We start from the raw sequence: 70173 nt of genomic DNA, 5'->3' as shown, positions 1-70173 counted from the left end.
AGAGGTGATGGTTGCCCAACATCGTGAACAAACTAAATGCCTCTGAATAGCACACTTGCAAATAGTTAAAATGGCACCAATTTTATGTTGTATTTTACCACAAGTTTTAAAAAATCAGGCAAGGGCTTGCGCTCTCATCAGGCCCATGGCCATTGTCCCAGAAGAGTAGAGAACAGGGAGCAGGAACCCTCTTTGGTTGGATAGCTGCTTCCAGGAGCCATGTTGGCTGCATTTCAGCTGTCAGGTCCCATTGAATCCTGGGAAGCAAGGATCACAGATGTGCCCCTTTAACGGAAGTGGAAACTGAAGCACAGTAGGTCAACGAGCTTGTCCGGTGACTCAGCATGGCCAGCTAGAATTCTAATGTGGGTCTGTGGACCCCCCAGGCCCAGGGATTTCTTCCAGGGAAATGCCATCTATAGTCCAAGGGTGCTCGAGTCACAGCTGGGGGTGGGCCCAGGGGAGAGCCACCATGGAAACTATCCCCACTTTGAGGGGTATTAAGGAAGGAGGGTGCTTAGGGCAGGCAGCCTCATGGGCTGTGACCCCCCCCCCCACTCCAGGCAGGAGCCCGGCCCCCAGCACAGACTCCACGTGCAAGGGCCAAGTGATGGCCAGCAAAGAGCTTGAATTTCAATAATCAGAAGACACTGGTGAACAGCCCAGTTCCTGGTGCCAGGCAGCTGCCCCTGTTGGGCTGGGGGAGGTACTTGACCTCTTCATGCCTCAGTTTCCCCTCTGTACCTGCCCCTCCCCCCCCGATGGGTTGACGGAGAGTTAGCAGAAGGTGCTGCTGTACGTGGGCTGGTGTGCAGTTGAGCCTAGCCTCTTGGGAGTCCCAGGTCCTCCAGGATATCTCAGCAGAAGAGGAAATCCCTTCCCAGAGGGGCCTGGATGCCTACTTATTTGTTTAATGGAAAAACTCGAATCACAGAGAGAACATGGGTCCATTCTGAAGTGTTTGGGATGGAAGTCAGCCTACCCTGCTAGAATGTGGGGACGAGGGGACAAGAGGTGACTGTGCACAGAGCTCAGCCTGCACATAGGCTCTGGACCAGCTATTTAGGAATAATCACTCCATCAATCAATCAGTAACTTTTTTTTTGAATAAAGAAAATAGGGCAGCATCCCCACGCAGGCAGAGCTGTGCAGAAATGCGTGTACCCCGCAGAAGAGATACTGAGAGTTAGGAGAGGGAGACAGGGAGACAGAGAGAGGCAGAGAGACCTAGAGAAAGAGAGGCTGACAGGCAGAAACACAGAGGCAGAGAGGCAGAGAGCAAGGCCCTTGAGGTTGGTTGATAATTGAATTTGGCCCTCATGCTACTTTGGCATTAAAACCCCTGATGAAATTCAAGCCTTCATTTGATAGATGAGGAAACTGAGGCCTGGAGCTCAGCTAGGTGCATCCATTCACAATCACCCAGACCCATGGGTGCTGCCCCATGTGAAACCCCTGGCTGGCCTGCCACAGCCCTCGGCCTCACAGATGAACCCCCTGTCCCCTCTCACTGCATCCCCCAATCCATAACAAGTCCGCTTTGGCCAGTTAAAAATAGCTGGTGGAGGATGCCGGTGACTTCTGAAAGAGGCCTCAGAGCCCAGGCGGCCACGATCTGCAGGCCACAGCCAGGGACTGGGCTAATTGTGGCAACACTCAGGGTACAAAGGCGCCGTTCAAGAGACTGGCACGTCTGGATCCGATTTCTGGAGAGCAAACGTTCCTTTCATTTCCCCAAGCCCGGTGGGGATCTGCCCTAACTGTAGAAGAAAACATCCCCTTGAAGGGAACAGGATCTCTTTTGGAGTGAGGGGGTGTGGGGCTCCATTGCTCTACTGATCAGTACACCCATAGCAGCCCCCCATTTAGAATGAGTTGCCAAGCCTCCCTTCCTCTCCAGTTTTATGAAAGCGGCTGTGTAAAACTGGCATCATTCTTACCTAATGTGTGAGGAAATTGACCAGGGACACCATCCAGACCTGGAGGTTTCTTGGTGGGAAATTTTCAACCATACCGTCAGTTTCTTCCATGATATAGGGCTATCCTGGTGATCTATTTTTTTCTTGAGTGAGCTTTGGGAATTGGTGTCTTTCAGGGAATTTTTCCATGTCATCAGAGCCATTGATTGACATCAAAATGTTTATAATGTGCCTCTGTGATCCTTTCAATATATGTAGGATCTGACATGGAGTCATCTCTCTCCTTCCTGACATTGGTCATTTGTGTCTTCTTTTATTTTCCTGATCCGTGTGGCTCAGTCCAGGATAAGATGCCCCAAACCCTGGTGCTGGGTTTGTCCCCAGATATGGGCAGTGCCCAGGCTTTGTTCTCACTGTTCTGAAGGCAATGATGGTCCTACGGGAAGGCAATCCCCACCCAGCTCAGAGCACAAAAAACCTGCCTACATAAAGGGTGGTTATCGTCCACCTCCCCACTGCACCCTTCTAACTCCCAAATTTTAACTTCTGAAGATAGAGCAGAAAGGACATCTGCCCTGAAGTCAGGAAGACCCTGACTCAAATCTCTGCTACTTTTCATCAGGGCCGGGATATGGTGAGACAAGTGAGGCATCCAGGTGCAAATTGTAAGGTGCTGCTCCATTGCCTCTTGTAAGGCAGGGTTGGAAAAAACTCCTTAGACAATTTGGCCATGTGTTCGTGGGTAACAGTGACAACACATGATGCCAGTCCTCGTTTGCTGTACCTGTGAAGGGACGGGATGATACTAGAACTGATGCACACCTTAAATGAGATAATACATGGGTGTGCTTTGCCCAGGGAAGTAAAGACCCTGGAGATAATGGTAAGAATTTATAGTAATTGTTTAGCCCTGTATAACACCCACTATAGGATTCCTCTGAGTGTTTAGTACTTACAACAATATAGGAGCTATTGTTAGTCCTATTTTTACAGATGGGGAAATTGAGACCCAGCGTTAAGTGGCAGAGCCAGGATTTGAACCCTGGTTGCCAGCCCCTGAGGCTGCGTGCCTACATAGCCGAAATCACAGCTGAGTTCTCTCTTCCTGATAGAGCCTGGAGGTTGAATTCTTTGCTAGAGAAGAAAGCTTTAAAACAGGAACACCCACAATGTCCCCGACTCTGCGTAAGTTTTGGAAGTGAGGCAGCCTCGGGACTCTGAACTTGGCTATTTTCCCCAGTCCAGGGGCCCAGGGACAGGGGATTGGCCCCACTTAGGCCCCAAACCACCTGCTCTGCCCGGCGTCCAGCCGGCCTGAGCGAGAGTGAGGGAGAGAGGGGACCCTCCGCTCTCTTTATATACCGGAGTTATTTTTAACCCAGCCTTCCAGAACATTACGGAGCTTCCTCTCTCCGACGCGCAGGAAGCCCTACTTGGCCGTGTTTCCTGCTAACACGAGGGCCGAGATTGCTGAGAACAACAGGCCCAAGACTGCTCGGCTCCGGGGGGAGGAAAAAACTGGCCCTTTTTCAAAGCCCTGACAGAAAACCTTTGAGAGGCCTGCACTCCTGCCAGCCCGAGGACGGCCCCCATAGCGCTGACAAATTGGCAGAGACCGTGCCCAGGGCTCCCAGTCCAGGGCCCCTGACTCCATGGCCCCTTCCCAAGGTGGAAAAAAAAGTGTGTGCCCACCCCCTCCAACTGCTTGCAGTGGAGGGGTGTGTTTTTTTATGCTTCTGTTTTTTTATTATTTTTATCCATGTATTTTTATTGAGGTGAAATTCACATAACATTAAATTAGCTGTTTTAAAGGGGAAAATTCAGTGGCATTGGGTACATTCACAATGTTGTGCAACCACCACCTCTATCAAGTTCCAAAACATTTCCATCACCCAAAATAAAACCTGTCCCCATTAGCAGTCCCTTTCCATCCCCCACCCCCCAGCTCCTGGCAACTGCTGATCTGCGTTCTGTTTCTGTGGATTTGCTTATTCTGGATATTTCCTATAAATGGAATCATTTACTCTGTAGCTTTTAGTGTCTGGCTCCTTTCACTCAGTATAATGTTTTCGAGGTTCATCCATGTTCTAGTGTGTGTCAGTGCCTCCGTCCTTTTTGTGACTGAATAATATTCCATCGTATACATGGACCACATCTTGTTTTTCCATTCACCTGTACATGGATGGATTTTGGGTTTCAACGTGATTTTCAGGCTTGGGTTTGAAAGAAATTGTCAACATATGTCATTTTCTTCTTGGAAATGTTCCTATTTGCAGAGGAGCAATTCACAAGAGCTGCCTGCCCCTTGGCAGAAGGCCCAGAGAGGTGCTGGGAGACAAAGCCATCTCAACACTTCATTCTGCTGTGATGTGTTGCTCTTCCTGCTTCCTCTACGCACAGTCATTGTTTCTCACAGGGAAGAGTGGGGTGCAGTGGGAAACCAGAACCTGGTTCAAATCCAGCCTCCCTCGCATACTAGCCATGGGATGCTGCACAAAACCCTTTGGCTCGCTTCCAGCCTATAACCAACCCTTTGTGCCCTGACATTGGCCCCCACTATCCAGAGGAACTTTGTGCACAGGAAGGCCCTCACTTTTGCAGATGGGGAAACTGAGGCTTGGAGAGGGTATGTGACTGGTCTTGGTCTTGCTGGTATAAGATGAGTAAGGATGCAGCCCCAATCCCCCCCTGAGTGGGCTCTTCTCCTGGGGGTGGGGTGGGGATCGACGTGAGCCGCCCCGTCTGGGCTTCACATGCCCTTATTCCCAGAGCCAACCTGTATGGGGCGGCCCAGGGGCCAGCAAGCTGGGGCTCAGGGGCCAAAGCTGGCTGGTTTTGCATAGCCCGTGAGCTGAGGATGCTTGTTTTCTTTTTCTTTCTTAATTGTGATAAAATACACATAACATAAAAGTCACTATCATAACCACTTTTAAGTGTACACAGCGGCGTCAAGCACACTCGCGGTGTTGTGCGGCCGGCACCACCACCCATCTCCAGATCTTGTTCATTCTCCCAAACCGAACTCTGTCCCGGTCGCACATTAACTCCCCATTCACCCCCGTCCCCAGATCCCACCACCTACTTCCTGTCTGTGGATCTCACTCCTCCAGGGACGTCGTATAAGTGGAGTCACACATTTTTGGCCCCTTGTGTCTGGCTTATTCACTCAGCGTAACGTCTGCCAGGTTCGTCCACACCATAGCATGTGTCAGAATTTCCTTCCTTTTTGTGGCCGACCATATCCCACTGTATGGATGAACCATATTTTGCTTATCCATTCATTGACCAATGAATATTTGGGTTGTTTCCACCTTTGGCTATTGTATGTTTTCTTTTTATAACAGCTTTATTAAGATGTAACCCACATACCATACAATTTGATGACTTTTAGTACTTTCACAGAGCTGTGCATCTGTAACTGTAATCAATTTTAGAAAATTTTATAACCCCCAAAAGAAACCCTGCACCCTTTAGCTATCACTCCTGGCCCCGGTAAGAATGGTATTTTCACTTTTTAACAATTAGAAAAATATTAAAAAAAGACCAATATTTCATGACATGTGAAAGTTCTATGAAATTCAAATTTTGGTGTCCATCAATAAAGTTTTATTGGCACACAGCCTTGGCCATTTGTATACACCTTGTCTGTGGCTGCATTTGAGCTACAAGGCCAAGTTGAGTCATTGAGACGAACCGTGTGGCTGCAGAGCTACCTCCATCTCCAGCAATGCCAATGCCAGCCTCTTGCTTTCTCCCCTGCTGATCATTGTGTCCTAGTGTGTGAGTGTCAACTGTACCTTCTGCCTGGGCCTACAGATACCACTTAGGGTGGCATGTTTGGATCTCAGCTCAAATGTCCCCTTCGATTGGATTCCTTGGTTCAGGAATTCTCACCCTTGGCACCACTGCCCTCTGGGGCTGCATCATTCTCTGTGGTGGGGTGTCCTGCCATTGAGCAGCATCCCTGGTCCCCACCCACTAGATGCCAGTCCTCCCCTTCCCCTCCCAGGTGTGGCAATAAAAAAAGTTCGCACATTGTCAAAGGTCCCCTGCTGTAGAACCCCTTCATTTTTTTATCTAAGCAGTTTAATAGCCAATTTTATACAGCTAATGTGTGTTTAGCTGTTTCCCTACTGATAGATGCCTCAGCTGCCTTCAATTTTTCACCAGTATTTGGAATAATGTAATATCCACCCTTGCATATGACGCTGAACTATACTTAAATCACAGTCACCTGTGTGAAAGTCATCTGGACACATGACAGATACAATATGTTTCTACAGTAGGTTCTCACCCTTGGTACTGCTGACATTGGTCATCCTCTGGGGTGGGGCGTCCCTGTGCACTGAATGGTGTTGAGCAGTGTCCCTGGTCTCTACCCACCTCATGCCAATAGCACCGGCTCTCCAATTGTGACAATCCAGAATGCTTTCAGACATTGCCTAGTGTCCCCTGGAAGTTAAAATCACCATCCCTTCCCACCTGCTCTGGTTAGTGGCATGTATGAGGGGAGTGGGACACCCCCACCCCCACCTCCTCACACAGACAGACAAAACCCCAAGGGCTGACTCTGGCGTGGACTTTTCACATCCAGCATCTCTCCCACTCTTCACTGCCCTCCTAAAAGGTGTGAATGGCTTGCCCCCTTAGCAGATGAGTAAACTAAGGCTCTGTGAGGGAAGACAGTAATCATCTTCCTGCTCCCCGTCCCCCAGGTGTTCTCAGAGCAGGAACAATTACAACCCTCAGAACCCAAAATAGCTCCCCTCTCTCTCTCCCTCCAAGGCAGCCTCAGAACACAGTGGCCTGTGGTTCAAACTCCAAAGCAGCAGGGGTAAAATAAGAGATTCAAATCCCATCCCCTGGAGATCATAAACTTCAAAGAAAGCAAGGTGGTCTGGCTCCTGATGATGGGGCCCTGAGCATGTTTGCACGCTGCGCTGGGAAACTGCCACAAGTGCCTGATAGGGGGAGTCTAAATGAACCCTGGCTGGGTGAGCTAAGAAGGAGGCTCCTACTGAATTTTTGGTGAGAACCTAGGACCCTGGGATGGTACTGGGTGCAGACCATTTGCAGGCATGGCTTATAGGTCACCGCCTCCAGAAAGCCTCCAGGAGTGTATCGGTCTGTCTTCACTTGGGCCCCTTTACAACTCTTGTCACGGTCAGGTAAAGGTCTAAGCTGTCCCTGGGCTCTGCTGGTTCTTTACTGCCTGACCAGACAAGACCTCAGGGTGAGGGAGCCCCGAGATGGACTTGGAGGCTGTGGTTAGCAGAGCTTCGAGAGTTGTTTCCAGCTGTGCCTGAACATTGAATACCCAGGGGAAATTTTAAGACATGATTTTAAGATATGATTCCACCACCTGAACCAAGATAGCACAGTTTTAATATCACCAGCCACAGAGTAAGACGAGAGGTGCCTCCCAAGACAGTGCACAGGGGAAGACAAGCATGTCTTCTCTGGATCCTGCCTCAAGACGCACAACCTAAACCTGGTCAGAGGAACCAGCAGTCTAGGCTGCTGGGGGTCCTTCTGCAAAACAACTGCCTGGACTCCCTCAAAATGTCAGCACTGTGAAAGACGCGGGAAGGCAGAAAACCCTTCTGATTAAGGGGAGGCTAAAGAGACATAAAAACAAAAGACAGCAGGTTAGTCTGGATTGGATCCTAATTGAGGAAAGAAAAAGTTGCCATAAGGGACATCCTCTTAATCCATTCAGGCTGCTGTGACAGAATGCTGTAAATTGGGTGGCTTATGAACACATTTATTCCTTGAATTTCTGGAGGGTGGAAGTTCAAGATCAAGGCACCAGCAGATTCAGTGTCTGATGAGGGCCCACTTCCTGGTTCAGAGATGCCACCTTCTTGCTGTCTTCACATGGCAGAAGGGACAAGGGAGTTCTCGGGGGTCCCTTTTATAAGGGCACTAGTCCTATTCACAAGGGCTTCACCCTCAAGACCTCATCACCTTCCAAAGGCCCCACCTCTTAACACTATTATATTGGGAGTTAGGTTTCAACATGTGAATTTTAGGGGGACACAAACATCCAGACCATAGCAGATCTAATTAGGGCAGTTGAGTTAATTTGACTACAGAATGATTAGATAATGGGATTTCTCAGTGTGATATTTGAGGAGTGTGACACTTTTCCTGGGAGTGTGTGGGAGACCCTCCGAGTTCTTAGGAGATGCAGGCAGAAGGATGCAGGGGCCATGGAGCATGATGTCTGCAGTGTACTCTCAAATGGTTCAGAATGGTATCATATTATATTGCTATGGACTGAATATTTGTGTCCTGCCCGCTCCAATTCATATGTTGAAATCCTAACCCCCAATACTTCAGAATGTAACTGTATTTGGAGGTAGGGCCTTTAAAGAAGCGATTTAAGTCAAAATGAGGCCGCAGAGTGAGCCCTGATCCATTTTGACTAGTGTCTTTATAAGAAGAGGGATTTGAAACAAAGGAACACCAGGGGTGGGCATGCACTCAGAGAAAAGGCCATTCAATGAGGCAGCAAGAAGGAGACCATCTGCAAACCAAGGAGAGAGGCCTCAGGAGAAACAAACCCTGCTGAAAACTTCATCTGGGACTTCCAGCCTCAACTGTGAGGCAATAATTTCTGTTGTTTAAGATAACCAGTCTGTGGTATTTTGTTACGGTGGCCTGAGCAAATTAATATAACATGCAAATATATAAACTGTGTACTGTGTATATATCCTTTATATCAATTGTATATACATATACATATAGAGAGGATGTGGTTAAATCGTTGGCAGTGTGTGAATCTGGGTGCAGGGTATGTGGATGTTGATGGCATTATTTTAGCTACTTTTCTATAGGTTGCACATTTTTCAAAATAAAATGTTGCAAAACACAAAACAGAGCCCTGGTTGCCTGACTCCACCAAACCCAATTAAGTCAAACTCTTGGGCATGAGGTGGACACCAGGATTTTTAAAAGCTGCACACCGGCTTCAGAACTGGGGTTCAGAACAGAGGCAATGTAGAAGCATCTATGGTTGCAGCAGCAGGAGCAGGGCAGGGGTCCTTGTCCCAGGGCCAGTGAGGGGGTGACGAGGGGCATAGGGTGCAGGTCTGGGCTGCCCCTTCTCCGTCCCTCGCTCATCTTGGTGAGCTCACATCCATTTCACTGTCTGGTCTCCTGAGTGGCCCTGCCCTGTGTGAGAGCAGTGTTGGCTCCATTTTGCAGAAATGGAAGGTGACAGGTCTGTTGCACTTGCCTGAGGACAGGGACACCATCCCCACTAGGAGCCACTCCCCATTCCCTCTCCCCCAGCCCCTGGTAAGCACCAAACTGCCCTCTGTGTCGATGGACTTGTCTGTTCTGGGTGTTTCGTATAAATGGAATCATACAATGCGAGGCCTTTTGCGCCTGGCTCCTTTCACTCAGCGTAACACTTTCAAGGCTCATCTTCGTTATAGCATGAATCAGGCTTCGTTCCGTTGTATGGCTGACCAAGTACGTTATTTTTTTAAATCAGGGCTTTGCTCATAGAAAAGCAAAATGCTATATTTGGCAAACATCAAATGATGTTTGGTTTTATTTATTTTTTTATCCCCTCCACAAATAGCTCAAAATTGACTCAAGCTGCCAAACACCACACACTCCCAGTGCTCAGCCCCGAGCCCGTGGGTCTCCTGTGTAAGGGATCCTAGGCTCAGGCAGCCTTGGACAGCCCCCACAGGAATAACATTTTAATTAAAAAGTCTTACAATTACAGACTCAAAACGTAAACTCCAGTCAGAGGAGGCCCCGGCCTGGCAGGGCGCGGGCCATGCCTGACATTCCAGGCCGGCCTCCTTGGAGCCCCAGCAGCCGCAGAAGTCCCCAAGCCCAGCCAGGAATAGTTCTGCCTTTTATTTGGAAAGAGAATTACAGGGCACACAGCCCAGCCTGAGCTTGCTGCTTTGCAGCCGTATTTTTGAACACGACCTTAACCGCACACTTGCTTTAGATCATCTGTGCCAGGCTAAACGCTGCCAGCTGCTTAGACACTCAGCCCGCGGCTCTAAACACAGGTTCTTTTTTATTCCTGTTTTAAGGTCTATCTGATTATTTCTGTGCAAAAACAGATTTAAAATCTTGCTGGCTCAGGAGGCCCTGGCAGCCTCCAAAGCCTTCCTCTTCTCTGCTCCCCACAAGTGGATCTCAAATCTTTTCAGTAGGTATTTTCTTAACTGGAAGAGCTGTCTCTGGTTCCCCAAATCCCTCTGTCCCCAGACCGAGGAGTGTGGGGCTCTGGGGTCAACAGGCCCACTGGCCAGGATGAGATGGGTGATTCCTGGAAGGAGAACTGGGTGTTACCAGAAAATCAGGAATGGATGATGGAAAAGAAAAGGATCATGTGGTCACAGTGGTTGAACCAAGATTTGAAAACTTGGGTCCTGGTTAGGTGAAAGTCACAAGGATTTAAAAACGCTGAGCCCTTGCTGGGGGAAACGTAAAATGGTGCAGTTGCTGAAGTTTGGTGATTCCTCAAAATTTTAAACATAGGGTTACCTTATGACCCAGCAATTCCACTCCTAGGAATATAGCCCAGAAAATCAAACCCAGGTGTTCAAACAAAAACTGTATACAAATGTTCATAGCAGCACTATTCACAATTGCCAAATGGTGAAAGCAAGCCAAGCGTCCATCAATGGGTGAAGGAGTAAACAATATATGCTCCATCAACACAATGGAATATTATTCAGCCATGAAGAAGGAATGGAGCTCGGACACACGCTACACGTGGATCAACCTCGAAATCATCACACTGAGTGACAGCAGCCAGACACAAAAGGCCACGTAATCTATGAATCCCATCTATGTGAATGTCCAGAACAGGCAAATCCACAGAGACAGAAAGCAGATTCGTGCTTGCCAGGACTTAAGGGAGAGGGATGGGGAGTGAGTGCTGATGAGGGACATGGTCTCCTTTAGGGTGATGGAAATGTTCTGGAACTAGATAGAGGTGCTGGTTGCACAACATTGTGAGTGCACTGAGTTGTTTATTTTTAAATATCTTTATTGATTTCAGAGAGAGGAAAGGAGAGGGTGAGAGAGAGAGAGAAACATCAATGATGAGAGAGTCATTGATCGGCTGCCTCCTGCACGTCCCCCACTGGGGATCGAGCCCACAACCTGAGCATATGCCCTGACCGGGAATCGAACCCGGATTGCCTGGATCCTAGGTCGACACTCAGCCACTGAGCCACGCCCGGCTAGGCGAGTTGTTTATTTTTAAATGGTAAATTTTGGCCCTGGCCAGGTAGTTCAGTTGGTTAGAGTGTCGTCCTGATATGCCAACGTTTGGGGTTCAGTAAGTGGATCACCACATCAATGTTTCTCTCTCTCTCTGCCCTTTCCTCTCTCTCTCTCAGATCAATTTTTAAAAAAAATAAATAAAATGGTAAATTTTTATGTTATATGAATTTCACTACAATTAAAAAAAAAAGTTTTGCCTTGCCCTTGGGTTCAAGGAAAGGAAGTGTCCAGGAGCAAGTGGGGGGAAATAATAGCCTGTCAGCAGCACCTGTGAGAAAAATTTCAGGTTCCGTTGGGTTGATATGACTCAGCAGTGGGCGGGGGGTGGGGCCTGGGATGCGGTGAGTCTCTGCCACATCAACAGAGGTATAGGGTCTGGAGAGAGGGGGTGAGTTCCCTGACTAGACCACAGCCAAGGAGTTGGGCTCAAATCTAGGGAGGAAGGTCAAGGACAAAGTGGGGCGTTGGGGAGGGGCTCGGATGAGGGGCTCCTCATCCCTTTGAGGAGAACTAGTACAGTGGACCTCTAGAGTTGGGCTGGCTGTGTTCAAATCCCAGCTCTGCTACTTACCAGCTGTGTGACCTGTGCAAACCACTTCAACCCTCTGAGCCTCAGTTTCCTCATCTGTAAAATGGCATAACAATAGTAACTGTTCCACAGCATGGTAGCGTTGGTCAGACTGCTTGGATATCCGGGCCTTGGGCCTGTGGTCACCCTGAGGCCAAGTGGAATGGAGTGAGCAGCAGCCTTGTAGAAAGGTGTCTGGGCTCTCAGAGACATGAGGGACAGGCACCCAACCCCTTCTTCTCCCTCACCCCTACGTCCAGGCTATGGAACCCCAAAATCAATTTGCAGACACATGCAGAGTGGCAAAAAATTTGAGTCACTGACATACACCTTCCCAGCTGAGGTGGATGCCGTGCCCTCTTGCTCCAGCTTACAGACTGAACGCAAATGTCTATCTAGTGCCACGTTTCTCCCATTTTTATGCTTTTTGTTGGTGATTTTGCTGTTTAAAAAGGCCCCCAATCATAGTGCTGAAGTGCTGTCTGGTGTCTCTAAGCAAGGGAAGGCTGCCACGTGCCTTATGGAAAAAATATGTATTAGATGAGCTTCCTTCTGGGGTGAGTTATAGCACCGATGGCTGTGAGCTCCATGTAAACGAATCAGCAATATATACTAAACAAGTGTCTTTAAACAGAAACACACAAAAAACACAAAAAACGGGTATTGACCCGTTGATGAAAATATGACCAGAGGCTCGCATGAACCTAATTCTGTATCTCTCGTAGAAGCAATGAACCAGTATTTGCTAATTCAGTGATGCGGTCAATTTTTATATATATACACACATTTACATATTATATGTAAATATGTTTTATGTGCAAACATATATGCAAAACTATTATATATGTAAATATATAAATATATACTTACATTTATTATTTATATTATGTATAGATTAAAAATATGTATTATATGCTATATATCTTTTTTTTCAGTTAGTTTCTTTAAATTTTTTTTTTAAATATGATTTTATTTTATTTTATTTTATTTTTGCTAATCCTAACCCGAGGATATTTTTCCGTTGGTATTTGGGGGTGGGGGGAGAAAGAGAAAGAGAGAGAGAGAAGCATCGATGTGAGAGAGACACATCAATTGGTTGCCTCCTGCATGCCCCCCGACCAGATTGAACTTGCAACCCAGGTACATGCCCTTGTCTGGGAATCAAACCCGAGACCCTTCGGTGTGCAGGCCACTGAACACACCAGCCAGGGCAAAAATACGTTTTTATTGATTTTTGAGAGAGAAGAATGGGGAAAGAAACACTGATCAGTTGCTTCCCGTGTGCACCCCAACCGGGGACCCAGGGATGGAACCCGAAATCTGCAACCTGGGCAGGTTCCCTGACCAGGAATCGAACCGGCGACCCTTTCTGGCACAAGACAACGCCCAACCAACTAAGCCACACTGGCCAGGGCTGTAGTTAGTTTCTTTAAATCCTGTTCCAAGCCATTTAAATCATATGGCTTACCATCTTTCATATATGGTACTTGTCTTTTTCTGACTGGCTTATTTCACTTAGCACAATGTTCTCCAGGTCCATCCATGCTATCCTTCCTTTTCATGGCCGAGTAGTATTCCCTGGTGTAAACGTCCCAGAGCTGTTTCATCCACTCATGCACTGATGGGCGCCTGGGCACTTGGGCTGCTTCCAGATCTTGGCTACTGTGAATAACACTGCAGTGCATGGTAGAGCCTTCATCATGGAAGTTTTTGCACTCATTTTGATTTTTACAAATATTGCATTACATATTATTTTTCTTAAAAATGGAGTTTTTTTGGACCACCCTGGGCCTCCCACCTCCCCTCTCTGGGTCCCCTGACTTGGTTCCTCATCAGCCCAGGAGGATAATAACAATCTCTCTTCCCCCTGCAGGGCTGGGGTGAGGCCCAAAGGAACCCACAGGCAGGAGAGGGTTCTTTATCCCCTCCCCCAAGATGAGGTGCCCTGGACAGGAAGTGGTTCAAGGGGGGAAATTGAGAAAGAAGAGGGTCAGTGGGGTCAGTGGGGCAGTGCGGATGGGGATGGGGGTGGGGACAGAGGACTGGGACACATTTCTGCTGTCCCTGGCTCCATTGCTGTGCCTGCGGCATGAGGTTGCAGCCCCGTTTTCTGTCTTCCTCTCCATCTAAAGACCTCAGGCTTCTGAAATCCAATGCCCCTTGGTTCTCTGAGATTACTGAGCACCTACTATGTGTCAGGCTTGCTCCCCAACCCAGGGGATATAGCAGCGAACAGGACAGACCTCATGAAGCTGATGTTCCAGGGGGATGGACTCCAATAATTTGATTATAAGTCATGATAGAGACAGGAAATTATATAAACAGGGCAGTGAGAGAGGGGGGCTCTACTTTAGTCACAGGGAGGGGGCGGTGCTGAAGGGCCCTTTCTGAAGAAGTGACATTTGAGCTGAGGCCTGAAGGGGGTGAGGAAATGCACTATGAGGATCTGAGGGAAGGGTGCTTCAGGCAGAGGGAATAGCACACGCAAAGGCCCTGGGGTAGGCAACAAGCTGGACTTCAAAGGAGCCACAAGACTGCAGTGTGTGTGGCCCAGGCAGAGAAGACTAGGTGGGCGGTGGGAGGAGGTGGGCAGAGGTTTGCCAGAAACTTTGGGAAACCAGGAGATCCGTTCAGGGGAAAGCATGCTGACCTGGCTTCCAGACATAATTTCTCATAGCATCTGCCTTGCTGGGGCCCATTGGCTGTCTTGTGACTCTGAACCAGTCCCCCTCAAAAGGGCTGGACTCCCTCCAAAGAGAGAGCACCTAACATACAATAATAGTAATAGTGGTAACAATGATATGAATGCACAATCAGAGCAGAGGCAGAATTTGAACCCAGGCCTTGTCTGTTGACAATAAGCATTTATTTGAGATCAAAAGAAAAGCTATTCAAGACTAACTGATTCAGGCAGAATCCCAAATAGTATCTGATTAGGAGACAAAGGCAAAGGGTATTTATGAGAAAGGGAAGGGGAACAATTACATCAATAAAAAGAAGGCATTTCTGTTGGTGCAGATAACCATAACATAGTGACGTTAACTCTAAACAATGTTTTAAAATTTCAGTCCTGTAGCCATAGTCCTGTAGCCATCATATCTGCTTTCTTGTTATCTTTGCAAGTCACTCTTTGGAGCACGAGCTTGCTTAGGCCCAGTCTAAAGGTTCAAGAGGGATTATTTTGCCCTATTCCAAGGTCTGAGGTATAAGACGCACAAGGCAGATCCTCTGGCATGGCAGTTTTGACTACATTTTAAAGTGGTTCCATTGATTAGTTTTTTAGACACCTCGCTCTTATTTTTTTCCTGAAAGATTTTTCATTGATTTTTAGAGAAAGAGGAAAGGAGAATGAGAGAGAGAGAGAAACACCGATGTGAGAGAGAAACATCGATGGGCTGCCTCCTGCACGCCCCTCCTGAGCATCAAGCTGCAACTCCTGCAACCCAGGCATGTGCCCTGACCAAGAATCGAATGGGCAACCTTTCGGTTCATGGGAATGACACCAAACCCACTAAGCCACACCGGTCAGAGCAGGACACCTCACTCTTAACTGTCCCTGGAACCTGTCCTCAGCCAGGCTCCTGCGTTCCAGCCTCACCCTAGACTGCAGACATGCCTGCATGCCTCCCCGTCTTGGAGCTGTGTATTGAGGGGCACAATTGTCCCCACTGGCCTGGGAACCAGCTGTAAATGCTAAGGGGTGGGGCAAGGTAGGCGGTGATTTTTATGATGCCAGTTCCCCCAGGTTTCAGGTGTGTGTGGGTGTAGGAAGAGCCGGAGGACCCCAAGCCTGGCCCAGGATAGATATAGGTATCCTAGAGGCCTTCTCAGAGGGGGCATCCAAACTGAAGGCTATTCCCAAGGAGCCATGCCAGAAGGGGTCTTGCTAACCGCTACATCCTAGGCCCAGGCCTGGAGCCCTGGTTGGCCTTGAGAAAGCCCAGTGTCTTTACATCCCCTCTCCCCCTACCCCACCCTCCTCTTTGCAGATTTCCCTGCTCAGGCCCTGGGCTCAGGGGGATGGTCCCTGACACACCAGAATAGCTCCTGGACTGGAGGGAAGGGTCCTTCTCCATTTTTCTTTTGGTTTTGGGACAATCTGAAGGCAAGAGGCAGTGGGCGATGGGGCTGGGGACCTTGGATGGGTCCCCAGGGTCCAACTGCTTAAACTTGGGCTCTTGGAGGTGGGGAGTAGAGCTGGACCCATCCTGACCCCTCCCCAAGCACAAAATTGTCTTTGGGGTTTCAGGATTTATTGTGAAAACTCACCTGAATTTTTCCCTCAACTGCTTGGCATTTTCTTTTTAACTTTACTATAAAACCACATGCAATTTCCACCTGGAATTTGTGAGCACAGTTCCCCCAGACTTTCTCCCCTAATCATTTTATAAGTAGATGCTGAGCCCCTCCTGGGGTCAGGGACAGTCAAAGCCACTTTTCTATGGGGTTCTCAGGCCAGTGGGAGATGAGTTCCAGTAAACACACACAAAATGCAATTCCAATCACTGCGGTACTTGGGAGAAAAATGAAGTAAGGTGAGGGGGAGAGAGTGTATTTGTGCGCGTGGGTGCCGGAGTCAGAGAGGGCTTCTCCCAAGGAGTGAGAGAGACCAGCAGGAAGGATACCAGCAGAGGGAACAGCCAGTGCAAAGGCCCTGAGCCTCACAGCCATCCTGCTATTTTAGCCCCATTGCACAGGTGAAGCTTCTGTTATTGGAGGACCCCAGCGGGACAGAGCAAAGCTGCTCTGACTCTACATGGCCAAGCTGTGCTAGCAGCAGGGGGAAGCGAGCCAGCCAGCCAGGCAGGTGGGCGACGGCCCTCAGGGGAAGTCGCTTAGCAGGTAGACAGTAAATCCATGGAAACCCCGGGCCGGGCCGGGCCTGCGTCGTTGTGGCAGGCGGGGGGCCCAGTGCTTGATGCCGCACCTGAGGGGCAGCCCCTGGCACCTGGCACTTTAGAGGAGGGGGAGAAACAGCTGGGGAGGTTGGGGTTCCCAGCCTGGTCCTGGCTTGGGTGAAGGGGAGCTCACTACCTCCCTCCTTTAGCACCACACAGAACATCTCCTACTGAGACGTTCCAGCTCCAAGGAAGAAAAGGCCTCTTTTGTTCTTAAGTTTTATTGAGATATAAATGCACATACCATACAATGCTACCCATTTAAAGGGCCCAATTCAGTGGTTTTTAGAATATTCAGAGTTGTGCACCCGTCACCAGGTCCACTTTAGAACATTTTCATCACTTCAGGAGGCAGCCCTGCACCCTTTCGCTGTCACCTTCCCTCCCCCCACCCAGCCCTAAGCAGCAGCATCTACTTTCCCTCCCTATGGATTTCCTATTCTCCAGGCTGCTGCCAGTTCTGCCCCCTCCTGCTGGTCCCTGCTTGGGGCTTCTGCCTCTGGCCCATCTCCAATAATCTTACTTGCTCCTCACACCACCCCCTGGGGTGATTGCTCCCACCCTCCCCACTTGGCAGATGAGGAAACTAAGGCTCAGAGAATGCAGGTTGCCTGTTGCATGACAGGGCCCAGGCAGAGAGCTGGGGTTGGAAACTCACCCTTGCTCTTAACTTCCCCCCTCCAGGCTTAAATTCTGCAAAGTTCCCAGTGCCCTGGAGATGTGCCCCAGTTCATTACCCTGAACCGGCCAGGTGGGTCTCACCTCCAAGCCTTTGCCCACACAGGTCCTTCTGCCTGGAGTGCCCTCCCACATTCAGCAACTAACCCTCACTCATGCCCCAAGATCCTCTTCTGGTGTTCCTTTCTCCAGGAAGTCTCCAGAATCCCCCAGTTCAGCCCTGCCTCCCCTCTCCCTAGCCCTGACCCCTTGACTGTGAGACCAAGAGGCATCCGGCCAAAAATCTTAAAAAGAAGTCCTGTAAACAAGTTATTACGTGCATGGAAGGCTCCAATTGGCCAGAATCGTGATGAGGGGGCCTGATAACCCTCCTGTTTTCTGCCAGCTACCCTGTAATGACATGGACCAGCTCTTCTGAGAAGCGCAAAGAGAGGCCCCAAAACCACCCTCAGCCGCCACTGATAGCAGATAACAGCCCCCACGCTGTGGTTTTCACAGCGATCAGACTTGTGGCACCAGGTCGACTGAGCAGGGAGAGATCAAAAGAGTACCTGGGCCCTGCCGTGGTCAGAGCAGAGGACAGTGCGTGGGGCGCTCAGGGACACCAGGGTGAGGCAGGCCTCCAGCACTCGATGGTAGTGTTGGGTTGGGAGCTTTCCCTTCCATTTTACAGATGGGGAAACTGAGGTCCTGTTAGCCCTCATGCCCCCCTTCCTGGGTCTAGCTTGGTGAAGATGGGTCTGGAACACCCTTTGCTTCACAGACAGGATATGGTATAATGGAATAAACTCCCAGCAGGCCTGAAGCTGTCCAGGGAAGTTGTGTGGGTTGTTGGGGGACTGGCAGGAAGTGCCAGCAGCTCAGGTTCCTCTGTCCGGGACAGTGGCCTCTTTTCTGTTCATTCTTCCTGGGTTCAGGCTTGAGGCTGCCAGGAGCTGGCCAAGGACCCTGGCCCTGGAAAGGCCAACTAAGCTCAGTCCTGCTGGAGACAGAGGCTTGGCTCCAGAATGCGTTCATGCTGTTACATGCAGTTTCACACTGTTCCAGTTGCCTCAGGAAGGCACATGCAGGACTGAATTCCCTGCACCCTGGGGCCTCCAAGGGTGAATACGAAGGCCCTGAAGCTCCAAAGGCAGAGCTGGGTCTGTGATATGCCTGACACTTTCAGCAAATATTTTCAGAGCAGCTGTAGTGTGCTGGGCCCTGTCCTGGGTATGTCCACAGGCATGTTTGGATAAAATCTGAACTCCTCACTGGAGCCCATAAGGCCCAATGGTCTGGCCCGGGCCACCCTCTGACCTCATCTTTTCCCATTCCTAACACACCAAACGCCTCACTGTTCCGTAATCACATCAGCCATAGTCCTGCCTCAGGTCCTTTGCTGTTCCTTCTGCCAAGAACACTGTTCCCTTGGCTCACTCCCTCGCCTCCTACAGGTCTCAGCTTAAATGAGGCCTTCTTCACCTTCCCAGCTACAACAACCCTTTTACTCCCACACACTTGCTGATCCTGATACATTTTTTTATATCACAAAGATTTTACGCCATGTTATTCTGAACATTTATACATTCTCTCCTTATTGACAAGAATTTTTATCCATCTTGCTTACTTGCTGTACCCCCAGCTGAGCACACAGCAGTTGTGTAATAAGTACTAGTGAATAGATGTCTAGAGTCTGATAGGCATGTGTGTGGTGGGGAGGAGGCTGATTTGGGTTGGGGCGGTCAGCGGGGGCCTCTGAGCTGACATTGAAGACAAGGTATGAAGAGCTTGCTCCCTGGAGAGGTTGGGCAGGCGTGGCTCAGGCCTGGGACAGAGCCCTTGGGAATGGCGAGGTGAGGGGGTCACGGGAGTCCCCAGGCCTGGCTCGGGTCCTATGTTCTAAAATTATCTTTTTCCTCTTTGCCGCCATGGGATTTGGGGAATTGATGTGTGCTTATGCCCAGGTGATTGTTTAACTAAACATTTTATTTTGGAATGATTTTAAGCTTCTTGACAAGTCACACAGACATTCAGGAAGCCCCATACTCCCTCCCACAGCTTTGAAAAAGACAAGTTTTCACAGTACCTTTGCCACATCTAAGGAACCAAAGCTGGGGTTTTTACATTACTATGAACTGAATGCCAGACTTTATGAACGTCACCAGCTTTTCCATGGATGTCCTTTATGTGCCTCAGGATCCCACATTCATTTGGCTCCTTTTAAAATAATGGATTTTATGTATCAGAAACCTGGTTGTGAAGCCAGAGAAGGCTTGAGTAGGGGCTGGGTTGTATCTGTGGACCTCTGTGAGGCTACCCTTGGGCAAACAGTCCTCAAGGTCAAGGGCAGATTGATGGGGGTCTGGGGGAAAACAGGTCCCACCTGATAAAGAATTTCCTAACCCTGAGAGCTGTCTGGGGTGAGGGTCCCAACAGGCTGCCTTGTAGGTAGTGAGCACACTGTCATGGGAGGATGTAAGGAGGTTCTATTTGGATTCCTAGAGGAGATTTTTTGGGGTCCTCAGCCTGCACAGAGAAGTTGGACAGGATGCCCTCTGACCCCAAACTTCCAATCCAGGTCTCTGATTCCCATTTGGGGAAATTCCTTGGAGCTCATCTGCCCCATTTTCCCAGTGATCCAACCCACATCCCTCTCTGCCTTTGAGTCTGAGGAACTGAGTTTTCATACTTAACAAGTGGGTCCCCCTTGCTGAGCCCCAGTTTTCCTGTCTGTAAAACAAGGGCTTCCACTTCACACCCAATAGGATGCTGTCATCAAAGGCAAAGATGAACACATGTTGGTGAGGATGTGGAGCTGGAACTCACCCACATTGCCAATAAGAATGTAAAATGGTTCAGTGGCTGTAGAAAAGTTTGGCAGTTCCTCAAAAGATTAATCATAGAGTCACCATATGACCCAGCAACTTTAGTCCTAGGCACAGACACAAAAGTAATGAGAAGAGGCATCTACACAAAAACTTGTATACAATGTTTATAACAGTACTAGTCGCAATCACCAAAAAGTGGAGAAAACCAAATATCCATCCATGAATGAACACAAAGTGGTACGTCCATTCAATGGAATATTACTCAGCCATAAAAAGGAGTGAAGCCCTGACACTCTACAAAGTGGATGATCCCTGAAAACATCATGCTGAGGGAGAGAAGCCAGACACAAAACACCATGTGATGTATGACATGTCCAGAAGAGGCAAATCCATAGACAGAAAGCAGATTAGTGGCTGTCAGGGGCTGGGGGAGGGGGGAGGGAGAGTGACTGCTAATGGGGATGGGGTCTCTTTTTGGGGTGAGAAAAATGTTCTGAATCTAGATGGAGGTGGTGGTTGCACAACATTGTGAATGTACTAAAAAACACTGAATTGTACATTTTAAAATTGTTAAAATGGTAAATTTTATGTTATGTGGTTCCCAGTTATATGAATTTTATCTCAATTTAAAAAAATCAGAGCTAGCCTCTGTGATCAGCCCTAAAGCAGGGGACTGGAGCTCCACAAATGGTCCTCTCCCCTTCCCTCTGGCCCAGGAACCGGGGTAGATCTGGAGCCCCGGATGCTCACAGCAGTTCAGAACAGGGTGGGTGCTGGCAACCAGTCTAGTCAGGGCAACTGGGTGTCCATCTGCCTTCCTACCCACCACCCTTAAGTGTCCGCCACCCAGGCTAGAGGGGTAAAGGGGGAAGTGGGGCCTTTCATGGTCCCTAGGCCCCTGGATTTGCATCGACCACTTTTACATAAAAATCTTTCCAGGTTGGGCCCAGTGGGCCCTGAAGCCAGCCCCGGGGTAGGGCTGTGCGTGGAGGCAGGGGTAGCCTGCGGGAGGGTTCTGCAACACCCGGTCCAACCCCCTGGTTCCCTTTTTAGAGGAATGTTATCATCGCTGGCTTCTTAGAAAGAACTGAGGTCGGGGAGCCTACCAGCCCCTGTCAAGCCCTGAGGGCTGCCTCTGTCCTACCTTCTCCTTGTGAGGGTGCAGACCAGAGCCCCATCTCAGGGCTGCAAGGCGAGGGTGGGGAGGGGGGCGGGGGGAAGATGACAGTGACCATCTGTCAAGCACTTCCTTTGTCCCTGGCTTTCCATGTGCCATGGGGTATCTCCTGGGACATGGGTTCATGGGATGGCCAGACTGAAGCCAGGCTGGGGTTGAGCAGGCTGATGAAGCCCCGCTTGAGATGAGAGGGGTGGGCGACCTGCCATTGTTTATTAGGGCAACGAATATTTACTGAGCCCCTCCTGGTGCCAGGGTCTGGGAGCTGGAAAGTCACTAGGGTGACAGGGTGGGGTGGCAGCAAGGTCCCAGATCCACAGTGAGGGGCCAAGCCAGGGAGGCTGGGAAGAGAGGCTGGGTGGTGACCGGCCCCTGCTGGCACGAGCTGGGCGTCCCCTGAAAGGCGCCTCTTCTGTCACTCTTTCTTGCTTCAGTTTCACCCCTGTGGGCTTGAATTTGCATTATTGGGACATCGTTTTCTTTTTAAAACTCCCACCTTCTGCCCTCTCTGCAGTCTCTTCTGGTACAAGACGGGGGGGGGGCACCCCTTCCCCATGGCCCTGCACACGCAAAGGATTTCCTCCTTGGCCTCGGGCTTCTCAGAAGAGCCGCCTCTGTGGTCCCCGGTTATGAAATGCCCCCTAGGCTAGCCAGGTGCCCTTGAGCTTGAGGACCCCGCTGGACTCCCAGCTTGTTGAGCACCCCTGCATTGGGTGTGGAAAGGACCCCTCTCAGCCTTCCCAGGCCCCCATTTTACAGATGAGAACACTGAGGCCAGCAAGTTCAGACAGGGACTCAAACCCAAGATGCCTGACTGCTTCTTGGGCATAAGGATCCTTCCCACCCTTCAGGCACACAGGGTGTCAGATTGGAAGGAAAGAGGCCTGGAGAGTCAGGCCAGGCTCACATGGCATCTCCACAACTACATGTGGCCAAGCAGCTGGGTCTTGCTGGGCCTCAGTCTTCCCCTCTGGCAAATGGGCTGAGCACTCACTCCATCATAAACACTCCTGTTTGTGGCTTCAGTGGCCTTTCCATGTGTCTACCCCACGTTACCAGCCTTCACTTGGTGACATTGCTTTTGAGGCTCTATGTGGCCTCCCACCTCAACCATGCAGGCCTCTGCCAGATCCTCTCACACATCAGGCTCCTTCAGGGCCTCAGGCCTTTGCACTTGCTGGGCCTGCTGTCTGGAATGCTCTTCCTGCGTCCATCCTTGCCTCCAAACTTCCTCTGGTTCCTCTGGTTACTTACTTGTCAGTCTCGGCCTGATGTCAAATTGTCTCCTTTCTTTTTCTTCTTTTTAAGCATTTTATTCAAATACACTGTATAGACATAAAAGTGCCTAAATCCTAAGTCTACAGCTTGATAAATTTTTGCAAAGTGAATGTACCCATTGTAACCAGCACTCAGATCAAGAAACAGAACATTCTCAGCCTGACCCCCTCCTGCCAAGGCTTCCATGTGGACTCAATATTTTGAATTGATGATTAATAATTATTTGAGGGGCCCTCTGCCTGTGAGGAAGCTGCCCAACAAGCTTCTGAGCCCATGGGTTGCCTTAATAAAGGTATAGACTCCAGAATGAGGGTGTTGATTTTCCTCCCCATTTGGGGCTGGTCAGAGCAGACAGGCAGCTATCCCTGCTACAGACTTATGTCCCTGGAGCAGACTGATGGGAGCAGGCTTGGGGATGACCCCTGTGGTCTTCAATAACACACTACCAGAGGAGTCCTGTGGGTGGGTGTGTACACTTTCAAGTGGTACCGTGGGAGAAGGCACTGGTGGCTTTAAGACATTTAACCTAGAGAAGGACAGGCAAAGGTCCCTGTCACCTGTTCCAGATGGCTAGATGGCAGAGCAGGGTAGGATGGGCCCTAAGAGAAGCACCAACTTTCACCAGGTAGTTTCTAAGCCACAGACTAGGCTGCTTTGAATGGTAGTGAGCGTCCTGGCAGGAGAGATATGCCAACCTGACGTCCCCTTGGCAGCAAGCTGAGCAGGAGCTCAGGACTACAGGCTGTCCGAGACAGGGTAGTCTTGCTCCTTACCCCTGGCCAGGCCTGAGAAGGACTGCAGGGGACACGTGGCTATGATGAGACCTTTCTCAGGGGAAAGATGAAAGCCCAGAACTGGACAGTGACCTGCCCAAGGTCATTTGGCCAAAACCAGCTTTCCAGGCACAGGCCTGGCTTGGAGCTCTGGCCCTGGGTGGAGTCAGGCCGAGTTATATCTGGCGCGGCCGTTCCCTCTCGCCGGCTGCAGCTGCCCCGGGTGGGGACTGCAGGGCATGCTCCAGCACCCGCACTGGCAAGTGGCCCGCAGGTGCTGGGCCACCATTTACATAGCCATGCTTGGCCTCCTCCGCTTGGCCTGCCGTCCTGCCCCCTCGCCTCTCACCAGGAAAAGGCCAAGGGGCTGAAAGCCGGAGCTGACTCCGAGCCCCAGTGAGCTCTTGAGTATTTTTATTTCACTTCTGCGTTTCACTTTTACTGGTCCCGAGTGAAATGTGCTTGCTAGTCCGGGCCCAAGTGATAGTTATTAAGCTCTGGTAGCTCTACTCTGTGATGCCCAGGGCTGGGGTGGGGGAGCAGGTGGACCTGGTTTGAATCCCAGCCCTGCTACTAGCTGACCATGTGATCTCAGGAGTTACACAGCCTCTCAGGAGGAGACCCCGGCCTGTGTTCTAATGTGACCCTGCCTCTGGGCCTCAATTTCCTTCTCTGTAAACTTGGAGCAACCACAGCCACGTTTTTGTAACATAGTCTCTCAGATCTGGCACTTGGGTGGGGTCTGGCTGGGTGCTGGTCCAGGGGGTTTTGTTGGGCTGAGGGAGGTGAGAAGTCCTGGAGAGGCCTGGACCAGTTGTATGTCCTTGAATTTGAGAAACTTGAGCTTGTCATCATGAGGTTGGCTTAAAATGCAGTTTCCTGGACCCTGCCCAGGGATGGCTGGGCCCCTAGGTGTTGGCAGGTGCCACATCAGGCCCAGAAACTTCAGGAAAGGCTCTGGGACCCATGAGTGTGTCTGGAGTCAAATCTGTGTTTCCCGGGACAGGACTGGGGATGGGGGTGGCCTGTGGGGAGGGGAGAACTGAGGCACAGAGAGATAAAGACACTTTGCCCTGTGTAGCTCAGTGAAAGTAGCTGCATAGGGATTGAACGGGGGTCGGCTTGAGCCCGAGCTGGCACCCCTGCCCCTCTGCTCTGAGCTCCCAGGTGCCCCCGTCCCAGCAGTCACAGGGCTAGCAGGCTGCCGGGGAACATGAGGCCTAGGGCTTCCCCCGGGAACAACTTGGAGCTGAGTTGGGGTTTATATAGTGGCTCCCAAAATATCTGACCACGGATTGGTCAAAGCTAGGGAGGGCGCGGCTGGCCAATGCTGTGGCTTCCTGTCCTGCCAAGCTGTTTCCTGCTGATAGCCGGTCCTAGTGGCCTTATCTGTGACCCTGGGGCCACCAGGAGGACAGCGCCCCCCCAGCAGGGAACAGGCTGTTCTGGCCTGGGCAGGGGCTGCAAGGACCCAGGAGGGGGTCAGGATGAGCAGCCTGAGGTGGGTGGTCATTCGATGAACATATAAGTTTTGGGAAGGAGCACTGTACTTGGAGTCCAACTGCCCCAGAGCTGAGTTGTGGCTCTGGCATTAAATGGCTGCATGACCCTGGGGAATCAGGCTCCTCTCAAAGTCACCCTCATTCATCAAGTGGGGATAGTGGTGTCTCCATTTTCCTTCAACCCCTCCACTCCTGGCCCCCCAGCCTAGCCCTCAAGGATCCTCAAGTTTGGGGGAGACAGAGCTGGACACAGATGACTTTCTTAATGCTTTTCCAAAGATGCCAGCAAAATGTAGAACTTTGTTCAATAAATCAGCGCTACCTCTATCAGGCCTGTGCCACTTGAATCTCCTAGTCAGAGGACACAAATGTGTGAGAGGGACAAATGCATGTGCATCAGTGTTCACTGCAGCATGATTCACAGTAGCCAAAAAGTGGAGACAGCTCAAATGTCCATTGATGAATGAAGGATAAATGCAATGTGATCCATCCACGTGGTGGAATATTACTGAGCTGTGAAAAGGAACGAAGCACTAATACGCACTGCAATGTGGGCTGAGGGAGAGAAGCCAGACACCAAAAGCCACATCTTGTGTGATCCCATCTATATGAAACGTTCAGAACAGGCAAATCCATAGACAAGAAGCAGATTAGTGGCTGTCAGGCTGGGGAAGAAGGATGACTGCTGGTGGGGACAGGTCTCCTTTTAGGATGATGAAAATGTTCTAGAATTAGAGGTTGGTGGTGGCTGCACAACCTTGAGAATGCACAGAATGCCCCTGAATTGTTCACTTTAAGATGTTTCTTACTCATTTTATGTTATGTGGATTTAAAAAAAAGATTTTTAAAATGTGTGGCAGTTTCTTGGAGGTGGTTTTTTATTTTTTAAACGGTGAACCTATCTGTTTTCTGATTTTCTGGGCTGGGGGTGGCATTGGATCCCCCCTTACATGCAGTCAGCGCTGAGTAGGAAGGCCTGTGGCTGGAGCTGGAGGGTCCCGCCCCTGCTGCGGTGATGACTATGCTGCCGCTGATGCCTACAAGTGTGTTAGCTCTCCCAGCCCATGGACCCCACCCTGCACGCGTCCCTGAGTCCCCCCACAGAATCCTTCCCGAGAGGCAAGGGCCATTGTGAGCCCATTTCCCAGATGAGGGACTGAGGCTCAGATGCCCTTGGTCACGCAGCGGGCAAGCCGCCAATCCCAGGCTGCACTCAGGTCCAGCTGGCTCCGGCGCCGTGTGCTCAGGGCCTCCCGGGCCTCCTCTGTTGGGTCGGGAACCCATGGCCCCTCCCTTCCCGAGCAATGGTATGGTGGGGCTGCCATGTGACATCAGGCCCCCCACACACCCCGACTCACGTGGCCGGGCTCCTGCCACCCGTGGCCTTCTGGGAAGCAGTGCCAGGTGCAACCTGTTTCTCTTGGAAGGGAGCGGGGCCAGGAACGGGATGGGAAATGCTCTCAGTGTCTGAGCGCCGGCAGCAGGGGACGGGCTGTGCAGGAACTGCCGAGGGGCTGGGAACATTCTGGGCGGGAGAGGGGGCGAGGGAGGGCTCCCAGCCAGCCGTGGTCTCCTCGGAGCTGGGACATGCCAGTCCCTGCTGGGTGAAAATGGGCTGTCACTTCTGCTTTCCAACCTCAGTTTTCTTCTGTGAAATGGGCTTTATAGCAATCACTGCCTCTCAGAGCAGACCTGAGGAATGAGTGAAGCGATTGAGGGGTTCAGCTGAGGGGGAACCCCACTTGTTGGATATGGGGACAGGGAAGGCTTTTTGGGTCCTAGATGGGACAACTGAGAAACACTCAGAAAGCAAGCAACCAACAGTATAGCAGTTCCTCAAAGAATTGAAAATAGAATCATGACAGATGAATGGTAAACAAAATGTGGTCCATCCAGACAATGAAATCTTATTCACCCTTAAAAAGGAAGGACATTCTAACTAACACCTGCCTCGACATGGATGAGCCTTGAGGACATTATGTTAAATGAAATAAGCCAGGCACAAAAGGACAAATACTGTGTGAAGCCACTTACTGTACATGAGGTTTCTGGAGGAGTCGGATTCGCAGAGACTGAAAGTACAGTGGGTGCCAGGGGCTGGGGGCGGGGGGAGTGTTTAATGGGACAGTTTCTGTCTGGGAAGATGAGAAGCTTCTGGAGGCGGATGGTGGTGACGGCTGTGCAACAATGTGACTGAATGTACTTAATGCCACTGAGCTATTCCCTTTCTAAAATGGTTAAAAAGGCAAGTAAATTTTGTTATGCCTATTTTACTACAATTTTAAAAAAACACAAATGGCCCAATGATCCCTCCCATTGGAGGTGCTCTGGGCTCAGACTACACTAGAGGGTGTGTTCCTCTTACTAGAAGACTCCCTCCCCGTCTGTCTGGCAAGCTCTAGTCCATCCTACAAAACCCAGCTCTAATGCCCCTCCTTCAGGCAGCCTTTCTTGACTTCTGAGATAGATCCTAGCTCTGCCATTGGCCCCCCAGCTCTTCCTCTGATACCTCGGAGCTGTCTGTGCCTGGCTCCATCAAAAGGTGAGGCTGAGCTGGGTGAGGGGTCAGGAAGTGGGGAGCTCTGCTTCGAGGGTGGGACAGTGGGGGCAGCAGGGGAAGGGAGGCTTAGGGGACCAAGACCCTTTTGCTCAATAGGCATTTGTTGACTCCCCCTCCCACACCCACATGTGCCCTGAGGAGTCCCCAGTATGGGGGACAAAGCAGGACATGTGTCATCATGTGGTCAGGACTGGGCCGGGGCTAAGGGACAGAAAGGGACATCTGACTCTAGCTCAGTGACACTGGAACCTGACCTGGCCCTAGGAGGGAATTAGGGTCCTGGGGGTAAAGGGGGAGGGACAGAAAAGAGTGTCCCTTCAAAGGCCAGGATTGAGAGCAAGCATGTCTGTGTTGTACGTGTGTCTATGTTTGTGTGTGCACGCGCACATGTGGCATTTTTGAGGAACTGAATGCCCTGGTCGGATGTGTTTGTTGCCCAGAGGGTGTGCGAGGCCCCTCCACACCACCCTCACCCCCATGACCTCCCCACCCGCAGCTCTGCTATCTCCAAGCTTTCTCAGCTCTTTCTAGATACCCCCAAAATCTGACCTCTTTTCTCCATCCCCTTTCCCCCACCCCCCAACCTCCCTCCTGCCTGGCTCTCTCCTGCGCGCCCCCAGGGGAAGCTGTAAAACCCCAAACTCTCCATGGCTCCCCACCGCCTCCTGCGAGGCCCAGGTCTTTACCTTCCCCGGCCACCCTGGGCTGATCCTGCCGCCCGTCCCTGCTCCCATCCCGCACCCCACATGCCACGAGCATGGAGATCACATGTCACCCCCACCCCACTCTCCCCAAGGGCTGGGGAGCCAGACTGGGCAGGGACTCACCTGCTGGCCTGGTCAGGAAACAAATGCTGTAAAGTCACCCAAAGCCTTAAGCTGGGTACCGATGGTCATAGGCGCATCATTTTGGTGTGAGTTGGATGAAGGGGCACATGACACATGAAGAATGGGACCTGTCAGGAGCTGGGCCCATCCAATGCAGTAGATGAAGTGTTTAGGTCAGGTGGGTGCAGGGGAAGAGTTGAGAGTGGAGGGAGGTGAGATTCAGAGGGTAGAAAGGGCAGGAGCATCACTGGTCAATGTGAAGGAGAGAAGCCTTGATTTCCCTTTTGTGCTGTGGAACACGTGGGCCACGCTCACCAAGGCAGGAGAGCTCCCCCACCTTGGGGGAGGAGAATTAGACTGTCTGGTTCTGTTGGGGACCTCTGGACTCTGTGATCATTTCCTGGGAGGCAGGAGGACCTGGAAGCATCCTCGGTTCAAGGTCAAGCTGAGAAAGAGGATTCAGCTGAGGTGATAAAGTTGGAGAAAGTGGGAGGAAACACAGGGGATGGTGGTCCAAAGCCAAGGACAGGAGGCAAAAGCTTAAGAAGGTGGGCATGGTCCCAGTTGGGACCCTGGCAGGGAGCTTCGCCTGGGCACTGGTCCGGACTGCAGTGCAGTTGGGACATGCATGAACCACAGCGCCACCAGTAGGGCTGGTGAGGAACTCTCACTGGCTGCTGTGGGAGCTAAAGTGGTACCATCATCTTGGAATACTGTTTGGCAGTGTCTACCGAAGCTGAACACAGGTCTCCCTTTCCCTCTAGCCCAGACATCCCGCCCCTGGGCGTTTACCCACAAGGGATGAAAACACGCAGCTGGCACAAGACCTGGGCACATGTGCTCAGAGCAGCTTTCTCCCTAATACCTCTGGACACAATAAAAATGCAAATGCCCATCAATAGGAGAACTGGACAAGTGAATTGCATTTAAGTCACACTGTGAAATAGTATACAGTGAGGAAAAAGATGGAGACCACGGGTGAATCTTAAAGGCACGACGCTGAGCAAAAGCAGTGAGATTCTAATCAGAACCAATTGTGATTCTGTTTATCTGAAGCTCAAGAACGGGGGAAATGAACCAGTACTGTTAGCCAACAGGATCCTGGTTCCCTCTGGGAGGTGACACCAGGGGGCTGCCCGGGAGGATGGAGTGGTGTGATGTGGGGAAAAGATGCATCAGGCTGCACAATTCCGATCTGAGTATTTGACACATTCTGTTGCATGTTATATCTCAACCCCAAAGTGAATCTATACAGTCACTAAAACAAACAAAAAATTGGGTAGCACTTTAAATACATGAACTATCTAGCATTAAATATGTGTGGATGCTGCTCTGAGGCGGAGCAGGGAAAGGAGGCTGGGCAGGCTGGAGTGTCTGCGGGGAAGGGGCGTGTGGTCCGTCAGGGTAAAGCAGGGTTGATGGGAAGGGAAGGTTAGCAGAGGAAAGTGATCATCAAAAAGAACTTGCCATCCCAGCTGGTGTGGCTCAGTGGTTGACCATCCACCCAGGAACCGAGAGGTGACAGTTTAATTCCCAATCAGGGCACATGCCTGGGTTGCAGGCTTGATTCCCAGTAGGGGGTGTGCAGGAGGCAGCTGATCGATGATGTTTCTCATCTATGTTTCTCTCCCCATCCCTCTCCTTTCTTCTCTCTCTAAAAATCAATAAAAACATATATATTTTTAAAAAGAACATGCCAGAAATCTCTAGGCACAGTATTCTCAGTTTGGCCAGGAGCCATGGTCTTTTAGTCTTATAAAAATCAGTGAAATTCCTCAAAAAGTTAAGCATGGAATTACCACATGACCCAGCAATTCCCCCCCCCCCCCGGTATAGAACCAAAAGAACTGAAGGCGGAGACTCACACAGACTTTCTTTTTTCTAATCCTCACCAGAGGATATTTTTTCCATTGCTTTTCAGGGAGACAGAAAGAGAGAAACATCGATGTGAGAGAGACACATCGATTGGTTGCCTCCCGCACATGTCCCCACCAGGGCTGGGACAAGCCTGAAACCAAGGTATATGCCCTTGGCAGGAATCGAACCTGGGATCCTTCAGTCCGTAGGCCAATGCTCTAACCATTGAGCCAAACTGGCCAGGGCTCACACAGACATTTTTATACTCTTGTTCATAGCAGCGTTATCCACAGCAGCCAAAAACTGGAAACAGCCCAGATGTCTATCAACAGATGATGGATAAACAAAATACGGTAAAAGGAAATATTACTCAGCCATAAAAAGGAATGAAGCACTGAAATACGCTACCAGACACAAAAAGCCACATGCTATATGATTCCATTTACATGAAATGTCCAGAATAAGCAAGTCCATAGACACAGAAAGTAGATTGATAGTTTCCACGGGGTTGGGGTGGGGAGTGACTGCTCATGGGTATGGGTTTCCTCTTTGAGTGATGAAATGTTCTGGAATTAGAAGTAGTGGTTGCACAATTTTGTGAATACCCTAAATGCCATGGTTTGGCTCACTTTAAAAAGGTTAACTATATGTTATGTGAATTTCACTTCATTAAAAAACCAACAGTGAATTGGCAACACCAGGGCCTTTGCATCTTCTAAAAGGATCTTGGCCCCTAGAGAAGGTAACTGGTTGACAACAACCTAGAACTTCCTTCTTCAAGAGACTCTTCTAACAAAATGGCATGGAGAAGCCCCGTGTGGTCATAGAAATGGGCTCACAGAGGGCAAAGAGCCTGAGCAAGGTCACACAGCAAGGGAGCCATTCTGTGGGGCTCAGCTTTGGACGGGCTCCCAGGTGAGCCTGAGAGGGGACCCAGTTCCCTGTCTACTAGGGAGCTGGAAGGAAGTGGGTGAGGGATGCCTTGCCTTCCCTCCCCCACTAGGCCCACAACATCAACCTAGAGGGCAGCTGGAGGGGATTGGGTAGGCAGCGCTAGGCGTGGGGGCCCTGCCCAGTCCTGGTGCCCTGAGAACTGCTCCAGCCTGTCTTTGGGCCTCGGTTTCCCCGTGTGTACAGAGTGGGGGCCGTGGGCTAAAGCAGGGGCTGGGCAATCTGCCATGAGCTGAGGTTCCTGAGTTTGGGAGGGACAGCCTGACCCCTCATTGGCCCTGACTTGGTGGGGATCACAGGCACCACCCTGAGACCATGATCCCCAGCGCCCCTGCCCAGGGATGCGGAGGAAGCGAGGTAGCTTCCCTAGCTTCCTCCACAGGGCTGAGAAGGCACAACTGGGTGATCAGGGGATATTTAAAACCTATAACCTTTCTAGGACCTTTCCAAGCCTCAGTTTCCACATATCAGGTCAGGCTGCAGTGAGAACCCCCAGGAGAGAGAGCAGGGGTCTGGGGCACCCTTGTGCTCAAAGGGGGCCCGAGCCCTCCCCTCCTCAGGCCTGTCTGCATCATCTCTCCCTGTCCTTATTCAGGCCCAGTGGTCCCCAAACATTGATTTCTGACCCATGGTCACCCCCTGGTGGCCACAACTGGCAAAGCTGCGAGGGCATATTCCCAGGCTGTAGTCCCAGCACTGCACTGCACTGCCCTGGACCCTGTGAACACAGCAATGACAAGCCTGATAGGGGACCGTGCCCTTGGGGGGCTTCTAGGCAGACGGGGTACATAGAAATGTGAAACAAAGGACAATTGCTTGTAGTGACAAGCTGAAGTGGCCAGGGGAAGGTGACATTTCAGTTGAGCCCTGGGTGTCAAGAAGGAGGCCGCCAAGAGAAGGGTGCACCAGGCAGAGGGACCTGCAACTGCAAAGTCCCTGAGGTGAGAAGCTTGAGGGAAAGAGGCAGGAGTGGCTGGAACAGAGGGAAGGAGGGCGAAGGTGGAAGCCAGGGAGGGGCAGGGTCCAGGCACAGGGCAAGGAGTGAGGGTTTTATTCTGAGGGCACTGGGGAGCCATGGTAGGACTTTGATCAGGGCGAGGACAGGGTCTGAATTACTATATTAAGAGCAGTCTTACATCATCAAAAAACATTGGTGATTATTGAACAAATGTCCAAGCATGCACACAGACCAGAAGAAACACAACTTGCCCATAGTCCCCGGATCAGGCCCGTTCCTCTCCAGCCCCAGAGGGTACCACTGAGTTTGGAGTTAGTCTTTTGCTTATATGCTTTTATATTATATACTGTGTGGCCATAAACAATATGAAGTATCATTTTACGTGATTTTTAAACTTTGTATAAATAACAGGACAACATCCTCTTGTGATCTGCTCATTTCATTAACATGGTTTTCATTTTTTTAGCTGTTAGTATTTTTTTAATCTTAAAGCTTTGAAAGCTGAGGTATAACACACATAGTGGGACGTGCACGTCTTTGATGTAGAGCTCGATGCATCACCTGTGTGCACACGTGCCTGAGCAGCACTTGAACTTTGTAGTCTTGCCAATTTTAAAAAGTGATATCAATTTACACAACTGTTAGCAGCATAAACATGTCCTGGAGCTCCACTTGTTTACTAATATCTGCTTTTGTCATACATTTTCATTTCTCCCCGCCAATCTGATGAGTGTGAAATAGCATCTAATTGTGGTCTTTCCTTAATGAGGACAAGGTTAAACATCTTTTCATGTTTATTTGCCATTTGCATTTCATCTTCTCAGAATTGTTTGCTTACACGTTTTGCCCATTTTTCTAGTGGGTTCTTTTTCTGCTTTGCAGAAGTTATCTATATAACTTGAATACAGACTATTTGCCTTGTTAGATGTTACAACAGTCCTGTCTTAACATCATTTTGTTTTCTACATTCAAGTCCTTTTGCCTGTAATCACTTAGAGCATATTTACTGCATATTATATGTCTGATATTCCTTATACAAAGGTCTTGAGGATCTGTTCCTGCTGCTCACACAGCAGACTCTCACCCACGTTTTGTAATTTCCTGGATGTGCGCTCGTGTGGGTGGCTGTGTGTGAGAACCTTGAAGTCACTCCCCACTGGAGAGTCTGCTTTATAATTGTCTTGGCTTGGGTATCTCTAGACCATCTGGGCAGTGCACATTTCAGCTCTAAACTGGTCCTTAAAATACTTCAGGGGACGCCTCTTCTCTCCCAGCTCTCCAGCCAAGAGGGTAAAGAGCGCTTCCTGTCTCCCAGGGCCAGGGGCAGGCAGCTTTTCTAGCGAGCCCATCTTCCTACTGTAACTATGCAGGGGTCTCCATGGCATTTCACCAGCCTCCACAGGCCCAAAGTCCCACCCACGGCCTGGCCCTTAAATCCAAACTCCTAGGCTCCGAAGAGAGCCAGCTCATGCTATTTCTTTGGTGCCTGCTTCCTTTGTTTTAGGATCATGAAGATTTCCCCTTTCTTGTGGGTCCAGCTGTGCACATTCACTTTATCTTATGCATTTCTGTGTATTTATACTGGGTTTGCCAGTAAAATTGTCCTAAACATTGCTGGGAGCAGAGGGTCTGCTCTGTACTGTGGATAAGTACTCTCTGTCCCTTGGGGGCTCTGGAGGCTGGGGCTTGGTCTCCAGGAATGGCAGTGAGAATGGAAAATGGGATCAGACCCAGGGCCCTTTGAAGGGGGACATCAGGCTTGCTGCGGATGTGGGTTTGGGCAGTAAAGAGTGGGGCATCACGGGTGGCTCAGAGTTCTGTGGCCTGAGCCCTGGGCTGGGGCAGTGTTCTTTACTCCAAGTGGGTGGAAGGCTAAGATTCTACTCAGGAAGATGTCCACTAGACCTGCAAGAGGGAGCTGGATGATATAGGAGGAGAAAGGAGCCCAGCCCTTGAAGGCCAGGAGAGGGCAAAGGGGAGAGGGGCAGGTGGGCTATTACTGTTAGAGGAGCAGCAGCATGAGGACTGGTGCCTGTGATGGGAAGATGAGGCACTTCCTGCCAATGCACCTGCCACATTCCCCTCTGTGGACCAGGCATCAGCTCTCAAACTTCTGTGTGACTCCGAACCACGTGCTGTTAACCGGTCTCCTAGGCTCTGTCCCAAGACTACCTTGGGAAGTCAGGGTGGGCCCATGAATATGCATTCCAGTGAACGCCCAGGGGTTATTGATGCTGCTGGTATGAGGACCACACTCTGAGAAAGACCATCAGGTCTGGGAGAGATGGGGCAAGCTGTTGGCAATCTGAGGGTTGGGGGTCACAACAGTCACTTCAGATGAGAGGGAAAGAATTTGCCTGTGTGCCCCCAAGAGGGGTGGCCCTGGTGGTTCAGGACAATGACTCTACTGTACATTGTCTGCCCAGTTCCTCCTTCACCTGGGGGCAGGGCAGAGGCACTGGGAGCCAGTGACACACGCAGGGCCACACACAGGTTGGCGTGAGCCCTGCACCTGCCCCTGGTCACCCAGGAGGCATCTGCAGCACAGTGCATTCAAGGGAAGACAGACATAGGGTTTAATTAATGAAATTTAATCCAATTATGACACAAACAGAGATGGGGGAGAGTGGCCAAGCACAGATGTGGATGACCTGTGTCCTCTGAAGCCAGCGGCCCTCGTTGCACCCACCTCCCCAGGTGGGAAAACACTGATGTGGCTGAGAGACAGCACTGTGTGGCACAGGTTAGCCCTGGGGAGGCACCTCAATGAAGCCTGTGGGTCCAGGACAGGAGCCCCCAAAGGGCCAAAGTGCTGGGGTTCTGGCCCCAAGTGGAGGATGGCGCACTGTGGAAGGAGGCCAAGGAGGAGGGGTCCTGTCCTCACTAAGTGCTGCCTGAGAGCTTCAGGCTGAGGAGCAGGAGGAGCAGACAGCAAGGTTCACGTAAACAGCAATGAAGAAAGAAGACAAAACCCCAGAGACACATGAAACACACGGTCAGCAGAACAGCAAAAAAGTGGCCCTGCAGCAGCCTGGTGAGTGTTTCCCATCTTTTTGGTGCCTGGGGCTAAACGGCCCGAGGTTGCAATGTGGCCTCTGGGGGAAAGACTTCACTTCCTTCCCCCCAGAGAGACTCAGGGGCAGGGACAGGACATCTGGAAGACGAACCTCTTCTGGGAGAAGGGGCTTTGGAGACAAAAGTGGTGATGGCAGAGCAGGTGCCTGGAGAAGGAGGGGGTCTCCTGGCAGAGCAGGGATGGTGGCCAGTGTTGGGGTGTCCTCCTCCTTCCGGCAGGCTTGGCAGGCCTTCTGGTGCTTCCACCAGGAGCCTCTGCACCAGGGCTGAGGCACTGACCCCTCACTGGGTCCGGAGCTGGTAATCTAGGACATGGGAGGGAGGTGTCCATGAGTGCCACCCTGGGGACAGCCACCCTGGAGGCAGCCGCTTGGCCAATGGGGACCCTCTTAGCCAATACCCCCACCACCCCATGGGTAGGCTGCACTCACCTCCATTCTGAGTGATGTAACGGACCCACGGCAGGGCCTGGTAACCGCTCTTCTCAATGATCTTCAGGTAGCGCACCTGAGGCAAAGGTACCAGGGCCCTGAGCATGCCATGCCATCCCCCTCCTAGTAAGCCCCTTAACCATCCTCCTGGGGCTGGGTGGGGGAGGCTGTGATGAGTGAGAAGAGGCAAGAGGAGGATGTAAAGGGCATCGATCTGTCTGCACCACACCTAGGCTGTGCTTCTAGAAGATGCGGCAGTCAGGATGTGTGCTCATTCATAGGTGTGGCCTCTAGAAGATTCCTGGAGAGGGGTCCAGGGTTCTCCGCCCTTTGAAGGTTTCCCATGGAGGTGCCATGAAAAGGGGCCCCATAGGGACAAGTTTGTGGACACTAGAAGCTCAAACTCTAGTTTTGGGGGCTGGATGCACCTCTGGGCTTGGAGCTGAGGCTCAGAAGCAGGTGTGAGTAGTCAAGTATAGGCCTCATTCTGTCGGGGCCCAGGCTGCCCATGGAGAAAGGCAGAGCTGTGGCAAGCCAATGAAAACCCTTTTCTAAGCTGGCTGTGTTGCTGTGTGTCACCTGCAACCCTCTGAGCCTGGATGGACTCTGGGTCCCTGTTGTCCACATCTGCTCTGGGCCCTGGCAGCCTTGGGCACATACCTGGATGCCAGAGGTAGTGAAGTAGGGGATCTCGAACTTGACGCTGATTGGGGGCTTGCCCTCCTTGTCCTCAGCCTCCACACTGGGCAGGCCGAAGTGGGCCCGCATCAGGTACTCCTTGCCACCCTGGGAAAGTAGACAAGAGTGGGGATAGTCAGGCTGAGGCTCCAGCCCAGGTCCACCTACAGCTGTCCCTGGAGAACACAGGCTGCCAGCCTGGCCACCAAGCCTCATCCTGTGTGGCCAGCAGACACCTGACACCCCAGCTCCTCTAACATGTATACTCTTATCCTCCAGGCCCCATGGCCACCAGCCCCGCTGGGCAGACTGGAGACCATGATGGGCAAATTTGTTAAATTCTAAGGATCAAGAGAAAGTTTCACAAGCTCCCAGGGCCATAAGACTAATTGCTTCAAGGCAAATGAGACCAATGGGCCTTGGGAAGGAAGAAGAGAGGAAGAGCGTAGGTGTGGGCTCCATGGGATGAGAGTCCCACTGTCAGGAGGATATGAGAGCAAGAGGGAACTGTCAAAATGAGGAATGCAGAACAGAGAGAGGTGACAAAAGTAAGAGACAGGGACAGGGAGCTGACTGAGGAGCTGCTCTCGAAGGATGGTGGCTCTGGCCTCAGAAGCTGAGCAATGACTCTAGGAACAGGGCTTGGAGCAGGGCCAGCAATGACTGGAACCTGAGTCCTGGCAACGAGGAGTAAGGAGTCTTGACCTGGTCATCTAAGCTCCCAGTGCATCTCGCCCAGAGCAGTGGGAGCAGGGGAGGGCACAGGTCCTGTCACACGTGGGACACCACCTTGGATCTCCAGGGCTCTTGCAGGAGTGGCTGCCGACCAGGGCTGCTTCTGCCCCAGAGGAGGGGCTGTCCTCACACCTCAGACAGAGCCAGGACTCCCAGCACCTGGCCCACGCCTCCCTCCCCGGGACTCTGTCTGACTGGGTGGCATGTGCTGAGTAGCGGCTCTGGGACAATGAAGGAGAACAAAGTGGCCTTGACAATAGACAAAGCAGGCAGCAGGGAGAAAATCAGCTCCGTCAGCCTGCATATGACACAATAACCAGGCCAAAACTCTGAGGCACGTCAAGACGAGGAAAACGAAAGCCAAAGAACGTGCAGAGAAGCCACCCTTTGGAGGGTGGGGGGGCTATCTCAATACCCGCCTCAAACTGATCACGCTGGCAGACGTGGGTTTAATTCTTCTATTAGTGGGAAAACTCAGTTTGGCTCACAGACCAAAACCCAATCCTAGAAGCTACAGTCCTATGATCCTTTTGGTAAGAAAGGAGGAGAAATAGTAATATGCCCATTTATATTTGTTTCTTTGGACCAAAAGACACTTCAGAAGGTTAAGACACAAATGCTTCTCCATAATGGGAAAAGGTTAAGGGGAAAGGGATGGAAATGAGACTCCTGCATCTCCCCCCTCCTTCTTTTTAAAAATAGTTTTGACTTTTTAACCACATAAAGATTTTATACATTTCAAACACGAATTAAAACAGCCAACCCTGAATCAAACTGTACAGGGTTTGGAGAAGCGTAAGGTGGGAAGGACACCTGCACACGCACGTGTTTAAGATTTTTTTATGCAGCTCCTTTTGTCCCTTAATCTGTGGGGTTGTCTCAACTCAAAACACTGCTAAGTTCATTTGGCCTTTGATTTTTAGGAATCCCCTTTTATTTTTTTCCATTTTGATTTGATTTTGTTTTATACTAAACAAAGTCAAATGAAAATTTCAAAGATCAGACTAAAACAAACTACAGGCTACAAAATAAGGCACAGTCCACAATGGCTGGCATCTAGCCCTTGGCCATGTCCTCTGCCTCCCCAATAGCTAACCATGCGGTTTATCTTCTGATTTATTCTCCCACTGTGTTTTTAACATAAATGCTGTTTCAAACAGTGGAAACGGTCAACAATCCAGTATAGTTATCGCTCCCTCCATGGAAGATTCTATTGCTGACAAAACTGACCACCAAGAAGAGAGTCAACAACCTGGAAAATGCTTCTGATACAAAGCTGAGTGAATAAAGAACACCAGACTGTCTCTATTCCTTGTTTACAACATCAAACAAAACACACACAGCAAGATTAGAATGAAACACACCAAAAATATAGTAGCAATTGCATTATGGTGATGGAATTATAGGGTTTTTTTCTCCCTTTCCTTTATTTTCTACATTTTCTGTAATGTAATTATAGTTTTGAAGAAAACTGCTAACAAAAAATTCAAGGCACTAGAATGGCTGCATGCCCAACTTCCTTAACTCAGTTGGGACTGTCCCCAAGCCTCTCCAGGTCCAGACAGAGAGAATGTGGGACAGCAGTGACTGGCGGGAGCCTGCGTTACAGAAGATGAGGACAATGCAATCAGCACAGTACACACCGCCGTCCAGGCTCTCTGGGCACTATCCCCAAAAACCCAGACTCAAGTGGTCAAAATCCTGAACACAAGCCAGGCAGCCATGCCGGTGGGCAGAGCTGGCACAGGGCACAAAGTGCTACACCTTCCTGGAGCTGGATTCCTGAGACCTGTGCTGCTCTGCCCTCAAGGCAGTCTGTTCCCCTCCGGGAAGCTGAGTTGCAACCACAGTGTCAGAGAGCCAGGAAAGAAGGAAGGAAGCTGACCCTGCCCATTCTCAGACACTACCCATTCTCAGGCACTACCCATTCCCTCTCTTACCCCTGAGATTCTCCCTACGCTTGATTTTGAAAGTTCAGTTTCTGCCTTCCTGTTCCCTTGGCCTTTGGGGCTCCCCATCCCTTCCTCTGGCCCAGCCCTGGACTCCTGCAACCACAGGGTCATTCAGAGGGCAGAGAAAGAGGGAGGGAAGGAGAGAGGAAGGGGGCACTGCAGTGATGCTGAAGAGGAAGGTGGTGAGTGGCCCACAAGGCTGAGCCAGCCTCTGCTTTCCCAGAAGGCTCCAGCTTTCACTCCTTGCTCAGCCAGCTCCCCACTCCCTCTCGACCCTCCCAGAAGCTCCAGGTGGGGATCCTAGCCCTGTGCCCTGTCTCAAGGTTTGGGGGTATCCCACAGCTACTAGGCCATAGCACTATGCAGGGTACCGGGAGCACAGGGAATGTGATGGAAGTATGGAGGGCCACCCCACCGAGAAAGGTGCTTACTGGGAAGGACTTGATGGACCACACGATCTCGCTGTTTTCCGGGACCCACTTGACACTCCCCACTGTTGTCTTAAACTTGGGTGAGTCAGCATCATTAGGCACGGGGATGTGGATCTCCACATTGTTGGCTGTTGACCGCCGCTTGAATTGGCTCTTGGCCTAAAGAAGAGGCCCACATGGTCAAGGTTGGGAAGGGTGAAAGTGAGACAGCCCAGCCCCCACCAACCCAGCCTGCTCCTACAGGGGCAACGTGCCCCTCGGCCTATCTGTGGGACCCTCCACCAAGCTGACCCTGCCCATTCTCAGGCACTACCCACGCCCTCTCTTACCTGTGAGATTCTCCCTACACTTGACTTTGAAAGTTCAGTTTCTGCCTTCCTGTTCCCTTGGCCTTTGGGGCTCCCCATCCCTCCCTCTGGCCTAGCCCTGGCCTCTGGGACAAGGTCTGTGTCCCCACGGCTGGCCTGGGATAGATAGGTTCACTGAGTGGCAGGAGTGCTCTGTCTGGTAAGCAGTAGCCTTCCTAGATGCCTGGCCACAGGCCACCGCCATGATGGCCACACTCAGTACCTGGGTGGGGTGTGTCTCCTCTCTCTGTCCCCAGCCCACTCCCAAATCTGAGCTCACAGTGAGGCAGCAAGGATGACAGTCTCAGGCCACACCCCCAGGACCAGAGTCACTGAGCCCCACGGAGGCCCCAGTCTTGTGTTAGAACTCTGTGCCAAAGGCCCTGGGCAGGCCAGAGACACAGCAACACTCTCACCAGGAGGGCTGTCCCATCCCCCAGGCTGACTCTGTCCACAGGGCGTACACCTACCTTGATCATGTACTCAATGCGGCTGTGGGAATGTTTTTCAATCACTGACTCAATCCATATCAAGGGCTTGACCTGTTGGGGAGTGTGGAGATGGCACTCACACCTGGTTATTTTACAAAGCCCCATTTCACAGAGGGGAGACAGGGGCCAGGGCAAGGGACCATTTGCTTAACTGGGAACCCAGGTGTGAGTGCGACACACTGTTGCCTGGGGCTCTTGGAGGAGTCCATAGCCACACTAGGTAAGACTAGAACACAGAGACCCAGGCAGCAAGGAGATGCCAAGGGCCTCTATGAAAATGCAGAGAACATCACGAACCACATTGGTGGGGCTCCCGGGAAGGAGCAGTGGTGCCAAAGGGGCCTGGCCCCTCACAAAGCCTGGGTCTTCAAAGGGTCCTTGGAGCCGTGGGCAGCCCCTGTGCCCACCCTGGGTGTCAACTCATGGACATGAGACTCATCCTGGACAGGAAGAAGACAGGAAATGCCCCCCCCCCCCCACTCTCCACCCCAGAGCCTCCACAGCTGCTGCCCAGTGGTGAGAGCCAGCCCCAGGGGAGAGGAACCTGGTGCACTCACGTGGGTATTGAGACGGTAGGACATGAGCTCGAACTCCCCGTCGGGTGGGATAAAGGAGATGGTGCGGTCGTTCTCAAAGCGGGAGAGCCGCACACACTGGTGGAACTTCACATCCTCCAGCTCCACTGACTTGCTTTTGCCGCCTAAGGGGAGGTGGGGGTAAGGAAGGGGTAGACCTGAGCCCTCCGGGTCACTCTCAGTAATGCTCCCACTGGTTGGGGCCCACGGCTGGCAGAGCAGAGCTGCCCCAAATCTGTGAGAGTATCTTGGGCCACGAACACCAAAGGGACTGGTTCTTAGACAACCCTCCCCACCCCACTCCCGTCCCTCCTCACCCACCTGGAGACCCCCCTTCACATCCAGACATTTGGCTCATGCTGAGGGCAGGGCTGGTTGGCCTGGTTCACACCAAGTCACCAAGTAGGGGGGCTACTCAGGGCACATTTGTTGAATGATTAACAAACCCAACTGGGAGGGGGTGGTAATGGTTTGAGGTTCCTGAGGGCCTGGACACATTGTCCCTTGGGTTCTGGGGTCCTGTCTTGGTTTCCCAACCCACAGAGAGCTGTGTGGCTCAAACCCAGCCCCGGAGGGGAGCCACCCTGATGGGCTAATGCTGGAGAGGCCCCGACTACCACTGCTGCAAATGTAACTGACCAGGCAGGACACTGCTTCCGCTGTGTTGGGCTGTGGCAGGCTGGGAGGTGGGTGATCTAGTTTGCAAACACAAAGCCCCAATAATCTGGACCCCGGAGGCTGCTCTGGCCCTGCCCTACAACAGGAAATTCTACTTCTGGGACAGGTCCCTCCTATTAATTTATTACACATTAATTTTAGGTATCATTTCTAGGTATTAATTTTCACAGCTGTCTTGTAAACAGTGTGAAAATATTTCTAAACCATGTGCTTGAGATAGTGTTCCTTCACTCAGGTGAACATTCCCTCAGTTCTAATTTGAGCCCAGGATAAAGCCTCCTGAGGGATGAGACCTGCTCTGTGCACAGGGCTCCCTTGGCCCGAGCACTCACGGCCTGTGTTGTCAAAGAGGACCTTGTCGTTGAGGCCCAGGCGTAGTTCGGGCATGCCTGAGAGGAAGACCCGCATCTTGATGGAACCCACGATCTCGCTGCGCAGGACATTGCCGTTGGCACTGACCTGTGGGGAGAGGGTGAGTGTGAGGGGAGGTCCCAGCTCACCAGTAGTTGTCCCCCACCATACTGCGTGATTCTCCCTGCCACCTCCATTCTCGAAGCCCTCCTCACTGTCTCCTGAGGTGGGGGAGCCTCACCCATCCATCCAGCCTTCATGCCAAGTCAGCAAGGCAGACGCCTGTAGGCCCCACCCTCTAGGCCTTGCGCCACTTGAGTTCCTCCCTCATGGACAAACCTGGTGGCCCGGGCTTGAAATACTGTCTGAGGGCTTTCCCACGCACCATGCCCTCTCAGGAGCTCCTAACATCCCAGGGTAGACCTGGTGTCTCGTCCATGAGGGACCTGGCAAGGCCACCATGCTCACATCCCTGACATCATTTCTAGGTATTAATTTCCATAGCTGTCTTGTAAACAATGTGAAAATATTTCTAAACCATGTGCTTGAGATAGTGTTCCTTCACTTAAGTGAACATTCCCTCAGTTCTAATTTGAGCCCAGGATAAAGCCCCCTGAGGGATGAGACCTGCTCTGTGCACAGGTGGAGCTTCCTGAGCCCTGACCCTTCCCCTGCTTCCCAGGGCGGCCCTAAGGTCTGATAACCATGGATCTAAAATAACAATGAGAACAGAGGGAATCAGTGTTCACAGAGAAAGAAAAGTTCCTCTGCACTAGACGCCCTCTTGGAACCCTTAACAGTCTGTGGGGTGGGGCTATGAGGCGAGCAACTCTAACTCACGGCACCGGGAGGTACCTGAGAGTGTGATTAAAACTCACAGCAGGCTGATGGGCAAACTGAGACACTCCCAGGCTGCTGGCGCTACTCTCCTTGAGTCCATTTTAGAGAAAAGGACACTGAGACAAAGAGGGGTGAGTCACGTGCTAAGGGAACAGAACAGCTGGCAGGTGCTGGACCCACAGCCCTGACCCCCATCCAGAGTGTCCCTCTGTACGAGGCCACATCCACACCAGCAAGCGAGTCTGGGGCCACAGGGCCACTTCTCAGCGGCACCAGCCATACTCACATGGTGGAGGGCCTGAGCTTCCTATCTCTGCAGAGCAGCAGGAAGTTCTGTCATTTTTAACTTGAGGGTCCCAACAGCACCACATGCCCACACAATAGCCCTTTGCCTCTGAAGGGAGCAGAGACCTGAGGTGCCGAGTGGATGATGACCCCGAGAAGGTTGCAAAACAAGACAGAAGGCCCTGCAGGTTCTAGCTGTCCCCTCTATCACTCGCTATACTCTGGCCACACTGGCCTCTCACTGTCCTCACCCCGGCAGGCGGCTCCCTGACCTCATAGTGCACAGCAGCTGCCGCTTCCTCTGCCTCTCGCCAGCCCTGTCTGCCTGTCTCTTCCCCTCTAGTGAGGGGCTGTGCCAAGCTGCTTGCTGCAGAGTCACAGCAGGACAGCACCTGAGGGCAGGAGGCACTCAGCAAGCAAGGTAGATGTGAGTCCTTCCTTCCCAGGCTCTAGCTGGCTGCTACTCCCACCTGCTTCAATCCATGGGCCCTTTGTGCTCCCCATGACTGTGACTGCCCCTAGGTCCTCTTATCTGGGGGGCTGTTTCTTCCTTGGGGAGCAGAGATGGCTGTCTGTAACTAAATGTGAAGTGGTGAATGCTGGGAAGGAGGGCCCAGGAAGTGGAGACAAAAAGCCACACAGCCTGAGGCTAATCTTGGCCCTGCAGGCAGCAATCAGGACAAGTGGCCTTCCCAGCTGAGGAGTGACAGGTGGCCCAAAGCCAGTGCCTTCTCCAGGGTGGGCACAGAAGTGTTTGCAGAGGGATCAGCTGCTTAAGTACACCACTCTGTCCAGATTTCCGGAATCCGGAGGCCAATGTTGACTCGGCTGCCAGCTCTGCAAACACTTAGGAATAAGACATTCCAAACATGCCTGGATGTCCACACCTGCCTCCTGCTGCCTCCCTGTGTGGAAGAACAGGGTTCTTCAGGCACAGCCCCCAAAACATGCCCCCAAACCCTCTGAACTCTCCATACTTTCCCATGCAGCTGGTTATAAACTGCCCTTGGGATCTGCTTTTCCACCCAGGACACCCCAGAGCCCAATGGACCATGCTTTGGGCTCAACAAAATGTCAGACCAAGGTCCTCAGGCAGGAGGGGAACGTAGTTTGCAAGGCCACCGTCTTTTCCCTTGGCTTAAAAAGTATGAAGGCAAGTAGTCACACTAAGTCCACTGGGAGCATCTCTTTGGGGAGCACTCTCAGCAATGCCACGTCTGGGAACTCAGTCTATAGAAATCAGGCCCAGGTAAGGGAGATGTCCAAAATGCACGTCTGAGGATGCACAAACATGCTAATTTCTGCACCATCTGTCACTATCAGAATGGGCATACCTGAGTGAGCCACATGATGGGACTGGCTCAGTCAGGTTGGGGCTGGGCTACCCAAACAGTGGAGGTGGGGCAATTTCCAATGTGGAGACAGGCACGGTGCAGGCGAGGTGGAGTTGGCTTGCATTCTCTCCCTGCCACTGATTTCAACTACAAAACCTGGGCAGGAGGCACTGGCAACTATGGGAAGACTGAAAAGTTCAGCAAGAGGATCCGAGAAGGAGCAGCGCCCCTTCCGCCCTGTGAAAGTGCAGAGGAACCCGGAAGGAGAAGTGAGCACCAGGGCGCAGGCAGAACTCTCGGAAACCTCTAGCTTTGGCTCCAGAAGGGGATCTCCTACCACTCGGGGGGAGTACAGAAATCCCTCATTTCCCCCACTTCTCTGCTCTCTCATGTCCCAGGCCCCACGCAACAATCTAGCTGCTATTCCAAGAGGTGGGGCAAGCCCAGGATTCAGGCCTAAGTGCAGACAAGTGCGACAGTGTGGGGATCTAGAGCCCCAGAACCAAAAAGGGAAGCCCCAGGCTGCTGGAACATACCAAGCAGCTAGTAGAGACTAAGGAGTTCAGGAAAGCAACCCCATGGAGTTGTTTATGTCTCTAGAATTCTCTAGAATTGGCTGTGCATGGATAGGATCCTAATTAGCATACCAAAGACTTGGAAAACCAATGTGTCCAGACTGACCACTAGGCAGTGCATACTTTGGAGAGACTCAAATTGCAAATGGCACAGTAGGCTTTGAAAACTGAACTGACACTCACTGCCCACAGAGTGGGAGTTGAAACTGTGGCCTGAACTGAACCAGGTCAACTGTCAACTAAAACAAAAATATCAAATTTTCCATATAATTTAAACAAGACCTAGAATATTACAATGTTAAAAATTCCAGGATATAATCTAAAATTATTCAGCATAAAAAAAAATATATGAAAATTTCAGCTCAAATGGAAAATACAATCAACAGATGCTAACACTGATAACAGATACTAGGATTATCTGACAAAAACAGCTACAATAAAAACTGCAAACACTCTTGCAATAAATGTTAAAATTTAAAATCTCAGCAAAGAAACATGACAGGAGGAAGAACCAAATGGGAATTTTAGAACTAAGAAGTATAACTGAAATTAAAAACCCGGTGGGTGGGCCCAACAGCAGAATGGTGATAATGGTAAAGGGTCAGTGAACTTGAAGACAGATCAATGGAAATTATCCAGTCTAAAACAACAGAGAGAAAAAATTATGGAATAAAATGAACAGAGCCCCAGGGACCCCTGGAACAATAATAGAAGGTCTAACATTCATGTCATTGGAGTCCAGAGGAAAAGAGTGAAATGATGAGAACAAATTTGAAAAGATCACATTCTGGGCTATTACATCAAACCTTAACAAACTTTAAGGAGTTGGCATTATACAAAGTATATTCTCAGACAAGAAGGAAATTGAAAATCAGTGACAAGGTAAAAAGAAAAATCTGCAAACATTCAGATTAGAGGAAAGATTTCAAATCAATACCTTCAAAGAAGGGCAAAATTAACCCAAATCATGGAGAAAGAAATACTACAGATAACAGAAATCAATGAAGTTGAAAGCAAAAACAATAAAGAAAAATCAAGGTTGATTCTCTGTAAACATCAATAAAATAGATGAAGCTCTCACAAGGCAGACAAGGAACTAAGAAAGATGACATAAATTACTAGTATCAGGAATGAAAGAGGGGATATCAGTACAGACCCTGCATACATTAAAAAGATAATAAAGGGATACTATAAACAACACTATGCATATAAACTCAATGACTTAGAAGAAATGGTCCAACTTAACTGAAATTTGTAGTTAAAAATATTCTGAAAAAGAAATCTCCAGGCTCAGATAGTTTCACTGGTGAATTCTACCAAATAAAAGTAAAAATAAAATTTATAATAGCTTCAAAAAACTGAAATACCTAGGTATAAATCTAACAAAACATGTACATGGCAAAAACTACAAAATACTGATGAAAGAAATCAAAGATGTCCTAAATACCTTTGAGACAGCATGGAGGGACCTAGGGAGTATTATGTTAAGTGAAATAAACCAATCAGAAAAAGACAAATATCACATGATCTCACTCATATGTGGAACATAATGAACAAAATAAACTGACAAACAAAATAGATTTAGAGATATGGAAGCATGGAACAGACTGATGAAACTCAGGGGTGGGGGCAGTTCGGGAAGAGATTATGAAAGAACTTATATGCATATATGCATAACCCATGGACACAGACAATAGTGCGGTGAAGGCCTGAGGGAGCGGCAGATGCAGTGTGAAGGGGGTCAATGGGGGGGAAAAGGGGGACATCTGTAATACTTTCAACAATAAAGATAAATTTAAAAAAAAAAGATGTCCTAAATATACAGGGGGGCAAAAGTAGGTTTACAGTTCTGAGTATGGAAAATAATACAATAATAAATAAATAATACAAGAATAAACTCTGTTTCACATACTCACAACTGTAAACCTACTTTTGCCCCACCTTGTATAGAGAGACAATACTATTTCATGGATTGTGAGACTTAATATGCTAAAGATATCAATTCTCCTCCAAACTGAATAACTGAGTAATTTAACACTACCAATCAAAATCCCAGCAGAATTTTTTGTAAATACAGACAAGCTGATCCCAAAATTCTATACAAAGCAAATGAATAGGTAAAACAATTTTGAAAAAAGGGAATGTTGGGAGAATCACATTATCTAATTTTCACACTTACTATAAAGTTACAGTTATCAAGACAGTGTGGTAATGGTAAAGGAACAGACATACAGATCAATGGAAAAGAAAGATAGTCCAGAAATAGTCTTGCACAAATAAGGCCAAACAATTTTTAACAAAATACAAAAGTAATGGAGAAAGGATGGCAATAAATTCCTAAGCGAGGTGAGCTTTCTGATTATGGAGCACTTCACTTTCTAACTTTATATACTCTTTTTTTAAAAAAAACACAACGTGGAGAAACAAGATGGCGGTGTAGGTAACAGCTGCACCCGCCGCCTCCCGCAACCACATCAAAATTACAACTAAAATACAGAACCACCATCACTCAGAGCCTCCTGAAACCTGGCTGAACAGAAGCCCCACAACCAGAAACTGAAGAAGCACCGAGACTGGTAGGAGGGGCGGAGACGCGGGTGGATCGGGGCTGAATCGCAGAGACGCGGCCGCGGGCCCACACCTGGTGCCACGGTTGAAACCCGGGAGGGAATCTCGGCGGCAGGGGTTTCAGCCCCACAGCAGGCCCCCAGCCAGGGCTCCAGGCCTGGAAGACATCCCAAAACCTCAGGCTGTGAAACCAGCGGGGACAGTGGCTGAGGGTCTGGGAGGCCGCGGGAGCCCCAGCAGCTCCTCCTAAAGGGCCGCGCACGGACTCACTCGGACGCGCTCCCGCTGAGCCCAGCGCCGGGCAGCAGCCTGAAAGGACCCGGGACACTTGGGGAGGAACTAACCTGCCTGAGATCCGGGCGAGAGGTGGAGGGGCGGCTTCCTCCCAGGCAGAAGGGCTGCAGAAGCCATTGCTCCTTTGGCGAGTCCTCCCCGCACACAGCGGGCAGGCAGGCGCCATATTTGAGTCGCCAGCACCTGACTCGCACCTTTGGCCCCGCCCCGTGATTCCGAGAGGCCCCGCCCCTCCCCACCTGCAGCTCATCCAGGCCATTTCCAGGGACTTCTCTGTGCAAGTGGCCTCTCGAGCCTTATGCTTAGGACTTTCCTAAATCTCTCAAACAAGCAGCAGTGGGCCCCATACGCCTTGATAAGTGGCCCCAGGCCTGGCACTAGTGGCAGCTGCATTGGCTCATAGCTTGGCCTCTCCTGGACACCTCCAAGCCCAGCACAAGTAGCAGCCAACTACAGTTTGCTGTGTAGCTCATGCTGGGTGGCCCTGGGCAAGGCACCCACAGAGGCTGACTTTGTGGCCCCAGAGACAGTGCACCTAGTGGTCAGACTCAACCATGCTGGATTATAACCCTACCACATCCACGAGTGACACACTCAAGGGGTGCACTTGGTGAACCAAAGCTCCACCGAAGTAAATCCTGCTCCATAGGGATGTCTCCAGCACAGCAGCTCTCTGGGTGTAATTGCAGCTGGTCCTCACAGCTGATTGGCCAGGGGGTCAGTTCCTCCCATTGACGCCAACAGCAACAAAGGCTCAACTACAACAGGACAGTGCACACAGCCCACACAGGGGAGCACCTAGAAGGCCCAGCTCAGGTGACTGGGGAGGCTGAGCCCCTGGGCCCTACAGGACACCTACTACACAAAGCTACCCTACAAATTCCAGGAGACATAGCAGCTCTACCTAATACATAGAAACAAACACCGGGAAGCAGCCAAAATGCAGAGGCAAAGAAACATGTCACAAAGGAAAGAACAGGAGAAATCTCTAGAAAAGGAACTAAATGAAATAGATCCAAGCAAGCTAACAAGAGTTCAGAATTTTGGTTATAAGGATGTTTAAGCAGATGGTTAGGGAAATAACTGAGAAAATCGATAACATAATAAAGTACCAATTTGAAATGAAGGCTACAGGAACTGAAATGAATAATTTACAAGGAATCAACAGTAGAGTAGAGCACGCTGAGAATCAAATCAGCAATTTGGAACATGAAGAAACAAAAAACACCCAACCAGAAGAGCAGAAAGAAAAAAGAATCCAGAAATATGAAAATAGTATAAGGAGCCTCTGGGACAACTTCAAGAGGCCCAACATTCGTATTATTGGGGTGCCAGAAGAGGGAGAAGGAGATCAAGGAATTGAAAACCTATTTGAAAAAATAATTACAGAAAACTTCCCCTACCTGGGGAAAGAAATCGACTTTCAAGTCCAGGAAGCACAGAGGGTCCCAAACAAGAGGAACCCAAAGAGGCCCACAGCAAGACACATCATAATTAAAATGCCAAAGGTAAAAGACAAAGAGAGAATCTTAAAAGCAGCAAGAGAAAAGCAGTTAGTTACCTACAAGGGAGCACCCATATGACTGTCAGCTGATTTCTCAACAGAAACTTTGCAGGCCAGAAGGGAGAGGCAAGAAATATTCAAAGTGATGAAAAACATGGAACTACAACCAAGATTGCTCTATCTAGCGAAGCTATCATTTAGAATTAAGGTCAAATAAAGAGCTTCACAGACAAGGAAAAGCTACAGGAGTTCATCACCACCAGACCAGCACTACAGGAAATGTTGAAGGGTCTTCTTTGGGAAGAAGCTAATGAACAAAAGAATCTGATGAACTGAATGGATCCAGGGACATTGATGCATGCGGCAGACGGTCATGTTTCGGAGGTGGGAGGGAGGGACGGGGGAGGGTGGGAGGAGATTGGCCAGGGAGGTTATATGCATATATGGATGACCCATGGACACAGTCAGTAACAGGGTGGGGGCCAGTTGCGGGGGAGGGGGTCAGTTGCGGGGGAAAATGGTATATCTGTGATGCTCTCAACAATAAAGATAAATTTAAAAAGAAAAAAAATAATAAAAATAAAAGATGTTTAAAAAACAAACAAACACAACATTCATGTATTGATTCTAAGTAAGAACAATAGTTCATGAAGCTAAAACAAGCTCACGTTGCAATGAGTAGCCCCGACTGAATCCTGCTGATCTACCACACAGAACCGAAACATTTCTCAGGGCTTTGCTAATTTTAAAAGTCTAGTTGCTTTTACAACAATCATGGAGAAGACAGCATTTTTAAAAAAGAAAAAAAGGAAGCTTACCAAGAGGTTCACAGACTCGATGACATCCAAGAACACCTCGTTCTTTCGGTACTTGATGCCCTCGGACCGCCAGGACACTGCATTGGTGACAGTGGCTGGGGGCCGCGGGGCCCCTGTTTCCAGCTTGTGGCCTTCCTGAGTGATGTACCTGTGGGACCATGCCCAGAGTTAGGGCAGTCAGGCACTGACTTTCTTGAAAACAGCCCCTCAAGGTAGCAGGCACCAGAAAAGGAAAGTAACCTGGTGATCCCACTCCCCCTTGGGGAACAACAGGTATGAGGCATGGGCAAGTTACGTGGCTTCTCTGAGAGTCCTTTTGCTCCCTACAATGGGACACAGCGCCTGAGACTGTGAATCGAGTGGATGTAAAGTGCACACACAGGGCCGGGTTCACAAGAAGCACTTAATCCATGGTGGCCATTATTTGAAGGGCAGGATTCCAGAGAAGGAAGATATTTTATCACAGTCTCCTTTGTGACAGTAAAAACAGAGGCAGGTGACTGACTCCCTAACAACCAAGCATTTAGTGCACCTTTGTGGATGGAAAATAAAGACCTTGTAACAGGAAAATGCTCATACTATGCAGGGTTGCTGCGTGGGAAAGAATCCCAAATTGCCCACTGCTGTGACCCCCCAGGCCTCCACTCTGCCTACTCACTCCTGTAGAATCTTGCTGTCTGTAGTCTGGGGGTAGCCAAAGTCCATGAGCTCATCCAGCAGCTCATAGATGATGACAAAGTTGTCACGGATGCTCTCCTCCTCCAGCTCCTTAAAGTACTCTGAAAACACCTGTGGTGTTGGCAGTCGGGGCAGGCAAATGGGTGAGAGGGAGGATGAGGGTGAGAGGAAGGATGAGGCAGGGAGAAACGCCTGCACAAATCCATTTGCCCCGAGGCCCAGAGACAACGGCCCTTTTGCCCACAAGCTGCATTTGTCTATCTCCTAGGCTTGGTGACATACTATGAACTAAACCTCTGACTCAGGGAATGAGGGCAGCAATGTGGCTGCCTGAGAGGCAGGAATCAGGATAGGGGTCGTAGGCATCCTCTGAGGCCTGGTCAGAAGCCCCGTATCCCCATCCCTGTGGCCCTCTCGTCCTCTCCATGATGGACAGCCCAGGCCTAGGGCCCCTTCCAGCTTCTCTTTAATTCCCACTGTAACTGTTACCCTTGGCCACTGAGTCAGAAGTGGCTCAAATGAGAGGCAAGAGCCACTGGGGATAGGACAGTGGTGCTTCTGGACTCTTCCGGCCTCCCTGAGTTGCCAGTCTGTATAGCCGTGCAGGCAGATGCATCTTCCCCATTTCAGCAGGAAGTTAAAGGCTCGAGGAAGGCATGCCAAGGCATGTTTCATTAGCACTACCACCAAAGGAAGGTCACCAAAGCAGAGAGAACTGCCAGACACTCCTGGGAGAACCTCCTCCTTTCCACCTCCCCACTCCCAGGCCTTGCTTGCGACAGCACCACCACTCCGCAATGAAGGCCCACTCCTTGCTCTCTCCTCCTTGACCCTGTGCCATCACCACCAGACCAGCCCCTGCTCCCCAAGGTTTAGCATAAGTGGTACCAGGTAGAGCTAGCTGTACCTGGTACCACTGGAGGTATGAAAGCTTTCCTGGGCCCACCCCAGGTCTCCTGGGTCCAAGTCTCCACTTTCTTCAACCCCACACCCGAACTTCAGCCAGGAGCCTCCATTTCTCTTCTAGAAGCTGCAGCAACCTCCTCACTGGCCTCCATGCTGCCCTCACATTCTTTCTCTACTCAGCAGTCAGAGATCATCTTAACTCAGATCAGGTCTGGGCAGTCCTCATTCAAAGCCCTGCACCATCTCTCATCACACTTGGAATGAAATCTAAACTCACTAGGCCCTGTATGCCTCCCCCCAGCCCCACCGTGGTCCAGCCCTGCCAACTTTGCTGACCTCAGCCCCAAACTTTGTCCCTCGTTCCCTATGTCCTGGTACACTGGCCTGATGTTCCCTGACCACACCACGTGCAAGCCTGCCCCAGGGCATTTGCATGTGCTCTCTCTGCCTCCCTATCTTGCTGTCAGCCTGGGCCTGGCGTGTCAGCTCTCTCCATGGCGGGCCTCAGCAGGCCTCTACTGTGACAGCCCCCCCAGGATATTCTGAGTATTGTCTGGCTCTGCCGTTTTCCCGGTTACCTCACCTCTCCAACCCCTGACTCTCAGCTGTCTAGCCTCCACCCTTCCACAGCCAGCTGGGGGCATACTTGTCCCTCCTGGAGTCAGGGGGCACCCCTGCCCTGAGCCCCACCTTCTCCTATTCACTTTCCTCTCCTCACCAGGGTGCAGGGGGTGAGGCGGACAACTAAGGCTGATGAATCCCATACATGGGGCAGCTGGAGTTCCCCTATAGCTCTTGGATGGCTGGTATGGGGAGGTACACAACACAGCCAGGGTGACTGACATCCCTCCAGGGCCCCTGTGGTTCGACTCACCTGCACCACCTTATAGAGGAAAGAGAATACCAGTGACACGCACGCATTCTTCTTGGAGGTGGCAACCACTTCGTGGCAGCTATAGTTAAGGAGCATTCAGAGGCCTAGGCCATCACCTCGCAGACCCTGGGGCTTGGAGCCTCCCCAACCCTACCCTAGCTGTTCACTTCCCATCACATTTAAGGTGATATCCTATGAGACCTCATAGTATGTACCCTGCTGACTCCTCAGGTCTCACTCCTACCACACACCCCTTCTCCATGGTCCAGCTACCCCCGCTGTAGCTTCTGGAATGAGCCCCCCTTTCCCTTGCAGAGCCTTCTCTCAGGCCTAGCGTTCCTTGGCCTGACCACTCCTCTGGTTGACAGACGCCTTGCCTACCTGCAGGTCTCCTCCAGAATGTCACCCCCTCAGGGAAGTCTTCCTGGGTCCCCAGACCAGGTGAGGTCCCCATCACACCCCCTCCTCGTCTAATACCCTTGTCAACGTGTGTTCTCTGCCCATCTCCTCAGGCAGCAGGGAGCTCCAGGAAGGCAGGGTAGGGTTGGGCCTCATGGCCTTGCTGTGCCTGGGCAGCTCTGCGCCAAGCCAGGGCAGGTGCTGGCAGCTCTCAGTTGTGTGTGTGCACACATACATGTCCACAAAGGAGTGCCACAGGAGCTCTCCCGCAAAGGGATACGATACAGGTTGTTGTGCTTGATCCACATGAAGCGGACACCCCCGTGGGCCAGGATGGGCGACAGCATCCCTTCCTCCTCCTTCTCCATCAGGATGGGCATGAAGTGCTCCACTTCCGACATGTCCACGTCACCTCGATAGTTTCGGCAAATGAGCACCTGGGCAGGGGCATAAGGGAGGGAAGGCATTTTCATTTAGAATGTCTGGGGCAGGGATGAGACATGCCAGCTTCCCTCCCTCAGGGGACCCCAATCACACCCCTATCCATTAAAGAGCATACTGGAGACCATCTGATTGCCATCCCACAGGGAATTCCTCCAGGGGAGTGCTTCCGAAGTGAACTTCAACAGGGACCAGCAGGGGTCTTTGCAGGGGAGGGTGGGAGGGAATGTGGGGCAAGGATCTAGGACTGAATTGCTTGGGAGACACCAGGTTCAACAATGTCCCATAGACTCTCACTGCAGACCTTCTCAGAGCCTTTCCTGTGCTAATTCACCCTGCTCTTCTGCCTGTGTCAGGGCATCTGTTTGGGGGACACTGCTGAGTGCTCACATCTGCTAGAACCCAACGCCCCTCCCCACCCTCCTATGGTCTGAAGAGGAGAAGCCCTTCTCCTGGCCTCTCTCTTTCAGAGCCTGTGCGTTTAGATATGCAGCATCTGGAACCCTCATCCACTTCCGGGGGAAAAGAAGAATGGGGCAACCACTTTGGGAAAGTTTGGCAGGTTCTCACAAAGCTAAGCCAGCTTGTGACCCAGTTATTCCTCTCTTAGGTATTTACACAAGAGAAATTAAGCCATACTGTCCATGTGAAGATTCAGATGGGAACATTCAGGCAACTTTACTTTAAATGGACCCAGGCTGGAGAGAATGCTAAAGTCCTTCAACAGATGAATAGAGACACAAACCATGTCCAACCGTACCATGGGACACTCCTCAGCCATGAAAAGGAGTGATCAATCACACACACAACAGCATGAGGGAATCTCAGGATGGCTGGGCCACGTGAAAGAAACCAGACAATGGTTGACATATCCTGCACAATTCCACTTTTATAAAATCCTGGAAAATGATGATAGAAAACACATCAACAGCAGCCTCAGAACAGGCTGGACAAAGGGCTGGACAAAAGGGGTTTGAGGAATCTTTAGGGGGTGACGGAATGTGTGCTTATGGCTCCCTGGGTATATACAATGACTGACTGGTCAACCTCTAGGCTTTAAATAAGCCAGTTTATTACACGTAAGTTACACCTCCCTAAAATAATAAAAGAGGTTTGAGGCTTTACCAGCCTGAGCAAGGTTCTATTTGGAGATGCTGCCTAAAGCTGCACGGGCTCTCATGGGCTCACGAGGACAGTCAGCTACAAAACTCAGAAACGTGCTAAGATCATCACTGAACTGACCATCCTGGGAACTGCCTGTCTCAGAACCTGTAGTTGCATAAAATACATTATTGTCTTTATTGTTTCAATCCAGGGGGTGAGGGAGAACACCTTCCTTTCCGAGTTTCTCTCTCCTGGCGTGTGGGCAAGAGGCGCTGTGCCCTGTTCCTACTAAGGTTCAGGCCTCTTAGGGATCCAGCACCCAGTGGGTGAACTTGTGGGCACCTGGACCAAGCTAAGGGACTCCCATGTACTCCTTTATATACTCCTTGCAAGAGTATATACTGCCTCATACACGGCCCCAGCCATGAAGGAGGACTTATTTTTACAGAGACTGATGTGCCATGACCTTATTTTGGATTAAATGCAGTCTATGCAGGAGAGGTAGTGCCACCTGCCTGAGGTCACACAACAAACAAAACTGAGTCAGGATTCTAGCCCCACTTCTCACTCCCTGCAGGGCCACTTATGCTTGCTAAACACATTGTTTTTGGGGACTTCCAAAGGCCTACCTTCTTCCCCAGGTATCCAATTTTGGGGGCTGCTGCTGGCATGTAGTCCTGGGCCCCCAGAGTGCTCAAAGAAAGAGCAGGGGGCAATTTACTTGCTCACTCTCGCCAGGGATGCACATAGGTCTGCTCACTCAACAAGTATGTACCATGTGTCCCTCTATGGTGGCACTGTGCTGGGCCTGGGGACACACACAGGACCAAGATAAACAGGGTCCCTACACTGGAATATTTGAGGGCATCCCTGAGGATATGACTTTCAAACTGAGGCCTGAGGGGACAGGAGGGATATAAGCAAAGGATCACTGTGGCTGAGGCCATGGTTGTGGAGGACACAGCTCATGGGGGGACCTGGGAGCCCTAGTTAGGTGGAGTAAGGATAGCCTCTAAGCTGGGTCCCAGATGAGAGGACAAAGACAGGGGACAGAGGAGGCAGGCAACATTGAGGTGATAATCTCCTGCCCCTGCTGTTGCTCTTAACCCACAATTCCTTCCCCATAAAGAATGAAAAGGGTCTTCTTTTTTTGGAGTGGGAGGAATTTCTTTTTTTAAATCCTCACTTGAGAATATTTTTTCCATTTATAGAGAGAGTGGAATGGAGAAAAACAGAGAGAGAGAAAGAGAGAGAAGGAGAGAGAAACATTGGCATGAGAGAGACACACTGATTGGTTGCCTCCCACACAAGCCCCAACCAGGGCTGGGGATCGAGCCTGCAACTGAAGTATGTGCCCTTGACCGGAATCGAACCCAGGATCCTTCACTCCACAGGTCGACACTCTAAACCACTGAGCCAAACCAGCTAGGGCTTTTTTATTTTTATTTTTATTTCAGAGACAAGAAGGGAGAGATAGAAACATCAATGATGAGACAGTCATTGATTGGATTCCTCCTACAAGCCCCCTACTGGGAATCGAGCCCACAACCTGAGCTTGTGCCCTGACCAGGAATTGAACTGTGACCTCGTGGTTCATTGGTTGACACTCAACCAATAAGCCATGCCAGGAGGGCGGAATTTTTATGAGTTTATTTGAGCCAAACTGATGACATACCTGGAAGCAAATTCTCAAATGCTCCATGGGTCTTCTTAAACAGAAGTCAGACTAGGTCTCTCCCCTGGTGAAACTGCTATCTACCCCAGCCTCCCCTCACACAGAACTGCAAGTCGGTCTCCATGGTCGTCTGGCTTCTTCACAGCCCCTCCAACACCTCTCCATCCATGCTCCCATGGCTCACCCCACTCTAGCCATCCGGGACCCCTTTCTGGTCTCTGAGTAATCCACATCTGCTCCTGCCTCAGGGCCTTTGCACATGCAGTTACCTCTTCCCAGAATGCCCTAGCCTGGCTCTTCTCACTTCTCAAGTCTCAGATCAGATGGCACCTTCTCCTAGAAATCTTTCCTGCCTGTTCTGGTTGAAAGATTCTATCATATCCCTCTCTATCCCAACCCGTTTACCTTCATTGCCCACATCACAGCTGCATTATACATTTATTTGCATCCTCATTTATTGCCTGTTGTTTCTACCAAAGTCTAACACTCCCTGAGAACAGCGACCACTTCCAACTTGTTCATGGCTATGTCCACATTCATGGTGGCTGCTTAGTACATGTCCATACAATGAATGCAGGGGCGCAAAAAAGGAGGCCAGGATAACGCCCAGGTCTCTAGTACGGGCAGTACTATGGATGGTAGTGTCACTCATTGAGATGGAGAGAGAGCAGGTCTGGGTGGTGGCAGTTCATTTTGGGAAATGCCAAGTTTGTACTTGCTATGGGACCTCCATGGTGTCCCACAGGCCAGTGGATCTCCAGATAAGTGCTCTGGACTACAGCACAAATTTAACACGAATCAAAGCCAGCCCAAGGAAAGGACAGTATGGTAGGCACACCTAGGCCCAAGCCTGAGGGTCAACATCCAAGGGGAGGGCAGGAGAGGAAGGACCGGCAGCTGGTGAGAGAAACAGGAGGAAAACGGAAAGTCCAGTGACCTGGAGACTAGCAGAAGCCTGCTGAGGAGGAGAGTGGTAGTGGTATCAGAAGCTTCAAGAAGCAAGAAAGATAAGGGCAGAGAAGTGCTGTTGAGGGCTTTCTATCAGCTAAGTATGGCCATGCTGGTTTCCTTGGTGATCAGAGGCTATGGTTGGCAGATAGATGTGTGACTGTGAATTTCTTGACATGCCATGATCTTATTTTGGAGTAAATGCAGTCTACGCAGGAGGCAAACTTTCAAAACATGCAGTCGGTGGGGAGTAGAATAATAAATGACATGATGGCTGCTGAGGATGGGAGGGAAGCCCATGGCTGCCACAAGAGCTTCCCACGAGGCAAGACTGACCATGCTTCTCCTGGGCTATAATCTCCTCATGGTGGCTCCTCCTTCTGGAGATCAAAATGGTCCCCTCTGGCCCTCTGTCTTGTCTGGACATCATCAACACCTGCAGCCCTCCTCGTGCCAAAGTCTATGCTCCTGCATTAAAACTTTCGGCTGCTCATCACTTGAGCCCATGGCAATGCCTTCTTGTCCACCTGACTGCAACCTGGTCACTTTTCTAGCTCTTTCTGGAAGCACCATAACTACCTCTCCAGTCAAAATTGAGATTGGATAACTGCATTACCTGGGGTCTTGTCCAGTCCCTTATAGCTAACTGGATCTGACCATTAGGATCCATGTGTTTCCCCTGCCAGATCTCCAGGCCCATGCAGGCTAGTGGGGACTGTGGGCCCAGAATGGTGAAGGCACTTGCCCCAGGTCACACCACTGAGCAGCAGAGATGAGTTTTGACCTCAGTGCTAACTGCACAGTCACAGTAAGATGGTGAGCACAGGGCATGGTGCAAGTTAGGTGCTGCTAAAATTCTGCTGAAGGAACAAGTGAGCTGTGACAGGCAGCCTGTGGGGACTCTGGGGACACCGTGGCGAAGGTGGAAGAACATATGCTACCAGGACTTAGGGGCCCAGCTAGCACCCATCAGCCTTGGCATGCCCTGTCTTTCCTTGCCTCTAAGAAGGCTGGGGAAGAAAGTCCCACACTGGGAATCACCGGCTGTTGACTCTGGGTAACATCCAAGGCAGGCAACCCACACAAGGAACTCTGGGAAAGTGCTGGGGTGGGGAATGTCGCAGGAAGCAGCAATCACTTCCATTTCACTTTCCCCTGCTTCTAAGCTAACTCCTGCCTGCCCCACCTAGGCTGGACACCCACAGTCTCTAACTGATCAATGTGGGACTTAAAACTTAATGTTGGATCTGTTCTTGTTGCTCCCAGATGCAGGAGGCTTGCTTTCCATCCAGCAGGATGGACTAGGGAAAAGGGAGCAGACTACCTCTAAAAGGATTCGAGAGCCCTCCTTTAAGCAGCTTTCTCATATACCCCTGGGAAAGGCACCTGGGTGCTAGTTATGTCCAACTCCTCCTTCATGTCTCAGCCAGACTTGTCATTCCCTCCAGGGAGCCCTTCCCTGACTCCCAGCTGAGGTTGAGTCTCCCTATTATATCCAGCATTATTGCAGTTTACATTTATTTGTGCTTTTTGAGATCAGTGTCCCTCGCCCCCAGACTGTGAGCTCCAGAAGGACAGCACCTTACTCTGATTTTGCTCACCCAAGGCAGCCCAAGGCTTAGCACCCTGCCTGGCAACTATGAAGTGCTCCTCAAATTATCAGCTGAATGAACAAATGGTTCTGGGTTCAACTCCTAAACCTGCCACTTCTCTGTGACCAGTGTGACCTTGGGTGGGTTGTAGAACTTCACCACAGTTTCTTCCTTCTGTAAAACAGTTCTCCCACCACCTATCTCACCGAACCCTTGTAACTTAATGTCACAACGAATGTTAATAAATTCATACACAGACTGGCACAGAGAAACAGCCGGATAAACAGAACCTGCTGTACTCCCAGAGGGAGGGGCTGGCCCGAGAGCACCCAGGGTCCAGCAGCTGCTCAGCTCTAGGCCTGGCTCCAAAGCCAGCAGCGGCTCACCCTCCCCGCGGCCCTCACCGAGGTCTGAGTTCCCGCCCACAGGGAAATAGGGGTCGGGCTGATCGGTTGCCTGGCAACAGGGCGAGACCTATTGGTTTCTTTGCTTAGGACCAGGGTGGGTCCCACTGGTCGGTGGTTACCCAGCAACAGGGTGGGTCCCCAGGGACTAGTTACTCGCCGGTTGCCCGGCAACGGGGAGGGTGGAGAGCCCTCGTACCTTGCCCTTCAGGTCCAACACGTAGACGGCACTGGCGGACATAGCGGCTGCGGGAAGCCTCGGCAGTGGCCGAGGGCGGCGGCGACGGCAGGAACTGCCGGGCGCTGAGTAAGGCCAGGCACTCCCAGCGACAGCACGACTCCACTTCCGGTCCAAAGGGCCGCGCGCGGACCGTTATGTCCGGTAGGGGGAGGAGCTGCCAGGAACGCACAGGCGCAGAGTGCAGTATGCGCAAGCGCAGTACAGCCTTTGCGACCTTATTTCTCTCTCCCACCTAAAGCATCCCGGAAGTAAGATCCAGAAGGGCCTGCCGGCAGAGCCAACTGATACAGGGCACCTCTAGCTGCTGTCGAAGACTTGGCTGGTGAAAACTCCGTCCTGTGGACTGTTAGGTGAGAGATCCCCTGATGTATCTACGTGGGCCCAGCCCTATGGAACACCTATTCTTCTGGGGGAGTCTAGGAAACAAATAAATATGCAGTGACCAATTGTGATACGCTTTAATGGGGAGGGGTAAGGTGGTGGTTACTTGGAAAGAGCACAAACTAACCCTGAATTGCAATCAAGCCTAATCAAGTCACCACCTGTCACCTGTTAGAATCAGTGAACAAGCGTGCCTGTTTATTGCCTGGAATGATCTGAAAACCACGCCCCCATTGAACCTGGGCCAAAAGCACGTGTTTTATTTATTTTTTATTTTTATTTTTTTAAAACATATCTTTATTGATTTCAGAGAGGAAGGTGGAGGAAGACAGAAGCATCCATGATTAGAGAGTAACTGATGGGCTGCCTCCTGCACGACCCCCACTGGGGTTCCCGCTGGCAACCCGGGCATGTGCCTTGACTTCCCGGTTCTCCTGGATCATAAGTCGATGCTCAACCACTGAGCAACGCCAGCTGGGCTATGTGTTTTATTTCTGTAGTTAGTTGCCACCGATGGATAATGCAAATTGTGACCCCTGATTAGTCAACTGAATTGGATGTATCTCATTTGCTTTTATGAACATTTGGGCTGTGGGAAAATGCCTTCATCACAGTGCCTTGGGGATCCCAACCCTGCAGCATCAGAACCATTTATTTGCACTGCCTGCCTCATTTTTTTTTTTTAATCCTCACCCAAGGATAAATTTTTATTGATTTTTTTTAGAGAGAGAGGAACATCAATGTGAGAAACATTGATCACTTGCCTCCCATAGGCACACCAACCTGGGGATTGAACCTGCAGCCTTGGGATGTGACAGGTCAACACTCCAACCAACTGCACATCTGACAAGGGTGCCTGCCTCTCACTTTTAATCGTTCCTCCTCTATCTCCATCTGGGGTTTTGAAAGATGGCTTTTGTAATATATCCTCTGCTTAGGACAGAAATGTAAATGCAGAAAAATCCAGAGAAGAACACTGGAATATTTGAGGACTGCTAAGTAAATCGTCGTCTGGAAGCCTTCTTGCACAAAACAGCCCAGAGAGGCTTTTTGACAATTTTCTTATAAGAAACCCTATTGTATCTAGCTTCATATTTTGGCAGTATTAGAAAAATGTCCTTTTTAAACTACAAAACTATACATTGCATTGAGGAAAAACTTAGAAAATGCCAAAAAGGCAAAAAGAAAAACCAGCCAGGAAAGATGATCTCTCTCATATGGGACATTTCCTTTTAGGCTTGCTCTGGGCATTTTAGATGTTTAATACAGTATCACAGGGGCTGGGAGGATAAACATATTTTTAGGAAACAGACTCCCAAGTTCCAAGATGACTGTCACAGTACACTCTTCACATAAGTTACCTGTAACCTTTTTTCCTTATGTGGAGGAATTTGAGTCACATCTGAATTTCATCCTTGACATTTATATTTAAATGTGTAGGCCAGATTTAGCCTCTGCAATATCTCAGGAAAAAAAGTACTTATTGTGGTAAATCAGAGTTTCTCAAAATTTGCTGCATATTAGGGTCACCTGGGGAGCTCTGAAAAATTTCAATGACCGAGCCCCACCCCAGGTAGTATCAGTGGTTTTTAATGTCTAACATTCAACAGAATTTGAGCCACTGTGAAAGACTGTGATGGCCACCAATAAGCGATGTCTCCTGGTGTTCAGGCCTTTGAGTAGTTCCCTCCCAGCCTGGGTAACGTGGCTTGTATTGGCCAATGAAATAGCCTATGTGGAGAGAAATCTCAAGGATAAGATACCATCTTGGACCTTCTGGCTCCAGGCAAGTCAACACAGCTATACAAGGGAACTAAACTACACCACATGGAGAAGAACCACCCGGCTGAGCACAACCAACCAACAGAATTGGAAGAGAGAAATCCTGTGGTTTCAAGCCACTTGGTTATGGAGCCGTTTGTTAGGCAGGGAGAATTGGAATGTTTATCTTCCACATACTGACTTTTCACAGGACATCATGCCTAGACTCCAACCACTGGCTCGTGGATAAAAATCTGCAAGTGCCTTTCCACCAGGTAATTGGGAAGGCTGCCCAAAGGAGCCAGTGGTAATGAGAGTATGCCATCTCCCTTAGGTGGGTTGTGAACCACAGGTTGTTTTCATTAGATGTGTGAAAACACATCTAATTTTCTCCAAACTGAGGGCAAATAATTGTTTTGCAGCACACATCCTTCATGTGAAATTATTCCAAAAGGCAGAGTTTCTAAGTGAAAAATAGCCTATAATTAAAACACTCAGACTTATATTTAATAACTGGTTTTGCTTTATTCTGCAGTTCACATATGACAGCCCCAAACCCAACACTTAGATTTTTCTCTTCTGAATTTGTTGTTTTTTTTAGATCTTTGTCAACAGAGACTGTTTCTCCTAGCAGCATATGCAGTCTGATCCTCATGAGGTGGGGACACACAGGCCCTCAAAGACTCTGGCTCTGTAGCACTGGAACCTGGGTGCTCCCCTTGGACTGCATCCTTGTCTATCTGTGCTGGGGCTCTGCCCTGGTCCCATTACCCTGAGATGTCCTTAGGCCAGGAACACTAAACAGGCTCCATGTATGTGCCAACTCTGAACAAACATTGGGGCCTGCCTGGAGGGGTGAGGATAGCAAGGCAGGCCGTGTCTGGGTTCCATTACAAAGAACATGGTGCTTGACTGGCAATGTCTGCCATGGCAACACCAACTTGACATGTCTGGAATGGGAATATTGGGAAAACAGGCTGTATGCCAGCCACCAGCTCAGCTCAGCTCAGCAAGGCGCAAGGTGTTCATTCCATCCTTGCCTTGAACAGCTATTCTCCCTGGCCAGGTGGGCTGAGAAGGCAGTCCGAAGGCCACAAAGCTACAAGTGGCTTCTCCAGGCCCTGGATGAAATAGCATAAGCCCCAAGCTAGAGGGAGCTTGGAAGGGCAGCCCATGAAGGGCCCCATGGGGGTCTTCATGTTGCAGCTGCTTCTCCTCTGGAGTCAGTTTTATCCAGGCAGAGACAGCTGGCTGACTGTCAAAATAAGTTAGATGCAACTTGGGTGTAAAACACTTCCATGGCATTTACACAGAAATAACCTTAATCTCTGGATAAACTCTCAATAATTTCTAGTCCATACTAAATAGGTTCATCTTCAATGTGGTACTGAGAAACTAAAATAGAGTAAAACGATGGTCTTACTTTAATCAAGTTACAGAATTAGGGCACACCACTTTGAAAAGCACTGTCTAAGCAGAAGACACAGGGTGTGTGTAAAAGAGTATTTCTAGAAAATACCAAAGGCACCAAACATAACCACAACCTGGCCGCCTTTTTCCTCTCGGTGCCAATCCATACTCTGGGCAGGGAGGCTACTTCGTCCAGCTGACTTTGGGAATGTCATAGTGCTCTGTGAGTGTATCCAGGTGTCTGTTGAAGTCCTGGGGAAGCAGAGGAAAAAGCCCACATCATCACAGCGCCAAGCAGGGTACTGGGGACATGTGGCATCATCCATTCCCACTTCACATTGTGTCTCCCCTCAGTGTCTCAAAGCCACCCTGCCAGGCCTTATAGCTGCCTGAACCCTGGTCTCTCCCTTCAATGACCCCAGGGAGGTTGGGTAAATCCCCTCCCCACTGACACTCCAATGACTCCTCTGCCTGGCTCTAAGCCTCTGGGCCCAGCTGGGACCTACACGGCTCAGCCTCCTCCACTGGACACGTGACTTACCTCCACTCTTTGCTTGTGGGTTTTGGAGGCCTTCTTCAGGATCCTTTCCATTTGCTGGAAGATAGGAGAGAAGTACAGGTCAGTCACATGCTTGACATACCCAGGCCAGTACAAGATGGAAGATGGGAGCCCCAGTTGGCCTGGCTCTCATACCTAGAATAGCTGGAGGTGTCAGGTCCCTCAATTCCACTCAGGCTGGTCTGACAGGGACACCTGGCCACAATATATTCCACTAGAAACCCAAGTCAGCTGCTCTTTTGGTCTGAGTGGCAGGAAATGTGCTAGCACTGACCTGGGTAGACTCTGCTGGGAGCAAGTGCTTCCTACTTCCTTGGGCAATTGACAGAATTCCTATTTTTCAGAAAAAGAAAGTCCCAGATGGGATCTGAGAAAGGATGAGAAACGAGCAAAGGGCCTGACACATAATAGGTGCTTGAGCGACAGTATCCATCCTGATGCTCACAGTGCCAGAAGGGCTACAAGATGCAGATCACCTTCATGAGTGATTGTAGATTATGTATCCAGCACAGCTACGACCTTCCCCACTATTCATTCACAATACCCAATGGTACCTGTTAAGAGTTAAGAGCATGGGATGCAGAGCCAAACAGACCTGGGGCTGCATCTGGCTCTATACTTACTAGCTAGGTGGCTGTGGCCGACTCACTTTGGTGGCCCACCCCCACTCTTGTACATCCAGAAACTGCGTTGCCTGGTATTCATGGTCTTGTGCAGTTATCTGACTACACTGACTCTGGACTGGCACCATGACTCAGTTTACTTAACAATGTAGTGTCAGTACTAGCCAGAAGCCATAAGAAGACCCAGCACCTTTTGTTTTGTGCTCTTGGAAGCCAGCTATACTGCAGGAGGTCTGATGACCTCACTGGAAAGAAAGGACCTGGCAGATGAAATGACATGTGGGAAGAGAGTCCATGGAAGAAGCACTGAGGCACTGGACGTGTGACGGCAAAGCCATCTTAGATGTTCCAGCACAGCTGGGCCTCCAGCACCAGCTGCCATCTGAATGCACCAAACTCTAAGCAAGGTCAGAAGAACCACCTAGATGAGCCCAGTCAACCCACACACCCATGAGATAATATTGTCAGCTACCACTTTGCTGTTGCTCCCTGTCCCTTCTGTTCTCCTTTGCTGCCTCATCTTCTGCCTCCAGTCAGCTCCCAAATGGCTGACCCTCCCTCTGAAGTGTCTGCCCTGTCCATCCCTGCCTCCTGCTGCTGTGAACCCATATGAGGCCCCTATCTCCTCAAAACAGCCCGAACTGACTTGAGCCGCTGTCATCAATTCCAGACCCTTGGAGGTCTCTGCCCTCTCTCCCCACTCCATGCACCAAGTTCACAGGGTGTCTTGGATGCTGTCACCATCTCCACTTCACACACTGAGAAAATAAGCACCAGAGTGCACAGCGGGTGATGAGCCTGGAGATACCAAGCCCTGACCCCTTCCAACAGGTAGGGGCCCACCCCAAGGGCCCTGCACCCAGGACCCAGGAGCTGTCCAGCCTTTGTGCTCCCTGTGCTCAATCAAACACCTTCCATAAGGGAATCTGCATTGTCCAACTGTACCTAGCTTTGCCCACACCTCCCTTCTCTCATATCCACCTCACCTCTCTCTCTCCCGGGTCAAACACAACCAATAACAGTACTTCTGGTTTTAAATGCAAACGACAAAAACTTAATCTTGACCTTTCACTACTTCCAGCTACAGGCCCATTTTTCTGTTCCCTTTGGGAGACAGTAAATCTTCCAAGACCCATTTTTTCTTCCTCGTCTCCACCTCTGCCTTTCTCGTTCTCTTGGATCCACTCTAATCTGCCTTTCTTTTTAAATTTATTTTTAATTATAATTGACATTCTAAAAGCCAACTAAGGGCAGTGCTCACCCACAAGACCTCTTGGCAGCATATACACAGTTGATCACTTCTTCCTCCTCAAAACACTTTCTCCACTCGGCTCTAAAATACGATCTCTCCTGTTATTCCTCCTTCCCATGCTCCTTTGCAGTTTCTTCTCTGCCACCCTCTAATCACCAGAGGTCAGAACTTATACCTCTTCTCTGTCACTGTCCCTCCTCAGAGGAGTTCATCCAGTCCCACAGCAATTTCAAATGTCTATCTGGAGCCCACCTCTCCACCAAACTGCATATTCAGATGTCAAACTGTCCACGAGAATTCTCCACTTAGATTTCCAACAGGTACCTCAAATTTGACTTCTAAAACCAAGGTCTTGATACTTTCCTTTAGAAACCTATTTTACCTGCAGTCCTTCCTATCTCAGTAACCAGTACCTTTATTCACCCTGCTTCTCCTGCCAAAAATCTTGGTCATCCTTGATTCTCCTTTCCCAGCCCACACCCAACCCATCAGTTGATCCTGCTGTTCATTCAAAATCTATCCCAAACCCAGTTCCTTCCACAGCTTCCACCATTACTGCCTGACCTTGAAGTCTGCATTAGCCTCTCCTCTACCACTCCCCTGCTCCAAGAGTAACATCCCAGCCCTGCCTCTGACTATAACCTTAGGGAAGGGACTTAAGTGAACTCATTTGTTAAATCCTCACCACAAACCAATGAAATAAGGACTTTACAGTCCCACTTTACAGATGAATCTGTGGGAGGTTAGCCAACTTGCCCAGAGTTACACCACCAACAAACAGAGACAGAGTGGAACCCAGGCCTGTCTTGCCAAAGCCAGTGCATCTCACTTTTTCTTGGCCAACTGAATTAGGCCTAGGAGCTATGAGTAAACTTTTCCCTAATGTCGCTGGACCAAATCACCCAGACCACCGTTGGTTTCTCAGCTTGGACACTGTTGAAATTTTGGGTCAGATCATTCTTTTCTGTAGGGGGTGCTGTTTCAAGTATTGTAGGATGTCTTAGCAGCATCCCTAGCCCCCACCCCACTAGATGCCAATAGCACCCAGCCTAAGTTATAACAAAAACGTCTCTAAACACTGCCCAATGACTTCTTGGGAATGTAAGTAGGGGGACAAAATGGCCCTCAGTTAAGAACCACTGACCTAGACCTATTATTCCCTCCACCAGCATAAAGGCCAAGTTTATATATCTAAGGCTGATCCCATCTATCCCCCACTGCCCACATTTATGGTGTAATATTAAAATAAGTAATTTAACAGAGACTTAAAAAACATACTTGAATCTGCCAACAACGTTGTCATGAAAACAGACTTTGTGGTGTCTTACAGCTGCGAGCATGGCCATTTAATATCAACAGCTAACATCAACTGAGCATTGACTCTATACCACACCTAGTGAAAAATGCTATAAACTTGCATTTCAAAGGTCCCATCCCTCTTAAGAAAAAGTTCTATCCTGACCCCAACAGATGAGAAAAGTGCGGCACTGGGAAACAATGAGTTACTGGCTCAGTGCCACTGGGCAAATGAGGGACAGCACTGGAATTCAAACCCGGGTCTCCAGCTCTGGCTCCTTTCAACGCCACCTTTAGCTCTTCCTCTGCCATCCACTGAGCCTGAGCAGCTCCCCAAGTAGTGGGCTCTTCCTCTCTCACAAAGCATCTTCTCCCCGGAATTAAAGTCCTTTCTGACCGCTTGCCCTCCTCCAAGAGTCCCGGGGCTGTCCGAGTTTCCGTCTCCCGGCCCTTCCTAAGCACCTGCTCCGGGAGACCCAGGCCCACGGAGCTGGGCACCCCCAGCCTACCCGCCCGCCTCACCCGCTTTTCCTGCATCTTCTCAAAGGCCGCCTGGGCCGGCGTCCGCTTGTCCAGGCCGCGCCGCTTCTCCTCCTCGTTCTTTTTGCTCGTTCCCATGGCCTCCAGGAGTTTCGCCTTGTCTTTGTCCTTCTTTTTCTTCTTCCTGGGAGGGGAGACGGGTGGTGGTAGTGGCGGCGGTGGGCAATATGGGGTAAGGTTGGGTCTGAGAGCAAGAGCCCGGGGTCTGGGAAAGTGGCTTAAGGGGGCAGAAGATGGGTGGCCGCGGGCTCGTGGGACTCACCGCTTAGTCACGCCGAGCTCTGCGACGCCTTTTAGCTTCAAGGGCCCCTTTTGGACCTGCTCGTAGGCCGCCATGGCGCCAGTCCGCAGTTGAGGAGTAAACTACCACGCTTCCTGTTTGAGAACACTATATCCGGCCGAACTCCCGCCTCACTTCGTCTTCATTGGCCGAGCTAGGCGCTGCTCATGCGCCCTTGGCATCTGACTCGGGCCACACCTCTGGGTTACAGGCTGGGCCTGGAGGATCCGGCTCTACTGACTCCTTTCCACCTTGTCTCTGACACACTTCCGGCTTTGGCACCCACTTCCGGCTTGTTGTTTTTTTGCCCCCCCTCCCCCGCCGTGAAGCCAATTTGACAAAACTCATTTCTTAAAACCCAACGTCTTTTTGAGTGTTTTGCGTGTATTTTATTTATTTGTTTATTTGTTTTCAGTCTCCGTAGAGGCCGTCAAAAGTTGCCGGTGCCGACTATATTTCAAGTCGTCCAGGCGGGGTATTGGGAAAAGTTTTCAATGAGCAATAATCCCGCCTCGGATAAACCTCAGTGGCTATGATACTTTGCGTGCATTTAGGTGTCCTGTTTTCTTTTACTGACATATTTTACGGGTTCAATGGGTAATGTGCATTTTAGTTTGTACTACTGTGGCCCGATTGTAGAGGATGAAAGAGGGAGTGAAAAACAAGCATTCCCAAATCTAGACAACTCCGAACAAAAGCTAGGTGCTTGCATTTCCCAGTTCCACCTGCAGGGAGCAACAAGCGACTGCCCAATGCCCCAGCCAGAGGCTCACCCTTGGGCATTCCCGAATCGGATGAGTGCCCAAAGAGAAGGATGGGGGCTGCCAGCCTGTGCCAGTTTCCACTTGGGGCCGTCCATGACAGAATCGACTTCTCAGAGAGGGACAGGAAAGACTCAACTGGAGAAATCTGTTACACACACGCAGACACACCCCAGCCAACCCAGCAGCTGTGGAGCTAGCCTCTGGCACTTCCAAGGTTTTGTGCCCTGGAGCAAGTGTTTTGATATCTCCGTCCTTCTCTTTCCTCATAAAATGGGGATGATGATAACAAAAACAGCGAATACTTCATATAAATTTATATAAATCATCTTATTTACTCTCACAGGCACCCTGTTACATAAACCATCCTGATTTTGTAGGTAGGGAAACTGAGGCACAACTGTATCCAACCTATGCTGAGTGTTCCATCCTTGCTTTTGTCACCACACCATGAAACCATCCCTTGTAAATGCATGTAAATACCTTTAAGACAGGATTTCCCAGCCTTTTTTTCTCATTATCACCCCCTAAAAGGAACACTTTAATTTTGATTTAATGAGAGAAGTTAAATACTGATGAACAAGATTTTGTCAGGGAGGGGGGAGCTTTGGAGGGCCCAAACCATGGAAATATCTAAGACTGTTAAGCCTTAGCCCGAACCAGTTTTTGTCCATTTGGGGTTAATATTGCCCCCATTGATAACATATTCTACGTGGAGAGGACATATGGGGTGTTTCCCATTTGGAGCTATTATGAATATGACATCCATTACAGGTTTTTGTGTGAACATAAGTTTTCATTTCTCTGGGCCTGCCCAAGAGTTCAGGTGCTGGATCACATGATAGTTGCATGTTTTCATTTTATTTTATTTCATTTTATTATTTGTGGTAAGAACACTTAATATGAGATTTATACTCTATAGAAATTTTTAAGTGTATAATACATTAATGTTGACTTTGGGCACAATGTTGTGCAGCAGATCTTAGAGCTTATTTGTCTCATTTGACTGTTTTAGAGCTTATTCATCTTGTTTGACTGTTTTGGTTGCACTAATGACCATTAGATCTTTGGAACAACTCTATGTGGTAGGTACTAAAGTAATTTCCATCTTATAAAACAAGGCTCAGAGAGGTCAGGTGACCTGCCTGAGGCCGCACAGCTAGTGGGTGGAGAACTGGCATTTGAGTTGGGGTGTGCTTGCAGCCGCTCCACCAACCTGCCTTCTCTGGAAGGTATCCTCTCCTCACAGGCTCGCCTGGTGGTGGCAGATGTGGTCTGAGGCTCTGTGACCTCCCACAGCCCTTCTTGCCCTGGTGGCCATGGACATACTCAGGCTGTTGTCCAAAGAGCTTGGCTGTAACTTGAGTCTCACCCAGGCTGGGGGTGATGGGGCGGGTGGGCGGGTGACAGCCGGGGCAGGGAGATTGTCCCAGACACTGGTGTGTGGCAGCCTGGCAACTGCGTGGCCCTGAGGAGACTGGGGGCTTCTGGAGCGTGTTCCTGGCAGTGGCCTTCACCATGGGCAACAAGCAGACAGTCTTCACTCATGAGCAGTTGGAAGCATATCAGGTAGGAGTGATGGGCGGGGCCCTCGGTGGGTTTGGCAGCCTTGAGTTCCTGGCTTGAGGAATGGGGACAGCATCCCTTGGTCCTGGGTGTGCAGTCAGCAAGGGTTCCTGTGTGCAGCATCGGCAGAGATGATCATAGGGCGGCGGGGAGAGGACAGTGGCCCCCTGGGCAGGATCTGGGACAAGCCAACATCTCTCTCCACAGGACTGCACCTTCTTCACAAGGAAGGAAATCATGAGGTCAGTCTGGGAGGAAGGGAGGAAGACCTGGAAACAACTTTCTATACATTGCAGGAGGAGGCTTGCAATTTGACAAGACTCAATGCTTCACGGCAGAGCGCTAATTAGTGTTCAGTAGATGGAGGCAGAGATGGGGAGGCTGAGAAGTCACATCTTGTCCTATTGTCATGTCTCTAGGCTGACAAGCTTGGGCTTTCTCTCAAGGGTGGCAGGGAGCCATGCAGAGTGTGCAAGCAGGGGAGAAACAGATCAGCA

General features: G+C 50.3%; 3 protein-coding genes and 1 non-coding gene across 5 annotated transcripts in view; 1 reads left to right on the top strand and 3 right to left on the bottom strand.

Moving 5' to 3' along the window:
• Nucleotides 1–34598: 34598 nt before the first annotated feature.
• AP1M1 (adaptor related protein complex 1 subunit mu 1) lies at nt 34599–59473 on the bottom strand. The gene is made up of 12 exons (XM_016209368.2): nt 59206–59473; nt 53123–53279; nt 52444–52511; nt 50644–50774; nt 49986–50133; nt 41749–41875; nt 40721–40863; nt 40143–40214; nt 39326–39484; nt 36190–36315; nt 35530–35605; nt 34599–35403 (listed from the first exon to the last, which is right to left on the bottom strand). Exons 1-12 carry the CDS (start codon nt 59245–59247, stop codon nt 35381–35383), a joined length of 1272 nt encoding a protein of 423 aa, XP_016064854.1. The 5' UTR covers nt 59248–59473; the 3' UTR covers nt 34599–35380.
• Nucleotides 59474–61889: 2416 nt separating this feature from the next.
• FAM32A (family with sequence similarity 32 member A) lies at nt 61890–67462 on the bottom strand. The gene is made up of 4 exons (XM_016209367.2): nt 67332–67462; nt 67052–67193; nt 63341–63394; nt 61890–63051 (listed from the first exon to the last, which is right to left on the bottom strand). The coding sequence occupies exons 1-4, from the start codon at nt 67403–67405 to the stop codon at nt 62983–62985; spliced, it is 339 nt and encodes a 112-aa protein (XP_016064853.1). The 5' UTR covers nt 67406–67462; the 3' UTR covers nt 61890–62982.
• A 302-nt stretch (nt 67463–67764) lies between these two features.
• On the bottom strand, nt 67765–67905 carry LOC148093363 (U4 spliceosomal RNA). The gene has a single exon (XR_015714436.1). It is a non-coding gene; the product is annotated as a U4 spliceosomal RNA (small nuclear RNA).
• A 1723-nt stretch (nt 67906–69628) lies between these two features.
• CIB3 (calcium and integrin binding family member 3) overlaps nt 69629–70173 on the top strand; it is a 5681-nt gene continuing 5136 nt past the window's right edge. Inside the window, exons 1-2 of one of the 2 annotated variants that reach the window (XM_016209328.2) lie at nt 69629–69679; nt 69884–69918. In XM_016209328.2, coding sequence (XP_016064814.1) covers nt 69629–69679; nt 69884–69918 — 86 coding nt within the window. The remainder of the gene's footprint in view (nt 69680–69883; nt 69919–70173) is intronic. The other variant, XM_016209329.2, reaches the window with a different exon arrangement.

Source organism: Miniopterus natalensis, chromosome 4 (assembly GCF_054644295.1).
Source record: "Miniopterus natalensis isolate mMinNat1 chromosome 4, mMinNat1.hap1, whole genome shotgun sequence".
In the NCBI taxonomy this organism is placed as follows: domain Eukaryota; kingdom Metazoa; phylum Chordata; class Mammalia; order Chiroptera; family Miniopteridae; genus Miniopterus; species Miniopterus natalensis.
The sequence above is the reverse complement of the archived record's forward strand: the minus strand, read 5'-3'. Positions and strand labels throughout refer to the sequence as shown.

Bases quoted from the DNA above. Each gene is read 5' to 3' on its own strand.
- AP1M1 (XM_016209368.2), bottom strand. From the start codon at position 59,247: ATGTCCGCCAGTGCCGTCTACGTGTTGGACCTGAAGGGCAAG. The intron at 52,512-53,122 runs GTATCCCTTTGC...GCTGCCACGAAG, and splicing joins CAAGCACAACAACCTGTATC to TGGTTGCCACCTCCAAGAAG. The intron at 41,876-49,985 runs GTAAGCTTCCTT...CTCTCCCCACAG, and splicing joins TCGAGTCTGTGAACCTCTTG to GTCAGTGCCAACGGCAATGT.
- FAM32A (XM_016209367.2), bottom strand. From the start codon at position 67,405: ATGGCGGCCTACGAGCAGGTCCAAAAGGGGCCCTTGAAGCTAAAAGGC. The intron at 67,194-67,331 runs GTGAGTCCCACG...CTCCCCTCCCAG, and splicing joins GAGCTCGGCGTGACTAAGCG to GAAGAAGAAAAAGAAGGACA. The intron at 63,052-63,340 runs GTAAGTCACGTG...CTGCTTCCCCAG, and splicing joins CCCACAAGCAAAGAGTGGAG to GACTTCAACAGACACCTGGA.